This window comes from Sus scrofa, chromosome 15, assembly GCF_000003025.6.
Source record: "Sus scrofa isolate TJ Tabasco breed Duroc chromosome 15, Sscrofa11.1, whole genome shotgun sequence".
NCBI classification, from domain to species: domain Eukaryota; kingdom Metazoa; phylum Chordata; class Mammalia; order Artiodactyla; family Suidae; genus Sus; species Sus scrofa.
Genome location: NC_010457.5, coordinates 131,632,100 through 131,703,606, shown reverse-complemented (window position 1 = coordinate 131,703,606; position 71,507 = coordinate 131,632,100). Strand labels below are relative to the sequence as shown.

Below are 71,507 nucleotides of genomic sequence, written 5' to 3'. Positions count from 1 at the left end.
CGGAAGTTCCTGGCCAGAGATTGAACCCAAGCCATAGCAATAACTCGAGCCATAGCAGTGACAACCACGGGTCCTTTAACTGCTAGACCACCAGGGAACGCCTGTTTTGATTTTTTGGAAGAGTATAATGGTATGCCTATCACGTTTGCTATCTTTGAATTCCCATCACAAACTAAATTGGATGCTTGAAAAACACAAAGCCTTCAAAAAAACATTACTTATCAAAGTAATGGCTGTAACAATAGCTAATATTCATTAAGCACTTACAGTGGACCGGACAGTAATCTAAGTGCTTTGTATTAACTCATTTAATCCTCACCACAATTTGATGCGGTAAATTCTATTATTATCATCCCCATGTTACACACAAGGAAATGAAGTCATCTTTGGGGCTTTGCTCACCTTCTCAGTATGGCCTTTTCTGGTCACTGGTTCAGATTCCATCCTGTCCTTGTCCCTCCCAATCTCCCTTCCCTGCCTTAATTTTCTCCTTGGTACCTGTCACCACCTAACACTCTCTGTGTGTCTGTCTCTTCTCATTAGAATATGAGCTATGGAGGGCAGGGATTTTTGGTTATTTTGTTTAGCTACTATATTTCTAGGACACTGGCACTTAGTTGGTACTCAACCAATAGTTGTGGAATGAGAGAATGAGGCTTAAAGGAGTTAAGCACTTTACCAAAGGTTAGGCAGCTACTTGGTGAAAGGTGGGTGCTGGGGAGGTCTTATGGTTGCCCGTCAGGAAGTTGAAAAGGATGCCGAATATGACACGAAGAGCCCCAGAAGCTACAGAGAACCTGAGGTTTGTAGATTTGGGGAGTCAAATGGAAAGGGAACAGCTAGTCTTTAAGGCAAAGAAGCTTCCAAAAGGACAGAGCAGGTGCACCCTATGAGGAGCTAGGTAATAGCAGCCTGCTGGGATAGAGATGAAAAACCAAATCCTACCTCCCAGACAGGCACCCAGAGCCATTTCAGGGTCCAGGCTAGCCACAGATGCACCCCATCTCCAAAGAATTTTTGGCTCAAGAGAAAATAGGTTGGGAGATGTTGTCTGTGGACAGAAACTACCAGACGGATTCTGCCAATGATGTGGAAAGATGGGAAGATTGTTGTCTTAAAGCTAATTTTTATTTTATTTAAATTTTTTATTAGAGTATAGTTGATTTACAATGTTCTGACAATTTCTGATGTACAGCAAAGTGACCCAGTCATACATATATATACATTCTTTGAAAGCTAATTTTTTTTTTCGCTTTTTAAGGCCCACACCCATGGCATATGGAAGTTCCCAGGCTAGGGTTCAAACTGGAGCTGCAGTTGCCAGCCTAACGCAGCCGCAACAGCATGGGATCTGAGCCGTGTCTGCAACCCACACCATGGCTCACGGCAACACTGGATCCTTAACCCCCTGAGCAAGGCCAGGGGTACTGGTCAGCCCCCTGGATACTAGTCAGGTTGCTGTCCTGCTGAGCCACAATGGGACCTCTGAAAGCTAATTTTTAAAATCAACAGATAATGGACCATAAAAAAACCATAAGCCAAATAAATCCCTGTCAGGAGACAGAAGGGCTCCCAAGCCAGAGCAACGGCTTGGTTGTCACTGCAGAAACACTGAAAAAAGATTGTTATGGGCCAGACAATTGGCAGTGGCATCTGCATTCTGTTAGGGGGTGGGGTTGGGGCTAGGGAGGACCAGGACAGGGGATGCACAGAGCCTACCTGGTGCCAGGGGCAGCTGTTGGGGACAAAATTGTGGAGCTGTGTAATACGAGCTGTGAAACAGTCAAGTCACAGAACTTGTGCAGAAGCTTTCTGGTTATGACTTGTCTTCCTGGTTGTCTTGGTTCAAGAGACATACAGTGCTACAGTCAGAAGCTAGTGGCCTGCAGCCTCGGGGGCTGTGGTTCTCAGAATGAGCTTGGCTAAGGTGAGCATACTCCATGAGACCACTGGACAAAGCCAAGGGCTTGCCCTGGGGATTCCCCAGGGGCAGATGGTTCCAGGAGACCTGGGGGACTGCCACTCTGCTCTTCCTGGTCGTGCACCCTTTCCATACTGATGGTCTTTGACAAGGTCTATACTGGGTATGTGTATCCCGGATGTTTCCAGCCTCTATGGCTTCCTGGCTGATCTTTGCCTCTTAATTCCCTCCTTACCATCCCAGGGACCCTGGATACGCAGACTTTTACTAGGGTCTCTTTTCCCCATAGTGTCTGGGAAGCCGTATTAGTTTCCTGTGGCTGCTATAACAAATGACCGTGTGTGGAGTGGCTTAAAACCACACGCATTTATTATCTCACAGTTCTGCAAGTTAGAAGTCCAACACAAGTCTCATGGGGGTAAAATCAAGATGGTGGTGGGGCTGCATTCCTTTTGGAGGCTCCAGGTCAGAACCTGTGTCCTTGTCTTCTCCAGCTTCCTGAGGCTGCTCTGCCCACTGTCCTTAACTCATGGCCCCCTCCTTCATCTTCAAAGCCAGCGAGAGTGTGTTGGGTCTTTTTCCCATCATATATCTCTGACTTTCACTTTTGCGTCCCTCTTCTACTCTTAAGAACTCTTGTGTTTGCATGGGGCCCACCTGGATAATTCAGGATGCGCTCCCCGTTTTTAGGGCTGGTTGATTAGCAATATTATTTCTATCTGTAAACTTAATTCCCTTTGCCATGTACCTTAACATTCACGGGGGATTAGTGCATGGACATCGTTGGGGGAGCCATTATCCAGCCCACACCCGGAGGCCTGAGGAATGTTCCAGAATCCACAGAACATTCCTGGCTGCTGTTGATCACCTTAGTCTCTCCTTCCTCACCTCTGGTTACCTCAGACCTAGCTTCCCTGGGGGGGCTTATTTTCCCCGAGCCACTGCACCCCAAGTATGGGTCTAGGCATCACCTCAATTTCTCAAAGCCCAGTTAAAATAGGATGAAAAAAAAAAAACCACTGTAACAATGGACACAGAAGTCCTCTTAGCTGAGGAAACACCTTGACAGCTGTCAGGGCAGAAGTTGGACCTAAGGATGTGGGTGTCAGCACGAAACTGGGCCACAACTCAAAGGCTCCAGATGCTCTGTGGGAGGTAATATGATGAGAGAGAAAAGTCGGGGACGCAGTGGGGTAAGAAGAGCCTGCAAGGAAGAGGCTGGGGTCTGTGTGGGGGCAAGCCAGAGACCATTCCCCAGGGACAGGGTGACTGAGGGCCATTTTAGCTGTGGGATAAGCTAAAATGTTGCTGTGACATTGTGTTTCTCTGACCTGAGTCCTCCCACCTCTCTGTAGCCTCCAGATTAAAAACAATTCGCAGGACACTCACAACTGTCTGTGGGTTGGGGGGGCTTGTTGGAACTCTGGGATGAGGCTGATAGCATGGTGCCAGAGGGCACCAAGGAGATGTCGGCCAGCCCTGCTCTGGGAGCTCCTAGAAAACTTGGAAGGGCTTTGGTTATCCTTCATCCTGGGAACAGGACATCCCAGGGAGGGCTTTGTCCTTCTGCAACCCCTTGAGGTCCAGGTGAGCCAATCTCATCTAGAGCTCAAGGGCTGGTGAGACCCCAGGTGACTTCTGGAGCTCACAGCTAAGCCAGGTTGTGCCTTTTAATCACATGCTACTAAAGGCTTGGGAATAGCAGGAGAGCATTCTAGCACAGAGGACATGCAAAGCGGTACCTGGTTTGCCAGCTCCCAACACCCCAAGTGGTGCCTCGCCGAGGTCCCCTTCTCTCTGCAGACCTTAGCCTATTGTCTTCTGGGAGATTTCCCTTTGACCATGTTGTTTCTACCAGGAGTCTTCCCTCTCAAACTTCTGGGCTGAAAAAAATTCTTTCTTACTCCCAGTCTCAGGATCTCAGGCAGCTCCAAGTTGAAAGTGGCACAAAGGACGTCTGGTCAACATTTATGTTTCTCTGGGTCAAAGGGCAAGCTATTTTTAAGGCTTTTTATTGGTGTTGCCAAATTTCCCTCCAGAAACTGTGTGAGGATGTCCTTCTCCCTGGACTTCTGCCAGCACTAAGAAATGCCGTTTAATAAATCTCTGCTGATTTGATAGGAAAAAAAAAATATTTTCATTTTTAGTTCTTTGATTACATGTGAAGAGGTGTTTTAAAAATATGCACATTATCTCTTTTGAAGGGGATGAGTCATAACGAAAAGCCTATTTCAAATGTCACCAAATCTTTCTTTAGATGTAAGAAAACATTTCAGTTCATATGAGCAAAGGAAGGTATTGTGATCTATGCAATTTGCATTATGAGAATTGAGGCTGGGGGAGGGGAAAGGAAAAAAACAAGAGAAAAGGCTGGGAAGAGGGAAAAGGGAAGAGCACAAGAAGTAAAAGTGGGAAGAAGAGATAAAAAGGAAAAAACTCTAACATTTCTTTGCACGTTATCACAGGTGCCTTGCCTAGGAGACAGGCTAGTGGGTGGTGGTTAAAATGAGCCCCACTTGGCTGACGGTGCACTCTTCCACTTCCAGGCCAGCAACTCTCCCACTGTGACCTCAGGACACTGTTACACTATTAAAAAGTATTAAGGTCCTCCCAAAGCTTCTATTTATGTAGATTATATATAAATCAGTATTTTGATATCAGAAATTAAGACAGAAAAGTCTAAAAATATTCCCACAACATTTTTATGAAAAAATAATTTTATTTTCTAAAACAGAAAAATTAGAAGAGAGGAATTATTTTTATAGTTTCCCAAGTGTCTCTGATGTCTGGCTTAATAAAAGATGGTTAAATTTTCCTTTCTGCTTCTGCTTTCAGTCTGTTGTGATACTGCACATCACCTAGCCTCTGGGAAAATCCTCCATACACTGATGAGAGGAAGTTTGTGGAAAAGGCTAATAATATCTTACATTATTAAAAAATGCTTTTTGGCTTTGTGTGTTCCCTAAAAGTGTCTTAGGACCCCCTCTCCCCCCAGGAGTTCCTGGACCACATTTAGAGAACCACACTTTTGAGGTCCAGGCAGCAGGGACTGATACAAACCTCCTCCCTCCTCCCTAGGAAGGGATATCTAAAATATATATCAATGCCGTGGCTCTGGTGTAGGCCAGCGGCTACAGCTGCGATTAGACCTCTAGCCTGGGAACCCCCATGTGCCATGGGTGCAGACCTAAGAAAGACAAACACACACACAAATATCATTGAAAACAATGCCCTTTGCAATGATTCTTCTTTAGGGGATGTATTTAAAACAATAATCCCTCCAAAAGGAAAAATTGTCCAAATGATCTACAATTGGAGAACAGTTTAAATAAATGCTGGTATATAAACTTAATAAAACATTTTGTGATTTAAAAATTGAGTTATGGGGGGAGAGACCAAGATAGTGGCATAGGAAAATCTTGAGTTCACCTCCCATGGGCATATCAAAATTACAACTATTTACAGATAAGTATCAATGAGAATGGCATAAAGACTAGCAGAGATTTTCCACAACTAAAGATATAAAGAGGCCAGAAGATCTAAACAGACAATTCTCCAAAGAAGACATATGGATGGACAAAAAGCACATGAAAAGATGTTCAACATCATTCATTATTAGAGAAATGCAAATCAAAACCAGTATGAGGTACCACCTTACACCATCATCAAAAAGTCTACAAACAGAAGTTCCCATCGTGGTGCAGTGGAAATGAATCTGACTAGGAACCATGAGGTTGTGGGTTCAATCCCTGGACTCGCTCAGTGGGTTAAGGATCCGGGGTTGCCATTAGCTGTGGCGAGGATCTGGCATTGCTGTGGCTGTGATGTAGGCTGGCAGCTGTAGCTCCAATTAGACCCCCTAGCCTGGGAGCCTCCATATGCCACAGGTGCAGCCCTGAAAAGAAAAAAGACAAAAAAAAAAAAAAAAAGTCTACAAACAATAAGTGCTGGAGAGGATATGGAGAAAAAGGAACACTAGTACACTATTGGTGGGATTGTAAATTGGTGCAACCACTGTGGAAAACAGTACAGAGATTCCTCAGAAAACTAAAAATAGAACTACCATTTGATCCAGCGATTCCACTCCTGGGCATCTATCCAGAGAAAACCATGACTCAAAAAGACACATGTAGTCCAAGGTTCACTGCAGCACTATTTGCAATAGCCAAGACATGGAAACAACCTAAATGTCCATCAACAGAGGAGTGGATCAAGAAGATGTGGTACATACACAATGGAATATTACTCAGTCATTAAAAGGAGCAAAATACCAGCATTTTTAGCAACATGGATGGACCCAGAAATTATCATGCTAAGTGAAGTCAGTCAGACAATGAGACACCAATATCAAATGTATTGCTGACATGTGGAATCTGAAAAATGACACAATGAATTTCTTTGCATAACAGATACTGACTCACAGACTTTGGAAAACTTATGGTTTCCAAAGGAGACAGTTTTGGGGTGGGGGGATGCGCTGGGGGTGTGGGATGGAAATCCTATTAAATTGGATTGTGATGATCATTGTACAACTATAAATGTAATAAATTCATTGAGTAATAAAAAAAGTTAAAAAAAGATATAAAGAGGCAACCACAATGAGATAGATAGGAAGGGTGGAGACGTACTATATTCAAGACCCACTTCCTCAGCTAGGTGACCCACAAATAGGAGGACTATTATAATTGCAGAGGTTCTACCCAAGGAGTGAGGCATTCAAGTCACACATCAGCCTCCCCAGCCTGGGGTCCTGAATTGGGGAGATAAGCTCCCAGAATGTCCAGCTTGAAGGCCAGCAGGGCTTGTGTATGGGACAACTGGGAGGCTGTAGGAAACACACTCTGCTTTTTAAAGGGTGCACACAAAATCCACATACTCTGAGATCAAGCAGAGGCAGTAGTAATCAAGGAGCCTGGCTCACACGCACTTGTTTTTGGAGAGCCTCCTGGAGAGGAAAGAGGCAACTGGGACTCCCCCCAGGGACATAAATGCTGGTTACAGCCCTTTTCAGGAGCTCAATATACCATGAACATGCTGGCACTGGTAAGGATCATGTTGGACTCCTCCCTCTAGGCTATTATCCCTGGCGGCTTACCTGCATACCAACCCACTGGTACCAGTCCTGGGAACCCCAAGGCCAGTCAGTCAGCCCATAGAGCTCCAGCCTCAACCACCAACAAGACAACACCAGCTGTGGGGTCCTAGCCTCTAAGCCAATCATCTCAGGACCTGGATCCACCCACCTGTAGGCAGCACCAGCCCTGGGACCCCCTAGCCTCCATAGACTGCTGAACCAGGACTCAGCCCAGCAGCAGTTGGCAGCTGCCACACAAGACAGGGCCTGGCAGTCTGTGCTTGGGGCCAGCCCCACCTATCAGCAGGCCACACAGAAGGGTCCATACAGCCTACACAGGAGACACCCCTAGAATATATAGCTCTACTGACCAGAGAGGAGTGTGTTGCTGGGCCCCATAGGATAGCTCCTACATAAGGCCACTTCTCCAGGACTGGAAAACATAACAGACCTACCTAATACATAGAAGTAAAAACAGAATTAGGCAGAATGAGGTAGCAGAGGAATGTATTCCAAATGAAGGAAAAATATAAAACCCCAGAAGAAGAACTAAAAGAAGTGAAGACAGGAAGCCTTCCCAATAAAGAATTCAAGGTAAGGATCATAAAGGTGTTCAACAAACTCAGGAGAAGAATGAATGAACAGAGTGAGAACTTAACAAAGAAGAACCAAAGAGCACTGAATACAAGAACTGAAATTAAAAATACATTGGAGGAAGTTCCCATTGTGGCTCAGCAGTAATGAGCCCGGCTAGTATCCATGAGGATGTGGGTTCAATCCCTAGCCTCACTCAGTGGGTTAAGGATCTGGCATTGCCATGAGCTGTGTAGGTCACAGATGCAGCTCAGATCCTGTGTCACTGTGGCTGCAGTGTAGGCCGGCAGGTATGACCCTCTAGCCAGGGAACTTCCATATGCTGCAGACTCAGCCCTAAAAGGCAAAAAACAAAAACAAAAACAAACAAAAGACACTGGAAGGAATCAATAGTAGAATAGATGAATCATTGGAATGGATCAGTGGATTGGAAGACAGAATAGTGAAAATCACCTAAGCTGATAAGAAAAAAAAAATCTTTAAAAAGAGGACAAATTAAGAGACCTCTAGGACAATATCAAACATACTAACATTCACATTATAGGGGTCCCAGAAGGAGGAGAGAGAGAGAAAGGGGCAAAGAACTTATTAAAAGATATAATAGCCAAAAACTTCCCTAACTTGGGAAAAGAGACAGACACCTAGGTCCAAGAAGCACAGAGTCCCAAACAAGATGAACCACAAAAGAACCATACCAAGATACATTGTAGTTAAAATGACAAAAATTAAAGAGAGAATTTTAAAAGCAGTAAGGGAAAAGTAATGTGTTAAGTATCAGGGAAAGCCCATAAGATCATCGGTTGACTTTTCAGCAGAAGGGAGTGGCATGATATATTTAAAGTGATGAAAAGAAAAAGCCTAAAGCCAAAAATACCCTAAGTAGCAAGGCTATCATTCCAATTTGAAGAAGAGACAGGTTTTTTTTTTAAGATAAAGTGTTTTACAGACCAGCAAAAGCTAAGAGTTCAGCATCACTACACAGGTTTTATAAGAAATGTGAAAGGGACTTTTTAAGGGGAAAAGAAAAGACTACAACTAGAAATATGAAAGTTGTAAAGGGAAAAATCTCATTGGTAAAGGCAAATATACAGTAAAGGTAGTAGATCACCTATAAAGCTTGTAGGAAGGTTAAAAAATCAGAGTAGTAGAATCATCTATATCCACATAATAGGTAAATAAAGGATACATAAAAACAAAAAGATGTAAAATGTGGTATCAGAAATATTAAATATGGCGATGGGGAGTAAAAATTCTGGGTTGTATGTGTGTGTGTGTATGTGTGTATAAAACACCATGGTAACCACAAACCAAAAATATATACCAGATACAGGTGAAAAAAGGAAAAGTTCAAATATAACACTAAAGATTGTCATCAAATCATAACAGGAGAGAACAAAATAAGAACTAAAAAAGAACTACAAAAGTCTGAAAACAATTAACAAAATGGCAATAGAAACATACCCATTAATAATTACTTTAAATATAAATGGACTAGAGGCTCAGATCAAAAGACAGAGTGGCTAAATGAATTAGAAAACTAAGCCCCACCTGCAAGAGACACACTTCAGATCTAAAGACCCACAAGAGTGAAAGCACGGTGATGGAAAAAGGTACTCCATGCAAATGGAAATGAAAAGGAAGCCTAGGTAGCAATACTTATATTGGACAAAATGTATTTTTTTTTGTCTTTTGTCTTTTTTGTTGTTGTTGTTGTTGTTGCTATTTCTTGGGCTGCTCCCGCGGCATATGGAGGTTCCCAGGCTAGGGGTCGAATTGGAGCTGTAGCCACCGGCCTACGCCAGAGCCACAGCAAAGCGGGATCCGAGCCGCGTCTGCAACCTACACTACAGCTCACGGCAACGCCGGATCGTTAACCCACTGAGCAAGGGCAGGGACCGAACCTGCAACCTCATGGTTCCTAGTCGGATTCGTTAACCACTGTGCCACGACGGGAACTCCCGGACAAAATGTATTTTGAGACAAAGGGAGATAAAGGAGGACATTACATAATGATAAAGGAATACATCCAAAAGGAAGATACTACAATTGTAAATATATATGCACTAAACATAAGAGCACTTAAATACATAAAGCAAGTATTAACAAACATAAAGGGAGAAAGTAATAGTAACACAATAATGGTAAGGACCTTTAACACCCTGCAAACATAAAGGACAGATCATCCAGACAGAAAATCAATAAGGAATGACTGATACATTACACCAGATGGACTTAATAGATACATATAAAACATTTTCTCCAAAAGCAGCAGAATGTACATTCTTTTCAAGTGCACATAGAATATTTTCCAGGATAGATCACATGGTAGCCCACAAAATAAATTTCAATAAGTTTGAGATTGAAATCATTTCAAGCATCTTTTCCAACCATGATGCTATGAGACTAGAAATCAACTACAAAACAAACAAACAAACAAACAAACAAAAACAAAACTCCACATACATGTGGATCCAAAACAATATGCTACTAAACAACCATTGGGTCAATGAAGAAATCAAAGAGGAAATAAAATGATACCTGGAGACAAATGAAAATGGATTCACAACGATCCAAAATCTGTGGGAAACATCAAAAGCAGTTCTAAGAAAGAGGTTTATAGCAAAAAAAAAGCCTATGTCAGGAAACAAGAAGATTATCAAATAAACAGTCTAATATTACACCTAAAAGAACTAGAAATGAACAAGCAAAACCCAAAGTTAATAGAAGGAAAGAAATGATAAAGATCAAAGCAGGAAAAAATGAAATACAGATTTAAAAATAGAAAAGATTAGTGAAACTAAGAGTCAGTTCTTTGAAAAGATGAGCAAAATTGATAAACCTTTAGCCAGATATCTCAAGGAAAGAAAAGAGAGAGCCCAAATAAAAAGTCAGAAATGAAAAAGAAGTTACAACTGACACCACAGAAATATAAAGGATCATAAATGATTACCACAAATAACTATATGCCAATAAAATGGATAACCTAGAAGAAATGGGAAAATACCTAGAAAGGTACAATCTCCCAAGACTCCATCAGGAAAAAATAGAAAATTGGAAGAAACCTATTACCAGTAATGAAGTCGAGTCAGTAAAAATAATAAAGAAAACTACCAACAAACAGAAGTCCAGGACCAGATGGCTTCACAGGTGAATTCTACCAAATATTCAAAGAAACGTTACCACAGATCTTTCTCAAGCTATTCCAAAAAATCGAAGAGGAAGGAACACTTCCAAACTCATTTTATGAGGCCAGTATCACCCTGATTCCAAAACCAGAGAGACCACAAAAAAGAAAATGACAGGCTAGTATTACTGATGAACATAGCTGCAAAAATTCTCCACAAAATATTAGCAAACCAAATTCAATAATACATTAAAGGATCATGAACCATGATCAAGGGGGAGTTATCCCGGGGATGTGAAGATTGTTCAATATCCACAAATCAAGCAATGGGATAACCATGTTAACAAATTGAAGAACAAAAATGATATGATCATCTCGATAGATGTGCAGAAAAAGCTTTGAAAAATTCAACATTCCTTTATGATAAAAACTCTCCATAAAGTGGGTTTAGAGAGAACACACCTCAATGTAATAAAGGCCGTACAGGATAAGCCCACAGGTAACATCATAAACAATGATGAAAAGCTGAATAATTTGCACTAAGATCAGGAAAAAGATAAGGATGCCCACTCTTACAATTTACATTCAACATAACACTGGAGTCCTAGCAACTCAGATACAAAAAGGAAATAAAAGGCATCCAAATTGGAAAGAAAGAAGTAAAATATTCACTGTTTGCAGATGACATGATTCAATAATAGAAAGTCCTGAAGACACTGCCGAAAAACTATTAGAACTAATAAACGAATTCAGTGATGCAACAGAATACAAAATTGATATACAGATAATCTGTTGCATTTCTGTTTACTAACAACTATCAGAAAGAGAAATTATGAAAACAATCCCATGTGCAATTGATTCAAAAAGAATAAATTACCTAGGAACCATTCTAACCAAGGAGGTTAAAAAGACCTTTACTTGGAAAACTATAAGATATTGATGAAAGATATTAAAGATGACAAAAACAAATGGAAAAAATAGTGTACTCACAGATCTAAAGAATTATTATTGTTAAAATGATCATACTACACAACACAAGGCAATCTACAGATTCAATGTCACCCCTATCAAAATACCAATGGCATTTTTGACAGAACTAGAGCAAATACTTCTGAAATTTGTATGGAAACATGAAAAGGTCTGAATAACCAAAACGATCTTGAGAAAGAAGCACAAAGCAGGAGATATCACATTTCAAACCATATTACAAATCTGCAGTTATCACAACAGTATGGTACTGGCACAAAAACAGACAGATGGATCAAAGGAACAGAAATGAACCCACTTATATATTCAATTAATGTTCAACAAAGTAGGAAATGGGGAAATACAAAGGAGAGTAGTCAGCCTCTTTAATAAGTGGTGTTGGGGAGGTCCTGCTGTGGTGTAGCAGAAACAAATCCAACTAGTATCCATGAGGATGAGGGTTTGATCCCGGGCCTTGCTCAGTGGGTTGGGAATCTGGCATTGCTGTGAGCTGTGGCGTAGGTCGCAGATGCAGCTCAGATTTGATGTTGCTGTGGCTGTGGCGTAGGCTGGCAGCTGTAGCTCCGATTGGACCCCTAGCCTAGGAACTTCCATATGCCACAGGCGCGGTCCTAAAAAAGCAAAATAAATAAATAAATAAATAAATAGTGTTGGGAAACCTGGACACCTACCTGCAAAATAATCAAGCTGGTCTCCTTTCTCATATGATATAAAAAAAATAAACTCAAAATGGAATCACATCTTAAATGTAAGACCTGAAACCATAAAACTCTTGGGAGAAAACATACACACAATTTGATATTGGTCTTAGCTATAGATATAGATATAGATATAGATATAGATATAGATATAGATATAGATATAGATGGGTCTCAGGCGAAGAAAGCAAAAGAAGAAATAAACAAATGAGACTCTAATCAAGCTAAAAAAGCTTTTGAACAGTGAAAGTAACCATCAGCAAAAGGAAAGGACTGCCTACTGAATGGGAGAAGACATTTGCAAATGATATATCTGCTAAAGGGTTAACAGCCAAGCTATACAAAGAACTCATATAATTCATCAAAACAAAAAAAACCAAAAAATAACAACAACCCCCCCCCCAACAACCCGGTTAAAAAGTGGGCAGAGGAACTGAAGAGACTTTTTTTTCAAAGAAGACGTACAGATGGCCAACAGACACATGAAAAGATGCTCAACATCACTAATCATCAAGGAAGTGCAAGTCAACACCATAATGAGATAGCTGGCAGATACCACACATCTGGCAGAGTGGCCATCATCAAAAATACAACAAATGACGAATGCTGGGGAGGATGCAGGAGCAAAGGGAATACTCGCGCGCTGTTGGTGGGAATGTAAATTGGTACGAATTGCATTATGGAAAACAGTATGTAGGTTCCTCAAAAAATTAAATATAAAATTACCACATGATCCAACGATTTCACTTCTCGATATTTTTCTGAAGAAAACAAAAGCATGAGTTCCCACTCTGGCACAATGGGGATCAGCTGCATCTCTGGAGCACTGGGACTTGATCCCTGGCCTGGCACCATGGGTTGAAGGATCTGGCATTGCCACACAGTTGCCAGGGAACTCCATATGCCCTGGGGCAGCCAGAAAAAGAAAAAGAAAAAAAAAGAAAGAAAGAAAAATACTAATTTGAAAAGATATATGCACCTACCCTGGTCATTGCAGCATGATTTGCAATAGTCAAGACATGGAAGCAACCTAAAGGCTCATGGATAGATGAAAAGATAAGGAGATGTGAGATATATCACACAATGGAATATTACTCAGGCATAAAAAGAACAAAATCTTGCCATTTGAGACCACATAGATGGACCTAGAGGGTATTATGCTAAGTGAAATAAATCAAAGTCAAATACCATCTGATTTCACTTACATGTGGAATCTAAAAAATGAAACAAGTGAGCAGACAAAATAAAACAGGAACAGACTCATAGATACAAAGAACAAACAGGTCATTGCCAGAGGGGAGGGAAGTGGGGGGATGAATGAAATAGATCAGGAAGATTAAGAAATTTAAACTTCCAGTTACAAAATAAATGAGTCCTGAGAATGAAATGTACAACATAGGGAGTATAACCAGTAATATTGTAAAAACATTTATATGTATGAAGACCCTGGACTAGCATGGAAAGTATATATACGTGGCCTTAAGTGAAAAATGAAAATCATAAAACAGATCCTTCCCTAGGCCAGCCAATCACAGAAGACCAGATGCCTGGAAACAAAGCCTCTAAGGGTGCGTGAGAGGGTCAGTTCTGTCTGATATATGGCACAGGATTATAAGAGAATTGATTCTGCTCTTTTTTGTTTTCCTTGTCCACTTTTATTTTGATGTTTGCTTTTTTTTTTTTTTTTGGCAGTAAGTACAAACAAAAATAAGGGTCTCTTACCTGTCCTGCTCCCCCAGGTCAATGTGGTCGGGCGGGAGCAGAGAGCAGAGTCACCCAGAGGCCTGGAGCTGGGGAAGGAGGAGGGGCGGGGCATACGGAGGGAAGCCAGTCAGGGATGGAGGCTTGATGCTTCAGTTCATTCTGTGCTGCCCTTTTCGTGGTGACATGAAAAACCTCTGGTTGAGCAGCTGGTATCAAAGGCTTGTGTGACTTCAGACCATGTGTTGGGGGTTGGGGTGGGGAGGTGGGGCTGGCTGTACTTCGCTTCACAAAGGAAGGGAAGATGCTGTAGCACCCGAGACATTTTGGAGAGAAGCAGGTTCAGGGACCCACACCCTGTCCGGTGGAGCTGGGTGAGCACAGCTGGAAGGCTGCCAGTCCCGACTGGGTCTTGGCAGGGAGGGATCACAGACTGCAGGACCTGATGGGCAGTTTGGCAGGCAGACCCTGGGCTGGAGAGCTGGGACCAGAGACGCAGCCTGGGCAGGACATGGGTCGGGTCTGTGTTTTAGGAAGCCCTCACTGGTAGGGGTGTGCAGGCTGCAGTACACTTGGGGAGATTAGTTGAAGCTGAACCCAGTGGTACTTAAAAGACAGCCCTGAAGTCATCAAGTCCAGCAACAGACTCAGAACCAGAGGAAGGAGGCAGAGAGGGTGGAGTGGATCCTCTTCCCCTGAGTTGAAAAATACAACCGAATCCCTAATTATATCTTGCAACATACATGCAATCTGCTATGACGGTGGCCTTGCACACGCTCTTTGATTGTGTTCTTGCCCTTCGGATTTAGAGCAGGTGTAGCTGACTTACGTCCAAGGTGCCACCGGCTGAGGTCCAAGTAGGCTGCTTGAGCACACCTCACAATTTCCATCTCCATCTCACCTGTTTTAAGGTCATTTCCTATCATTAGCATCCGCCCTTTCATTTTTTTCATTTTTCATGCACAGTCATAGACTGCAAGGACTAACCTCGGTACAAGTGCCGGGAGCAGCAAAACGATGGTGATACAGACCAAGAGAGGCAGATAAACAAACAGCTGTGTGTTGCCAGGCAGGTGCTCCAGGCAGGAATCCAAAATGTCCATTCGACAGCCCACAGGCCTCTCTGGGTTGGGTGTGTGAAAGGGGTGGAGGGCGTGGGTCTAGATTGTGGCCAAGGGTGATGGACTCTTGGAAAGTTGAACACACCAAAGTCAAACATGGGAAGGGCGACAATGGCTTAGCTCGACCAAGGTTCAGCATGACCTTGGGACAATTCCTATTTACTTGTTGGGCTAGAATATGATGTGACGAAGGTATTCTGATCCCCAGTTTGGGGCAGTATCTCAAAGACTCAGGCAGAGTCCTCAAGAACCACAGTGGGCACCCACTTGCCATGGCCTTGATAGACCCCGGAGATCCCCAAGGGTCTGATGGGCCAGTCCTGCCTACTTCTGTCTCCACCAGAGCAGACACTCAACCCTTGCTACAGCAGGAACTCGTCCTGCCCCTTGGGGACCCCCTGCCCAGCTGCCACAACACTCATCCCAGCCAACCTTCCTTCATGGAGTTCTTCCCCACACCCACTCCACTGACCTCATCACATCTCAGCTTCAAGGCGCATCTCTTCTGTTAAGGACATTTGTAAGGTCATCACCACTCATTATCTCAGCTAATAAAATTAAAAGCCTGTAATATCATCTACCACCCAGTCTATACTCAGATTTCTGCAACTGTCTCAAAAGTGTTGTTACAGCTGGTTTGTTTGGAATTAGGTCAAGACCCAAATGAGGGCATGCATTGAGGTCTGTAAGTCTTTCCTCTTTTTCTGTCTTTTTTTTTTTTTTTTTCTTCCTTTCTTTTCATGTCCTTGTTTTGTTAAGGAAACTGAGTCATATATCTGGGAGTACATTCTTTTTATTACTTTTTTATTCTTTGGCCACATCCAAGGCATGCAGAAGTTCTCAGGCCAAGGATCAAACCCCTACTGCAGCAGTGGCCTGAGCCACAGCAGTGACACCTCGGGATTCTTTAACTGATGGGCCGCCAGGGAACTCTTGGGAGTACAGTCTTCATGCACCGCGAATTGGTAAAATCCTCTCCCCAGCACTCACCCTCGAAATATGCTTCCTGCAGAAGGCCGCTGCCTGCCTGAATTCAGTCCCTCTCTTTCAGCCCCTTTTTCAAATCCCAACCACCTAATTCCACCTTCCCACAGGCTGATCCCGCTCCAGCCGCATGGATCCTTTGGCACAGATCATCCGAGCCTCTGTCTTCTCCAGGCTTCTCTCTGCTTTGCCCTTGAGCAGAGTGTGTTATCACGAAGGAGAGGCACAAGCCTGGGCCAGCAGACACACGCCCTTCCCCTTAGAGGCTGGGGAACAGGGCAGTTGGCGGGGGCGGGGGGGGGCGGGGGGGCGGGGGGGGAATGAAGTTCCAGCCGCACAGTGAGAATAACACAGAATAACACAGTGAGAACATCGCTGCTGTTTCACAAGGGGGATGCGGTGGCGCAGCTCTGTGCTCAGATATCTGCCTTCCTCACAAGCAGCCAGTGGGAACGGGTCTGACATCGCCCTGGCATCTGCAGGGCTGAGCATGGTGCCCGGCACTTTCAGGGCATGGGGATGGATTTCTTGTTGTGAGCATGGGCAGTGGTCCTGCTTCCTCCTCTTTGGGACAGTGGCCGCCTGTGCCTGCGGAGGCGTGATCACGAGCTGTCAGTGTGTGACGGAGCTTCAGTTGTGTTCCTCCCGTTCCCTGAAAAAGCATCTTAACCTGTCGCTAAAGCAGAACGTCCTGCGTGACATCGGTGCTGAGTCACTCTCCGGGGCACCCACAGGCACGGCATTCTCGTTTTCACTCTGAGAATTGGCTCTCGCGCTGTCAGTCATCTCACCACGGAACTTTCCCTCTGAACCAACCAGCCGTGGTTCCTGGAATCCAAGTCCCCTGCAGTCCCCCTTCCGTGAGCTTTCTTTCAAACGTGTGGGGTTCGCCCCGGGATCCAAGTCTCCACGCTGTTAAGGCTGGTCCATATCTCACTTCACAAGGTCAGATGTGACGGCACCACAGCACCTTCCTTTCTTCCAGGACTTGATTTCTGTTTTGAGGGACCCTTGTCTTGGTTGACTTAGGATTCTCTCCCTCAATCCCCAGGAGAGCAGGCGTTGGGGGGCGTGGCTACGGGAATTGGGGGGCGGGGTCCGCACCCCGTCCTCAGGGGCTTCTCTGGGCGTGCTAACCAGCATCACCCAGGAGCCTGTAACAGGTGCGCTGACCGGCCCACGCCTCTCCCTGCTTAGATGCTCACCTGCTTCCTGCCCCCTCCCAAGCTTAGGGAATCATCCCGTGGCCCCTGGTATAGAAAATCCCAGGACCTCATGGTTTCCAACCACCGTTGGGTGTGCAAGGGCCAGACCAGTGCTCCAACACCAGGATGGGCCACCAGGGTCTCTGGGAGGCTTGGCACACTGTCCGGTCTCCATCTGGGGGTGGGGTGGGGGGTGGAAATGGAAGGGTAGGGGGTCGCGTTGGGGGGAGCAGCATCACCCCACCCCTCACCCCCTGCTTCCTGATCTCTGCATCCTGCCTGGGACCCTGTCATACTCTCCTGGTGGCTCCCTCCCTGTGAGAATCAAGCCCAGGATCCCTTCTCCACAGCCAGCCAGCACCTTGGGGGGTTTGCAAGGAGCCATTGGAATGAGAGCAAGTGAAGGCGGGAGGGGAGTGGAGGACCGCAAAGTGCTGGCAGAGTGATGAATGGGTGGTGGCCCCCGGGGGCCTGGAGGATCCTTGTAAAGAAACTCAGAGATGAAATGGAGATGAGAGAGGGGTTGTAGATATGACGTGGGCGGTGGCTTGATGGGGTTCAGGACTTCCTGAGCATTTGCTTTGAGACAGCGAAGCATCTAGAGAAGCCGTGAGGGTCAGATGGACTTGTAAGGTGAGTCCACTAAGGCCCCAGAAACGCAGGTTCCTTGGTGTCTGCTGTGGCGCTCACGCAAGTTCTAGGAAAAATCCGTCAGTCACACATGGGAGCGTTCAGGTGTGCTCTGGCTGTCTAGTCTTAGGTGATTCCCATCACTGTCCTGAGAAGGCTCCTTGAGGCCCTTCCTGGGATCCAGAGAGCACGGGGATGTTACTGTGTGAGTGATGAGTGATGGGAGGAAGGTGTCTTCGTGGAGAGACTGATGGTTTTTGCTGCTCGTTACTCCTGGGTGTGGGGGAGGAAGCCAGAGAGGAGGGGGCGGTCCCTGGCTCACCACAGCCCAGCCTAGGACCCCAGGGACTCTTAGCACTTCAGGCTCTTCCTTTTTTTTTTTTTTTTTTTGCTTTTTAGAGCTGCACCCGCGGCATGTGGAGGTTCCCAGGCTAGGGGTCCAATCGGAGCTACAGCTTCCGGCCTATGCCACAGCCACAGCAATGCCAGATCCGAGCTGCATCTGTGACATATACCACAGCTCATGGCAACACCAGATCCTTACCCCACTGAGCGAGGCCAGGGATCGAACCCGCAACCTCATGGTTCTTAATCGGATTCGTTTCTATTGCGCCAAGATGGGAACTCTGGGCTCTTGCTTTATGACCAACACTCCATTACTGCCTTTGCTGCGTGCTTCACCCGCCCACCCCCGCCACCTGCCCCCGGGGCCAGGTCAGGGATGCTCAGAGACAAACATGGGTATCCCCTGTTTGCTCTAGGGAGTCCCTCAGTCCAAACATCTCCTTGGCTCCTCGGACAGAGAGGATGTGCCTAGGATGGAGGGGCCGCTCCAGAGCACCAGCCAGCCAGGCTCTCGGCCTCTCTCCCAGGGCTGGGGGAGCCGGAAGTCTGTCTCATGAGCCCCCAGGTGGGGCCTGACACGGGCTGGCTCAGGTTGTAGAGGGGCCTTGCCCTGGAACAAACACACCCGGGTGCGGACCCGGCATGACCCCCGAAGGTCCCCATCTAGACTTTGGTCTCCTCGTCTCTACAGTGGGCACAGTTCTGCTGCAGACAGGCCTTCTGTTTCTCTCTAGAATTCTCTGCTTTTGAGGTCACAAGGACAAATACGAAGGGAATTCTAGAAGCCCAGGGTCCAGCTCTGGCCCTGTTCATTGGCAACAATGAAGAAAAAGCAGCCCTACTGTTATGCTGCTGCCCCCAGCCCACCCCCTTCCCCGCCCCCTTCCCTCGCCTCCTCCCCCTTACCTGCTCCGCTCTGCCCCCGCCCTCAGCCTGGCCCTCTTCCTGCTCGCCTGCCTTGCCCAGCCAGGCTCCCATCTCTCACCGGCAGGCCCTCTCTTCCCTTTGGAGGCTGCAAGGCTCACTGTGTCCTCAGGCCCCCTGGGGCCCCCTGCACCCCCAGGCCTGCCAGCCCCTCCCTCTTCGGGCTCTTCCCTCGGCGCCTGGCCTCCCTCTCTGCGATTCACTCTTCCTTTGCTCGGGATCCCCCTTCTGGCCCTTCTCTGGCCTCCAGCCACCTGGGCAGACTTCTCAACTGTCCCTACATCTTTCCTGCCCCGTCACCTGCTCCTTCCATCTCCCCACCTTTGGGTCATTTTGCAGACCGTTCCAGGGGCCCAATGCCCCTGCCACCAGCGGGCACCCGGCCCGCTCAGAGCTCTGTGAGTCAGGCACCTGCTGGACGCAGGGAGCAGCCCAGGGTGGGCAGCTGTGGGGCCGCCTGGCGGGCCCTCCAGCGCTCCGGGAAGTCCCCTTCTCCACAGTGAGTTCTCAGCCCTTGGGGGACAGTGTTCCAGCTGGAGGTGCAGGCTGTCTGCAGTGGGATGTGGGGAGGCATCCTCTGAGCCTGGGGGCGTCTGGGCCTCAGGGTCCCCGCACCATCCTTAACCCCCTTCGTGCAGGCTCCGGCATGGTCAGGGTTACTTCTGCTTCCCTCCCCCAGGACAGAAGCCAGGAAAGACTGGACTGGCCAGAAATGGGGGCACCCACCTCTGTACTCTTCTGTCTGCCCAACTGGGCCAGACAGCTCGAGTTGGGGCAGTCCCAAAGTGACAGCGTGTCCCCCGAGGAAGGTGAGTCCTGGGGGATGCTGACTGATGGAGCGTGGGGAGGGGTGACCCCTGAGAGCCGGAAGCGGAGCCCGGGCCCGCTGCCCTCTCCAGAGAGCAGAGGGCCATGTGGTCAAGGTTCAAACTGTGCTTCGCTTTGGCCCCTGCAGACTCCTCAGTCTTGACACCGCCTTCCTGCGGGCTGAGCGCCCTTGACCTGAGAACACTCCCTCGCACTGGTGCCTCTTCCCTGGATTGAGGGTCTGGGGAGCCCGGATCCCGCCTGCTGATGGTCTCAAGTTTGCAAATGTTTGTGAAGTGAATGCAATTTATCAGGAATCTACAACCTTAGGCTCTGACTTTTAATGCCAAGGGCACAGTGGGGGGGCGAGGAGGGGATGGGCAGAGACCCTTCCTGGGTCGCTGCTACCTCCTCCCTCCCTTCACGGGTGGATCCTACCCCAAGCAGAGTGCCAGGCCAAAGAGCCAGGTAAGAACCTGCTCCTTGGTGCTCCGGCTTCCCCAGGCCATTGGCATGCCCCAGGCTGGGCATGGCAGGACACCAGGGGTGCCACCCAGATGGAGGATGGGGGGACAGGCTCTTTTTGGAGCTCAGCAGAACACTTCGGCCCTGGGCCTGCTGGTGGGGGCATGGGTGGCAGGCCAGAGTGATGACTGAGGGGTGGGGAATGGGGAGCCCCTCCCTGAACATGCCCCACCCCACGAGGGCCTCATGTCACTCAGAGGATGGGTCGCCTCACTGCTGCAGCCTGTTTGCTGCCTGGCGTTGGGGCAGGAATTGCGGCACCAATGCCACTTTTAGACCAAGATTCTGCACACACACTCCTCCACCTGACTCTCGACCTGCAAATTCCTCCTGTCCATTCTGTCTCTTACACACACACACACACACACACACACACACACACACACACACACACAGCTGTTCTCTAAATCAGGTGTGGGATCCTCTCCGTTCACTGCAGACCCCTCACTGCTCTGCACCTCTGATCCCTTGTTAATGCAATGAGTGGACACACTTGGGCCCCTGTTATTGCCAGAGATCTACAGACACCTTGACTTGGGGGTCGAGGGTCGCCTAGCCTCCTGCTCAGAGGTCCTGGAAGATACGCCTCTGAAGGTCTGTGGAGCCACTGATATTGATGCCGGAAAGATGTTACCAGAATCCGGGTTCTTGTTCGCGCAGCTGAAGAATGAACTCCGCAAACACACAGGCAGCAAGCACGCAAAATCTTTATTACCCGAAAGCAAATAGCTCCCAGGGCCGCTGGGAGAGGGGAGAAGAGCCCCCCTCTCTATGGTCCTATAGAGAGTTTTAATCCCTTAAAGATGGGGGGGGGTACCAACGTGGGCTCCAGAAAGATGTGGTTTTTCTCCCCTGGGCCTTGCCCAGTTACCTCTATCCGTCCCTGTCCAAGAGGGGTCTTAGGGGTGGAAGAGTCCCGTAAGTCTCATGGTGTCTTTGCCCTTCTCTTGCCTTAGACTGAGTCACCCTTCCTCTCGTTCCTTTTCTGTCAGCTGAGGAGTGGGGGCGAGATGAAGGTCCATGTGGGGGTTTCCTAGAGTAAACAAGGCCTGTGGGGATGTTGCTCCCTGGAGCCCTTAAACCACAAATTTTAATCAATGGCCACATCAAAGAAGGCATGGAAGCCCACGCGCCTGCACTGACTACCTGAGTTATTCTGCTTCCGCATGAGGCCCTGGGGGCCGGGCCACAGAGAGGACGCAGTCTTCCCAGGGAACCCAGGCAGACTGCTTTCGTGACAAACACCCAGGGCCACCCCCGCCACCCACCCGTTTTGGTTTGGAAATTTGCCTGGGAAACATTTGGGTCTTGTCCTTCCCAGGCTCTCAACCACCCCACCCCCAAGGACTCTTGGCTCCTTGCCCAGCGATGCCTCCTGGCTCCCCGATCAGGCACTAGCATCTCAGACAGGGCTGGCCAAGGACCGCGCTGGCCATGCCCACCCAAGCAAGGAGACCAATAGCTCAGCTCCTTGGAGCCACAGGAAAGGAGCCCTGTCTTCTAGAACCACCCAGCCCTCCTCCCCAGGGTGGGGGTAGGGAGGGCAAATGTAAGTCCTGGGGTTTCTGAGGCTTCACCTGGCCCCTGCCTGGTGCCCGGGGCTGCAGGACCAGGAGCCGTGTGGGGAAGAAGATGTGCCGAGGCCCTGTGGTTGGCCAGTCGTATGGCTCTCCATCTTGCAAGCTCAGCCTCTTAAGGGAGCCCTTGGGTGTGATGCTTCCCCAGGTGGGGTGGGGGGCACCAGGTCAGCTGACTTTCCTCCTCAAGGGCTATGTGGGGACAATGTTTAATGAGCCCTGAGAAAGGTCCTCCTGGAGTTCCCATTTTGGCGCAGCAGGTTAAGAACCCAACATGGTACCCATGAGGATGTAGGTTTGATCCCTGGCCTCCCTCAGTGGATTGGGGATCCAGCATTGCCGTGAGCTGTGGTGTAGGTCACAGACACTGCTCCGATCCTGCATTGCTGTGGCTGTGATGTAGATGGGCCTTAGCCTGGGAACCTCTATATGCTGCAGGTGCAACCGTAAAAACAAAAAAACAAACAAAAAAAAATTAATTAAAAAAATTTTGCCATGGAAAAATAGGGCAAAAGAACAGGGTATGTAAGACTGGCTCCACCATTTTTTGGTCATCTGGTTACAGAAAGAGAACTCTGATTGTACTTTTTATACGTTCTAGGAGTAAATGCCCTAGCATTGTCTTTTGTAAAGAAACTCTATTCCACGTGAAGGGCCTCCTGACAGCTTTACTTCCTCCAGGGGCAGTTCAGGAAGCCCTTGCCTGGCCTGCTTTTTGTGTGATATTTCCCTCCCCCAACAACCTTAACTAAATTTTAAAGGGTTCAAACATCTTGTTCTTCTTGTAAATTTCCCTTTTCTAGCTGGTGATTCGAACAGCATGTGTGCCAATGGTTTATAGGTTTTGAGAAATTAGCATTAACTTTCTTCTGGATGAGGCTTTCGCCAGTTGATGGTTTTTTGAATTTAATTCTCATAGAGTTATATTATAGTTTCTGTATTATTCCCCAGAGGTAAAAATCGAATATAGTTTCTTTCACGCAAGACACACCGTCATCAACTGAATGTTTTGCTTTCGGAAACAGTATGTTTTTCATTTCTCCATGAATTGTTCTCTCTAGAATTCCCTCTAGTTGTTTTTATTGGGTTTGGGAGTCTTTGACCACCTTTTCCAAATGCAGGCTGCAAGAATAGTTTCCTTTTTTCCCTTCCCGTTTTATTGAGACACGCTTGACACACGGCACGGTTTAAGTTCAAGGTGTAAACACTTACGATGTGACTTACAAACATCAAGAAAAGATGAGCCCAATAAGCTTAGTGGGCTTCCATCATCTCAGAAGGATACACAATTGAAGACACAGAAAACATTTTTGCCCCTTATGATGAGAACTCAGGATGGGCTGCAATAATATTTTCAAGTTCTTCTCCAGCTGTATTCCGAGGTGGTGGGAGGGCTGGGGTTTCACCCTGGCCTGTGGGTGGCTGTGAACATGAGGCTTGTGCCGCATAGCAGGAAGGTGATGCCGTCATGTGCCACTGTCACTAGTCCAGGCCAGGTTTATGGTACCCTGGCTCTGCCCCCTCTGAAGGTCTCACTTGAATGACTGGCCGTCTCATCTCCAGCTCCAGATTCTTGGTGAGGAAGGCCTGGGAGGCCAGGCTCTGACCAGCTCTGAGTGGCTGCGGGGGATCTGTGGGTGGGTCAGGTGTGTGCCTGTCTGCGAGTGTGTAGTTTTCTGACTTTCGAGCTCTCTTGCACATGTGTGTGATTCATCCGAGTGTGAGTGTGATGTGTGTGGTTTGACAACTATCTGTGATTTTATAGGTGTGAGTGAGTTTGTAGGAGCCTAAGCGTGTGTGTGTGTCTGTGTGTGTGCTTGTGTCTCTGTATGTGTTTGTTTTTCTCTTTAGGGCCACACCCATACCTACAGCATATGGAATTTTCCAGGCTAGGAAAATCAGAGCTGCAGCTGTCAGCCTACACCACAGCCACAGCAACGTGGGATCGGAGCTGAGTCTTCGACCTAGACCACAGCTCACGGCAACATGGGATCCTTAACCCACTGAGTGGGGCAGGGGTGGAAACTGCATCCTCATGGATACCAGTTGGATTCATTTCTGCTGTGCCACAACAGAAACTCCTGTATGAGTATCTTTGGATGAGGTGTGTGTGCGTTTCGAGGATAGGGCATGTCTCTGGGTGTGTATTTGTGTGTGCGTACATGTCCACAAACCTGTGCTCCCTGGGTGTGTGCAGCTCTCGGGGTGAGTGTGCCCAGTTCTGAGTGTGGGCCTGTGAAGGCCTAAGGAAAGATGATGACCCAGCCCACAATTATTCTGGACCCTGGACAGACTAGTTGGGCAAAGCCCCCTCCATGGCAAGGTGAGCCGGCCCCTTACGCATTTGAGGCCACCCAGGAGCCAGTTAAGAAGGAAAGACTTTCTGATGGAGAAAATAATGAACAGACATGAGTTGTCCTGTCATCTTTGGCTGCCTGGGCCCCTCGTCCAGACAGGAGGCTGGGCTGGGGGTGGCCGCTGGGTCTAGGACCACACACTCGAGTTCCCGAGCCCGGTTTGCTCTGTGTAACCTGAGGCCCTTGGTCTGATACGTTCCAGACGCTTCCATGTGCTGGCAGCAAGCTTGGCCCCAGGTAACACAGCCCCTTTGTCTGACCGCGGTGCTGGGAGTCTCTTCTTGGAAATGTGGTCACTGCGGAGTTGGGACCGGGGGGCCTGCCAGCCGTGTCTGAAGGAGAAAGGAAAATACTCGCCCTGCCTGCAGGTGTTTGATCCGAGGCCCGGTGTGTCTGCAGTGAAGGGGCCTGTGTGCTCACTTGTCCAGGTCAGAGGGACCCGTGTGCATCCTGGGGGCATCCTTGGTACAGTTGGTGGAGGCCAGGACTCTACACCAAAACCCTGCAGGACAGTATCCTTCCCCTGGGGACAAAGTGGCAGAGAGGAATCCTCAGATTGAGGAGAGAGGCCTGTCCCCAACCCCCCTCACTGACCTGCTGTGGCTGACCCATCCACATTTGTTGGGGACTATCCTGGGTTTTGACACTCAAAGGCCAGTGTCCCAGGAACCCCCAAGCCCTGGGCCACCAGGACCATTGGCCACCTAGAGTCTGGCGATTTTGCTCATCACCCTCAGAGCAGCCAAGGCAGGACTTTCCCATTGGCTCTGGCCTTGTCCACCTTCCCTGGCACCTGAGAGCTCAGGGTCATGGCTTTTGGGGGAGGTGTGTGTTAACAGCTATTGTAAACATCGCATTTGGTCTCCAGACTTGACCTCCTGGAGGTCCTGGGGCAGAAAAAGCTGAAGGAGCCAGGGGACTGAGAGGAGGTGGCTGGATGGTGGAGGGTTGAGCCTCCACCCCAAGGTGTGAGGGAGGGTTACAAGGAGAGGGGTGCTTTCAGGGGCCAAGGGACTCCCTGCCTCCATGCCTGTGGGCATGGGTGGGTGGGAGGGGCGCCCAGGGGCAGGAGGTGAGAGGGGGAGGAGGTCACACTGTGAGGGCAGACCATGAAAATTAACAGGCCTGGGGGTAGCAGTTACCTCAGGGCCTTTGGGCTCAGGCCAAGTGTGGTTTGCTTTGCAGCTCAGCTTCTTAATAACTGGGTCATCTTGGGTAAGCTGTGTATCTTGGGTAAGTTGTTTAAAGTCTTGATGTCTGCATTTTCACACCCAAGAAATGGAGGTGCTCCCAGGCCCTGCCTTGTGGGGCTTTGTGAGGAGGTGACACTGTGGTGCAGGTGTGCGCTGAGTGCCCCTCCCAGCAGGTACAGATTTGGGCTTTGAGTTCCATGACCGGGTCCAAAAAGAAATGAACAGCATGCTTGCTCTCGCTGTAGAGGGGGGATGCCACACTCATTTTTAAAGGGCTGCAAGACAAGTCATGGGAACCAAAGGGGGACGCAATTATGCCCAAATTAACAATTTCTATGCAGCAAGACAAAGATAAGAATGTAAGTGGGGAACGGTTGGGAGGAAAGAAGTGAGGAGAAAATGCTTACAAAAAATGAGCAGGACAGACATTTAATAACTTAATAGTGAAAGAGATCATGACACTCCTGATGGACGCCTGGGCTAAGAATAGAGCACACTTCATGCAACAGGGAACAAGAGAACAATATTCCATCATTCCCCCACCCCACCATGTCCCCAGGAAATATACAAGTGTAACTGGGAGCCGTGACCTCCGGCAGGTGTCAAGGAGCTGGGGAGACCAGGACCCAGGCAGGACGGGGGCCAAGACTCTGGTTGCCAGGCTGGAGGAGGAAAGAGTTGTGTTCCGTGCGTGCGGGTGGAAAAAGAAATTTCCAAATTCAAAGCAAGGTGAAGGAAAGACAAGTTTATTGAGGCAAGAGGCACTGTTAACACAGCGGGCCGACTTCCTGATAATCATGGAGAGCTGAGCCCGGGAGCATAGTTCCTCAGTTCTGTTTTTATAGCCCAGGGACAAAGGAGTGTGAGGAGTGGTCCTATACCATACACCTGCTGACTGGCTGGTTGGTTGGGGAAGGATGGGGTCTTTGGTGTACACCTGCTGATTGGTTGGGGACGTATATTGCCCGGATCAGGTCAGGGTGAGGAGTGGGCTGCCTACCTTTCCCAGGAGAGGACAGGAAGGAGTGGGCCAGGTTGCTGGGGGTGGGGGGCGGGGGGGGGAGGTCCTGAGGAACATTGGAACCATTACAGTAAGACGGGCGGGATGATCAGAGTCTTGTAATTCTTTTTCTGTGTGTGTCTTTTTTTTTTAAAGGGCGGCACCCATGGCATATGGAAGTTCCCAGGCAAGGGGGTGAATCAGAGCTGTAACTGCCAGCCTACACCACAGCCCATAGCAATGCCAGATCTGAGCTGTGTCTGCGACCTGCACCACAGCTCATGGCAACATCAGGTCCTCAACCCACTGAGCGAGGCCAGGGATCAAATCCGAGCCCTCAAGGATACTGGTCGGGTTTGTTACCCCTGAGCCACAATGGGAGCCCTGGGTCTTGTAATTCTTATCTCAGCCAGAGGCCTTTTGAGTTTTATCTCTTTGGGAGTTCCCATCGTGGTTCAGTGGTTAAGGAATCTGACTAGGAACCATGACGTTGTGGGTTCGATCCCTGGCCTCACTCAGTGGGTTAAGGATCTGGCATTGCTGTGGCTGTGGTGCAGGCCGGCAGCTATAGCTCCAATTCGACCCCTAGCCTGGGGACCTCCATATGCCAAGGGTGCAGCCCTAAAAAGACAAAAAAGAAAAAAAGAGAGAAGGGAGTTTTATCTCTTTGGAGAGACCCTGAAGTCCCACAGAAAAGCCAGGAAGCTCCCTTGATGGTTCTGCCCAGGACACTGCCCTCTTGAGGCCAGACTCTGAGGGGCCTTGGAGAACTGGGACCAGAAGGCCAGTGGAGGCATTGACGTTCAGATGCTCCCTCGATGTGCAGGCCTCACTTATGTAAATCACGGAACCTCTCCTCCCCTGCGTTCAGCTGGAGCCGAAGCTCGGCACGCCCACCTTTTCCAGAACCTGTGGTCTTGACAAGCTTCGTAGTGAAGGCCCCTCTGATGCTGCGGAATTGGGCATCTGGCTTGAAGAGGACCTTGTCTGAGTCCTGCCCCTCCCATTAGGGCCATCAGCAGCTGCAGGGAGGACGGTGTAGTGAGCAGGAGCTGAGGCGCGGCTCATGCACAAACACGCAATGGCTTGTTCCTCGCTCTCGAAGGTGCTCCTGGGCTCAGATGCTCCTGGGCTCAGACTTGGTGAGGGTGGAGGTTCCAGCTCCACTGCCCAGCGGGCGGGCAGGCAGGCAGTCCCCCACCAGGCTCCCAAAGCTCCCAAAGCCTCTGAGTTGTTCTGGATGATGAGAGGTGGGGCGGGACCAAGGTGGCTGGTTGGTCCTGGGATGTTTAAGAGAAATCTTCTGGAAAAAAAAGTCTTCAGATTTTTAACTCCCCAGGGCTGTAGCTGCGGTGGGGGGAGGAGAGGCCTGAGCTGTGGGGGGGCTCTGGGGGGTGCTCTGGGCAAGAGAGCAAGCTCTGAGTCTCTCTGGACCATACATTTCTCTGCTGAGGGGTCCACCATCACCCCCTCTTTTTTTTCTCTGGCCACAGCTGTGGCATATAGAAGTCCCAGGCTAGGGTTCAAATCGGAGCTTCAGCCCCAGGCCTACGCCACAGCTGGATCTGAGCTACATCTGCGAGCTATGCTGCAGCTTGCAGCAATGCTGGATCCTTAACCCACTAAGCGAGGCCAGGGATCAAACCTGCATTCTCGTGGACACTATGTCAGGCTCTTAACCTACTGAGCTACATTGGGAACTCCCAGCATCATGCCTTGATGTAGGTTGTTAGTAAAGCTCTAAAGGAAGGGAGGTGGAAGATGCTTTGTGTTTGTGTTACCACGGAGAAAATAAGGAAACATATGCCTAAATGCTGGCGCAGGAACTCTGAAAAGACCGGCCATCAGCGGTACCCGGAGGGTAGGTGGGTGCCAGATTTGGGTGGGGGCACAGACTTTTTACTGAATGTTTATATGTGTTTGAATCATGCATGCATTCAAAATTTAAAATACGAAACAACAGCCCTAAACACAAATATTCATTTAAATAAAAATGAATATTTTTATTTAAATATTCACTTAAAAAAAATGAACTTAGAACGGGATGTGGGTGAGGTTCCCTTTGAGAAGGGGCTGAGGGTGAGTCGCCCTCTGCAGGTCCCTCAAGGCTGAGCCCTTCCTGGGACTCCCAGGCCCTGGACACCTGCCTGTCTCCTTTCTGCCACTTTTCTCGCAGGCAGCTGTACCCAGGGTGCCCAGGCCGGGCCACCACACTTGGGCTTCGATTGGGCCAGCGGCCTGGGGTGGCCTCGCTTAGGCAGGGACTGCCCAGCATCCTGCCTCGAACCTGGGTCAATTTGGGGTTCCAAGACGTGGTTCTACCTATCACACAAGCACGGGTGGGATCCGATGGGAGCGGATGGGAACCTAGGGGCCGTCGTTCTGTCAAGCTCTTTACCGAATGTCGTGGAGGGCCCGGCGGCTTGCCTCAGTCCCACACAAGCTGTTTATACAAAGAGTGCGTATGCTGGTATGAATCACCCAGACCTACTTTGGAGAATTTCTATTTTCGTAGACGCCTGAGAGTCACACATGTAGAAACAGCCTATGCCTCTGTCTCTAAGGGGATCCCTCAGACCCTCCTGCGCCCCTGGGGGCGGAATTGTCAGGTGGCGTTTTGGCCCAGATTTTCCTGCATATCTATAGTCTTAATGAGTCCTCTGCTGGGAGCCACCTGGGGCCCATGGGTGCATCTCCGCTTTCCTCGCCCTGGAGATGGGACATCCTGGGGGAAGCCTCTGCTTACAGGGCCACTGGGGAGCGATGCAGCCCAAGGCTGACCCAAATCCTCGAGGGGCCCTGGCGCAGGAAGCGGGGCTGGGGGGCAGCATCGTGCAGGCGCCCTGCTGACCATCCTGGAGGACACACAGGCAGGGGCTGAGACGTCCCCTCAGGCTGGACCTTCCCAGCCCACAAGTCCTAAAACATGAAGGTGTCCAGCACCACTGTCTTTTCTGGGGACAGCACTTCTGAATCCTAAATGCCAGCAGCCCCGGAGGCCATTTGGGCCCTTTTCAGATGCTGGCTGTCCTTGCAATGCCAGGCTCAGCATGTCTGCTGTGTAAGGGGCTTCCTCCTTGTCCTGAGGCTCCTCACACCTCAGCTCATGCAGGGGCTCTTTTGCTTTGGAAGCTGAGTGAGTGCACAGGACTCCCCCGAAAGCATACAAGAGTATAGAGCCTCTCCCTGGCAAGGCGCCCCCCCAAGCCATGCTCTAGTCCCCCTTAGGGGGAGGGACCCCCACAGAACCCCTCTCCAGACCGGAGGGAAGAAGCCCCTCAGCCAGAGGCTGATGCTGGAGCTGCTTATGAGTATCTAGTCCCACCCCCTCATTTTACCGATGAGGAAGCTGAGCCCCAGAGAGGGAAGTGACTCTCCCCAGAGCAGGCTGGTGACCAAGCTCGGAGGAGAGATGACATCGCACAGCTTGCTCAGCTGCACCGGACCCCCCACAGGTAACAGCACCCCTGGCCCCCGCCCTCCCACCCCAGGGCCACTCAGAAAACGCGATGCCCAGAGCCAGACACTGACCTAGATCTCGTGTACCTCTGGTGACTTTCCTGAGGTCAGCCAGCCTTCGTGGCCAAGGCTCTGTCCACACCTGCCTGGACTTGGTGGGCCTTCCCAGAGAGCAGAGACAGCGGCAGCTCCGGGCAGCCTCTGTGACAGCAGCAGCAGCGGTGGCAGAGGGCTGGTTTGTCCCTGATTACAGGTGACATTTTCTACGAACCCTCAACTTCCTCCTGATTTGACTCAAGTTTGCAGCATCTTGCCAGGGCGGGGAATCCTCACCCGAGGCAGCCCGGGAGCCTTCCCCAGGGGAGCTCGGCTTTCGTACCTCTATCCCCCATTGGCCGGGCCACCTGCTTCCCCCGGAATCTGGCCAGGAAAGCACCAAGAGCCCAGAGACAAGCTCGAGGAATCACCCCGCAGCCTCTGAGCAGGGTGCTCATGGCAGGCTAGGGCCATGGTTGGGAGGCCCAGGCCAGCCCCTTGCCAGCTGCGTATCTTCCCTGGCCTCAGTGTGCTTCGCAGGGGAATGGGAGCAATAATAGTTTCTTTCTCACAGGGCCCTTGAGAGCAGTAAGTGGTGGAAGTGCTTCCCCTCCAGCAAGAACCCTGGGTGCTTTAGCTACCATCATATCTTATGACTAGATTATTCTCAAACCTTCTCAAAGTGTCTCTTAGAGAGGCTGGGAGGGAAGATGGAGCTGCATGGAGAACCCCGAAGGTTCCAGATCTTTCTTGAGAGTGGGGGTCAGGAAATAGCTATAGGACTGGCCTGGGCTAGGCGTTGTGCTCCCGGGGTGGTGGCACTGAGGCCAGGGTCCGCACAGTGCCGCTTGGAAGGCTGGGTGTTCTCAAGTTTGACCAGCCGTGCCAGCTCCTCAGGGAAGGCCTGTCACTCTGGAGCTGCCACAGTCAGGCCCCCTTTCATTTGATACGTCCTTTTTTTTTTTTGTCTATTCTAGGGCCGCACCTGCAGCATATGGAGGTTCCTAGGCTAGGGGTCGAATTGGAGCAGTAGCCACCAGTCTACACCACAGCCACAGCAACTCGGGATCTGAGCCACGTCTGCGACCTACACCCTCAGCTCATGGCAACGCCAGATCCTTAACCCCCTGAGCGGGGCCAGGGATCGAACTCGCATCCTGATGGATGCTAGTTGGGTTCATTAACCACGGAGCCATGACAGGAACTCGCTGGTACATCCTTTTTGAAGGCCTGTTTTCTGTCACCTTCCTGAGGTGACGTCCGAGCTAAGGAAGCATGGTCCTTGTCCCGGGGCTGCAGGGGGACGGCAGGGACACGCATCCCCATGGCCCCCCTCGGCTACAGCAAGGACATGACACCAGATGATCGGGGACATGGACTGAAGGAAGGGAGGGGGGTTTTAGGAGCGGAGGTGAGTCTGAGAGGATCAGGTACCCAAAGGAGTGAGGAAGGGGGTGCCGGGAGCTCCTGGATATCCTGGATGCTCTGGCTGATGCTGCTCGGGGCAGGGCTGGGGTGAGGGAAAGATGATGGAGAGACTCAGAATGTGAGTGCCAGTGAGGCCCCTCCCTACCTGTTTGATTTTGGGGAGACTCTTTAGCTTCTGCGAGCCTCACCCTCCTCATCTGTAAAATGGGCACACTTACACCAGCATTCCAGGCATGTACTGAATTCCCTCCGCAGAGCACTTAGCACAGAGCTGGCCCCATCTCAAGTCCCTGAGCTGGCCTCTGCCCTCCCCCAGCTCCGCTCCAACCCCATCAGGCTCAGGGTGCAGCTGAGGCAAAAGTCTGGCCTCCTGGAAGACTCTATGTGCTCTGTCCCGTTGGGTCCTTTTCTTCCTCCCTCCCTCCCTTAATATTTAATTTTTATTTTATGTGGGAGTATGGTTGATTTACAGTGCTGTGCTAGTTTCAGGTGTACAGCAACGCGACTTGTTATACATTCCTGTTCTTTCTTAATCACGTCCCCCCCAGCAGCCCAGATGGGGTGTAAACTGATGAATTTGTTCACGCAATGGTGTCAGTAGCAAATAACTGCCTCCAAGAAAATGTTTATATTCTAACGGAGCATTCACGCCGGCTCTCCCAGAGAAGACTGGGATTTCAGGCACGGAAGCTGCTCCCAGGGACTATTCCTTTTCCAGGAACATCCCTCAGGCTGTACCAACTCTGCTCAGCCAGAGGCAGGCCCTCCCTTCTCTGAGGTGACTCAAACCCCAGGGCGCCGTGCAGATGAGGTGTTTGGCAGCACAAAAGAAAGGGTACCTCCCTAGCCTGCAAACTGTCTGAGGTTGCCTTCTTCTTCTTGCTGGTGTTTTCTGGAAGATCCAGGACTTTCCAAGAAGGAAGGCTGGTTTGCTTTGAGCCACATAGTTGGGTTAGGTCAGGAGCCTTTGCTGTGCAGACATGGGAAGGGGGCTGCCCCGAGTGGGATGCTGGGTCCTTGAAGGTGTGGCCAGATTGCGCAGCCCCGAGTTGGCAGGAAGAGATCCCCTGGGCGAGGCCTTGGACTCCAGATCCCTGGGGCTGGGCAGTGCTGTTTGGATGAGAGAACCCAGAGAGAGGCCCCACAGCCAGGGAGCGAGCCAGGAGCAGAGCAGGGGCCTCTGGACTCCCAGTCCAGATCTCTCTCCTTTTCACTAAACATTAGAAACGATATATTGGCAGAACATTCTATTTCACATATTCTTTCGTATATGGGAAATTTCTTAACATTGTGGATAAACAGATATTCTGCCTTTGCTTGGATACCTCTGGGGACAGAGAGCTCACTACATGGCCACCCGGTCTGCTCTCCAACTTCCGCTAGCACCTTAGGTCTGCTTTCTACAGCTCCTGCAAACAGTTCCTTTTATGGCTCCATGGCTCCATGGCTCCATGGAGTCCCTCAGTGGCGCTGGTCTTGAGCCCTGGAGACACTGATGTGTCTATTCTTCTACTCTAGTCCTTTCTCTATGTTCTTCGGTGTTGGGGCTCCCTAGCCCCTCCACATGCAGCCCCTGCAGACAGACAGCCTCTGGTGCTTGGTGATCTGAGCAGTGCAGGGGCCACTTGTCACATGTCCCCCAGGTTCCTCTTCTAGACTGTCTGAGTGTAACCAGGGTTCACCTCGTTTCTCCCTGTCTTTCCTGTTTACAAAAATACGTAGGCATTCTCATGTTCCTTTCAGCCGTGACTGCATCTGCGTTTTATGGATAAATACTTGGCTCCTTTCCAATATTTCAGTAATGTCCTTCTGATTTTAATCTCTGACAGACACATTACTCAGGAGACTACAGAAGAGAATGCATAAAATGCGTTTATGCATTATTAATGCCACGGTGCTGCCCCCAAGAGTGGTGTTTTCTCATGTGCTGCAGCCAGAGGGTCTGAGAACAGAAGGGTGGCCTTGCTGTTGCTTCGGAATGCTTGGCCGAGCCCAGGAATAGGATGGATTTGGTGCAAGACACTTGTCCTCTCCCAGAAAGAGTGGATTCCCTTGGTTTATGATTTAGTTCTCAGTAATCTGCTAGTCCTGCCTTATGAATTGAGCTCTTCAGAGCTCTAAATTTCTCATCTGCTTGATCGATGATATTCTAAGAGGGGAGCCTTAAGGCCTCTACCTGCAATTATATTTCTCTTTCTACTTTGTTTGGCATTTCTGCCTGTTCCCATCATGTACTTTCTTTGCAATGCTCATTGGAACATAAATTGCATGTTTTATCATTTATGGTAACGTTTAGCTTTGTGGGGTCTGGTGTTACTCTCTCAATTCTTTTTACTTAAAAAAACATCTTTGGAGTTCCCATCGTGGCGCATTGGAAACAAATCTGATTAGGAACCATGAGGTTGTGGGTTCCATCCCTGGCCTTGCTCAGCGGGTTAGGGATCTGGTGTTGCTGTGAGCTGTGGTGTAGGTTGCAGACGTGGTTCAGATCTGGCATTGCTGTGGCTCTGGTGTAGGCCTGCAGCTGCAGCTCTGATTTGACCCATAGCCTGGGAACCTCCATAAGCTGTGGGCGCAGGCCTAAAAAGACACACACACACACACACACACACACACAAAAAACCCATCTTTGTCACATTTCCTTCTTTTCTAGCGTTCTGGGTGCCTGATAACCCATCAATTATCCTCCTATTTCTGTATATGCCTTTTTGTTTTCTCTGTCTCTTATTGACACAAGATGATTGAGTTTTATGTTTTTATTGGATTCTCCTTTCATAGCAAATAGTATAGTTAATAAAACTGTTAGACTATTATAAAGTGTTGTAATTCTACTGTAAATTGTGACATTTGTCGGAACCTCCGTGGGGTTGCCCCTCTGCTTTCTATACTGAGACACTGCAGTTTTTTCACTTTCGGTTTCTATTGTGAATTTTCTCTTCCTTCGTCCCTTTAAATTAGACAAGATCATTTAACCTAAACTCTCAATTTGGAAAGTTAAGTTTTAACATCTACATGTGTTTCTATTAATAGGGAGAATTATGTATAAACAGCTTCACCCACTTTCCATTGTCCATCTGGCATTTTGGGTCTCCTGTTCTTTCCTGCTTATGTTACACACAATTTTGAGGATGTGATGCCTGACCTGCGGACAGATGAAGCTTCACACTTTCTTTTTTTTTTTTTTGTCTTTTTGCTATTTCTTGGGCCGCTCCCACGGCATATGGAGTTTCCCAGGCTAGGGGTCGAATCAGAGCTGTAGCCACCAGCCTACACCAGAGCCACAGCAACGTGGGATCCAAGCCATGTCTGTGACCTACACCACAGCTCACGGCAACGCTGGATCCCTAACCCACTGAGCAAGGCCAGGGATCGAACCAGCAACCTCGTGGTTCCTAATTGGATTCGTTAACCACCGCGCCATGACGGGAACTCCGAAGCTTCGCACTTTATCATGGATCGGGTTCTTGTGGCTGTTCTCTGTTCCCTTCGGTGGTCCCTGCTTTCTCACCTGTTCAGTTCTCACTGTCACTTCATGCTTTGTTCCCAAGTCCCGCTGATGCTGCTTGTTGAAATCTTTGACCTGGCAGATGAGGTCTTGTGCCTCATCAGCTGAGCCTATGTAAATTCAATGCATTCCTTTAAATTCTGTGTAAGCCTTCTTCCTGCCCCAGCCCGCCCACACCTCAAATACACACCCAGACTTTGCTTTTTTTTAAGGGAAAGTCAAACCTTTTTTTCATTTCTCTCCTTTTCCCTAGCATTTAATACACTAAAATTAAAAAAAAAAGTTTCCATATTATCATTAATTATACAAATTAGACACACACACACACACACACACACACACACACACAGAGGAGAGAGCGATAAAGATAAAAGATTTAATCTGATTTCACAGGATTTCCATTCCACAGCCCAAGCACATCCCTCCACCCCCCAAACTGTCTCCTCCAGAGACCATAAGTTTTTCAATGTTTGTGAGTCACTATCTGCTCTGCAAAGAAGTTCCGTCTGTCCTTTTTTCAGATTCCACATGTCAGTGAAAGCATTTGATGTTGGTGTCTCATTGTATGGCTGACTTCACTTGGCATGATAGTTTCTAGGTCCAACCATGTTGCAAAAAATGCTAGTATTTCGGTCTTTTTAATGGCTGAGTAATATTCCATTGTGTATATGGACCACATCTTCTTGATCCAGATCGTTGTGATCAGATTGATCAGATTGTTATGATCAGATTGAGCAGATTGATCAGATGATCAGATTGATCCAGATTGTTATGATCATTATACAACTACAGATGTGATAAATTCATTTGAGTAATAAAAAATAAATAAATAAAAATAAATAAAATAAAAAAATAAAAACATAAGAAATATTAAGTCCAAAAAAAAAAATAACAGCCATTTAACAACTGTGATATAAAATGCTATTTAGTTTAGTCAATACTATACCTTGTATTGATTTACCTGGCTAGTACTGTTTCTTAAATCTGAATCTACATTATTATTTAACTTTTAAATATGACTAGTTCAACTCTTAAGCATCGCTATTATTTTTACTTTAGTAACTCTAGCTTTAATTTCATAGCATTTATGTTGATTTTTGATTTGCCTTTCTTATGTGTTAGTTGTTCATATCAGTATTTACCTGCTTTCTGTTTGTGAACAATCATTAATCTGGGGTTACAAAATAAAATAAAATAAAGTTGGTTTCTAAATATCAAAAAAAAAAAAAGATAAAAGATTTAAAACTTACCCACGCTTTAACTGTTAGAAGGCAACCAATGTTGGCACATGGAAACTTTTTTCTAGGTTTTTTTCTTCCCCCTGCATGGGTTTTTTTAAGTCATAATTCAAATCATTCTGAATGTCTAATTTTGTAGTTTTTGTGGGTTTTTAACCTAACATAGTCAGCATAAACATATCACAGTCAGACAAAAATTTTCCCTTGACTAGATTTACCGTAGTGAAATTAAGCTCTTGTTGACATTTCAAGGGGTGTGTGTATTTTTTGCTTTCAGAAAAATGTTAAAGTGAACATATTTCTGTGCATACTTTTCCCTTCTTTTGCATATAATCTACTTAAGGTAAAATTTCAGAATTGCTGAATGAGAGACTAGTAAAATTCCTAGGGCTTATAAGTTATCAAATCCCCGAAGTTGGGTAATTATTTGCATGCTCGGTGACTATTTCGTGGAAGCCTTGCCAGATTCTTTTTTAGATTGTATAAGTAAATGTTATCTCTTTGTAAATCTTTTGGAAACTGTTTCTGTCCTGTGTCTGCTCATCTATTGTGTGTCTTGATATTACACTTTTTTAATACTCTTAGAGAAGGAACATTATTTCTCTAATCTATTTGTATTTTTTCCCTTCAGTGTACTCTCCAATGTTAAACTTTTTTAATTAAAAGAAATCTTCTAATTTTGTGCAGTCAAACCAGTCCTGTCTTTTGTCTGATTCTTTTGCTTTTCACTCATTCTAAGTTGACAGAGGGCTTTTCCTTTTCCTTTTACAAGTTGACTGCTAAGTTTTCTATGGTTGGATTCTTTCTGAAATTGAATTCGGTAATGAAATTGGAATTTCTTTGTCTCCTTGGTATGAAATAAGATCTGAAGACTGGTTTTTACCCCAACATTATTCACTGACAGTCTCATCATTAATTGACTAAGCCTTCCATTTGTATTATTTGAGGGAATACCTCTTTTATTTTCCCTTATTATTTCGGTTCATTGTCTTAGAGCGTTATTCGCAACATCTGGGTGTTGACAAGTTTCAACAACAGTCTTTTTTTTTTTTTTTTTTTTTTTTTTTTTTTTTTTTTTTTTACTGTTAACTGCAAAATTGGCCATTGATGTGAATGAGTTGTTCTTTATCATATGTAAGGAGTATCCTTCTGTTCCATCATTTAAATGACTTTTGTAGGAGTTCCCGTTGTGGCTCAGTGGAAATGAATCTGACTAGCATCCATGAGAACACAGGTTCGATCCCAGCCTTGCTCAGTGGGTTAAGGATCTGGTGTGGCCTTGAGCTATGGTGTAGGCTGGCAGTTGTGAGCTTCTCAGATGTGGCTCAGATCTGGCGTTGCTGTGGCTGTGGTGTGGGCTGGCAGCTACAGCTCCTATTCAACCCCTAGCCTGAGAATCTCCATATGCCTTGGGTGCGGCCCCAATAAAGGTTTTTGTGGAAAAACTATGAATATAAACAGAAGGCTTTTCATTTTTGCTTTAATGAAGTCATACACAGTGTTAATAACTTTCCTAACACTGACGTGGTCTTACCTTTCTATGGTAAATCTGACTTGGTCAAACAATGATTTATAAGTTTAGTATAATAGATTCTACCTGGTAATGTTCTAACTCAGACGTCTGCCTCTATATTCATATGCACATTTGAGCAATAATTTTCCTCTTTTTTATGCTGCATTGGTCAAGTTTTGGTATTTGAGTGAATTAGTTTCATAACAGAAATTCGTCATTATTATCTTGTGTTCTGAAATTGTGTACAGAGTATAAGAATGATCTGTTCCTTGAAATTTAAAATATGCTGCAGCCAAAAAAAAAAAAAAATGCTAGAATCTGTTTATTCTTTGATAACATTCTCAGTTTGTCATAGTTGGCGATTTAATCAATACTACTGTGTCAACTCTTGTATTAATTGTGGTAAATTATGTCTTGCCCCCAAATGTCAACTACATCAAAGTTTTTAAATAAATGGATTAGCACACAAGTAACATGGTCATTTCTTATCTTTGTCTCTCTTCTCTAGCTAGGCTTGTAACGCCTTTCTTCTTATTTCTAGGTATGATTGAGTCTTTTTTCTTAATTACAATTTATTAGAGATATATGCATTGTTTAGTTTAATCCCCCCAGCAATTAGCCAGGTATTAAATTTGTTGATTCTGGTATTTTCTTCCTTTCTAATTCATTTCTTTCCGCTTTTATCTTTATAAAAATTTTCCTGATTTCTCTATGAACTTTTTGTTCTTCTTTACTGTTTTTTTTAATTTTTTTTTTTTTTTGTCTTTTTGCTATTTCTTTGGGCCGCTTCCGCGGCATATGGAGCTTCCCAGGCTAGGGGTCGAATCAGAGCTGTAGCCACCAGCCTACGCCAGAGCCACAGCAACGCGGGATCCGAGCCGCACCTGCAACCTACACCACAGCTCACGGCAACGCCGGATCGTTAACCCACTGAGCAAGGGCAGGGATTGAACCCACAACCTCATGGTTCCTAGTCGGATTCGTTAACCACTGCGCCATGACGGGAACTCCAACTGTTTTTTTTTAAACACTCTTTTAAAAAAAATTCCTTTCTAGAGTTCCCATTGTGGCTTAGGGGTAATCAACCTGACTAGTATCCAGGAGAATGAGGGTTTGATCCCTGGCTTCCATCAGTGGGTTAAGGATCCAGCATTGCCTTGAGCTGTTGGTGTAGGTCTCAGACTCGGCTCAGATCCCACGTTGTTGTGGCTGTGGTGTAGACTGGTAGTACAGCTCTGATTCGACCCCTAGCCTGGGAATTTCCATATGCCTTGGGTGCGGCTATAAAACATACATATATTCTTTTCCATTATCGCATATCCGAGGACACTGAATATAGCTCTCCGTTTGTTCTTTTATTCTAAATGCTTAAGTTGACTATTTCATTCATTTATTTAGTTTCCTTTGGGGGGTAAAAAGGATTCAAGCTATTAGGGCTATGTATTTAGTGTTGGCTGTATCTTACAAATTTTTTAAAGCAATCAATCCAGAAAGTTCTTCTCATTCTTGATTATGTCCTATAAATTTTGTTTTGTAGTTCTGACTTCACTTGTTTTTATTCTTTGTCTTTTTAGGGCTGTACCCACAGCGTATAGAGGTTCCCAGGCTAAGGGTCTAATCGGAGCTGTAGCCACCAGCCTACACCACAGCCACAGCAACTCCAGATCTGAGCCACATCTGTGATCTATACCACAGCTCATGGCAATGCCAGATCCTTAACCCACCAAGAGAGGCCAGGGATCGAAACTACGTCCTCATGGATACTATGACTTGACATTTTTAAATAGCCAATGTTTTCTCTTAGGTGTATATTCCTAGCCAATATTTATTTCCTAGGTTCTGTGTAGTGTGGTCAGAATATACAGCTCACATAATTTTTGCTATTTTGTTCTTGCTGGGCAGATAATTCACCTTAACAACTGTTTCTTGGAAACTTGAAAAAAAAGGGGATTGACTATTTATTTAAAACCAAATCTAAGGGCTCTTAATTAAATTATATTCTTACATAATTCTATATCTCATTTATATTTTGCCAACTGGATCTGTTCATATTTATAATATATTAAAATCTGACACCACAATATCTTTGCCAGGCTCTTGAGTTCTAAAAATCTTTATGTACGTTCATACAACATCATTCAGTGCATAAGATAATTATATTTGTCTTCACAATTTTTCTTTTATCCATATGAAATAAGCTTTTAAATCCTGATGTGTAGCTTTATTCTTAATTCTACAGAGCTAGGTTAGAATATTGCCACTCTTGGAGTTCCTGTCATGGTGCAGAGGAAACGAATCCGACTAGGAACCATGAGGTTGTGGATTTGATCCCAGGCTTCCCTCAGTGGGTTAAGGAACTGACGTTGCTGTGAGCTGTGGTGTAGGTCACAGGCATGGCTCAGATCTGGTGTTGCTGTGGCTGGGGGTAGGCTGGCAGCTGTATCTCCGATTAGACCCCTAGCCTGGAAACCTCCATATGCCGTGGGTACGGCCCTAAAAAGCAAAACCAAAAAAAAAAAAACCCAAAAAATCCAAAAAGCAATATTGCCACTCTTTCTTTTTGTTTTTATTTGTCTGCTGTCTCATCATGTGCCTTTTGCTTTGAACTTTTCTCTGTCCTTAAGTGTGTCTTTTATAAGCAACAAAGAGTTGAATTTTATTTTGTAATTGGACAGAGAATGTGGGCTAAGAAACAATCTGAAAAGTTCATATTTATTATAATTTCCATGCTTAGTTTCCTTTTCCTAGCCTATTTACTTCTTTGCTCTTTGGTCTGATTTGTTTCTTTTCATCTCCTTCAGTGATTTTGAGGATAGACATCCTGTTTTTAATAGTCAATGGTTACTTCAAAGTTAAAAAACAAATCTTACCCTATCTAAGTAACTATCAAAGTAAAAAAAAAAAAAACCTATCAAAGTAAAAGAAAAAAAAAAGAGCTTTAATTTCCTTTTTTGGCCTATTTGTTTCATCCAATGTCCTACTACCTGCTACCATCCCAGACCCCTACAGCCCCAAAACATCTTCCTTATTTGTTAATTTATCTAAAAGATTTCGTGGGTCCTTTTTTTTTTTAAAGGACACAGATGATCTCTTTCACTGTTTTGTTGTTTGTTTAATTTTAAAATTCTAACCATATTCATGCGTAGCTTTGGTTTCATTCCAGTTTCCTGCTTCCACCTCCAAGGTTTCCCACCTTGAGGTTTGCATCCTTCGTTAGTATCTGTCAGAGGTCTAAATTTTTGTCCTTTGGAGGCTGGGGTTTCCTGGAAGCCATACATACCTGAGGCTGGCTTTCTATAATCGTCACACCTGAACAGCAACCCAATTGGGTATGAACTCCACATGTTCAATTTTTCTCTCTCAAAACTCTTTGGGTGCTAATTATTTTTTTTCAGAGAGGTTTCCAGGGAACTTGGTTTATTTATTTATGGATGTTTGCAAGGTTTCGTATTAATGATATTTAAAGCTATAAGTGGGATATCTAGGAATGGCTCTGGCTCCAAAATTTTTGCAGAAATGTGGCTCCTCTAATCCAAGTTCTCGTCCTCTCTGTTTGATTCAGCCCCACCTCTCAGGCACCAGCTGCTGGTGGTTAACAAAACCTGACCCATGATTCTGCCCATTTCATTCGACTTCCTTCCTGGTATGAGGCTGGAACCAGGGCCCTGGTGACTGACAGCTCAGCTGGTGCCACGCTCACCTTGGGCTGCCTTTAGCCAATGACTGGGCTCCATGGAGGCACCAGTCCTGGGAGAGTCCTGCTAGGTGTGGAACTTCTCCAATGTCGACGTGCTTAGGGACTCTCCACTGGCCTGGCCCAGACTTTCTCAGAGCTACACTGTGGGCTGAAGCATCTCCTGGTCCATTCCGATCCCTCTCCTTTTATCCTTCATAGGCTTTTCCCCTAATAAAGCTGACAAATGTCTAATACTGACTTAGCATCTGCTTCTCAGCCTCCCACCCACCCACCTTACAGTGATCGCACAGGATCCCTGAATCGGCCGGGACAAGAGCCATCAATGGGCCCAGGTAACAGGTCAAGGTTGGGGCGCTTGCTGGCCCCACGACCAGTGGAATGGTTTTTGTTGGCAGCCCATCTTTGAGAAAAATAACTATTTTAGCTCTTGCTGCAGGCTGGGGCCTTTTTATCTTATTGCAGGGAAGTTTGTGATCTTTTTATAAACAAGATAAAAAAGGTGCTTTCCTTAAACTTTCAGAGGGAATTCAGAGGATTAATTTTTCAGATTCTCTGTTCACTCTACCATTAGCTGGAAGTTTTTTTTTGTTTTTTTTTTTCCCAACCTCATTTCTTTTTGCCAGTCCATAGAGGGCCATCCTAGCATCAAAGATGACCATCTGAAAAGTGCCCATTTGAAGCTGTTCAGCAATTCAAATGTGACCTTTAGGGTCCTCCTATTGGAAGACACCTGAGATAGCTGAGGGGTGTCTCTTTTCCGTACATGCACCTGGGACGGTGAATCCAGACGAGCCCCAGCATTCTGGAATGGATGCTCTCCATCAGACCATTTTTGTTTGTTTTTCATCTTTTTGTTCACATCAGCCACAGTTGGGCCTTGATTTTGGCTTTATCTTGGAGCATCACAGATTTTTTTCTCGGCCACTTTAATTCTAATCTTTGAGTCATCAGCAGTGTGCTGGGTTCACCCATAGAGTCTGCTGGAGCATGACCCAGCCCCAAACGGATGCCCCAAGTTCCCTTTTCTGTGTGTGTGTGATCTTGGCGAATCTCTTTAAGCTTGTATTAGCTCTTATCTTTGCGGTTCTTGGTTTTCTGCTCTTTCTGCTGTTGAAGGTGATGTCTCTGAGCCAATGGAATCTTCCTCTTTGAGGTGGTGACACTTTTCAGTTAGAGACGGATTGGTTCTTGCCTGCCCTCCTCAGCATATTTGAAATGTCTCTTGTTGATTCCAAGCTACTCTAGCTACGATGATGATTATTATTTTGAGATAAGCTTCTGGATATTTGGGTAAATTCAGTCAGGAGGGGGCAGTGGGCCAGCCTGCATTAATTCCAGGCATCCTAGGGTTGGAGCAGCCTCATGTGGGGTTCTCCATGACACAACTCCAGGAGGCTCCATTCACACAGACCACAGGGGTCTGAAGCTTTGCATATGAGTAAGTACATTGGCTCTCTTGTGATATAAAACTATAAGAAAAGTGAGCACATAGGAAAATGTAAAATTTTTGGAAAGCCACCAAATCAATTTAAGAATATTACGTATTTACAGTGTAGGGCTCCATGCATAAGAGATATATGTATATTTCTCTTTTGGGCAGCAGTTAGAGAGGGTTTGGGAATGGCATTCTCTATAGGGTCTTAAAAATACCCAACTCCTTCCTTCCCAAGGGCTTGTGACCCCTCTCTGTCTGTCGGTATCCAGCGTCCCTCAGCAGCCACCACTGCAGCCTTGATCCTCTTGTCCTTGAGGCCAGCTCTAATTTTTTACCTGTCTAAAGGAGACCTCAAGCCCTCTCTTCATTCCCTCTGGGAATGTCCTTTCTTCCATGTGTCTTTAGTTCTGTCTGGTTCTCTCCTTGGAGAGCAAGAGGCTGCAGCAGCTCCAAACTTCAGCCTCCTGACTTCAAATCTCGCAGAAAGAGTCCCAACTTCCTTCCTAGAAACCCAAGAAAGTTTCATTGCTTTTCACCACCTCTGAGGTTGGGAGTTAAATGTCCATCCCTGAGCCCATAAACGAACCAATGAGGGTATCCAGGGGGATGTGATGCATTGATTGCGAGCAGCCCTAGAGCAGGAGTGGGATCAACTCTGTCCTACCTTCAGGGTGGGGGTGGGACAGAGCAGAGGGTCAACATATAAAAAGAAGCTGGGTCCTGAAAACAGCCCTTGAAGCTGTTCAAGTTGCGACTCAAGTCAGCCCTACCCTAGGTTTCTTACTTTCAGTTATGTGAAATTCTATTTTTGATGAAACCATTTTGGGTCAGGGCTTATATCATTGTTACTACTTTCAGCAGAAGGAGTTCTGATTGGAAAAAAGGGACCGATCTTCACACACAGTTCTGTTTTTGTAGAGATAAAGTCGTGTGTGTGTGTGTGTGTGTGTGTGTGAGTTTTCAGAGTAACAATGCTTCTATCTAGGCAACGAGATTAGAGGTAATTTCTCTTCCTGTGTTTTCTAATTGTTATCCAAAGAGCATGGATGGCTGTGTGATAACGGGGAAGTGTTTATGATTCTTGAGAATCCATCAGTTCTAGAGAGTAAGTGGCAGTTCATCTCATCTGTCATTGGCGTTGTAGGAAAGAACATGAACCAGCTAAACCAGAGCAAGGACTGCAACTTCAATGACGTGGACAAGCTGATGAAAACTGTGCAGATGACAGTCAACATCCCTACTTTCCTCCTTGGCCTTCTCCTCAATTTGCTGGCCATTCGAGGCTTCAGCTCCTTCCTGAAGAAGAGGTGGCCGTACTACGCTGCCACCTCCATCTACATGATCAACCTGGCAGTCTTTGACCTGCTGCTGGTGCTCTCCCTCCCATTCAAGATGGCCCTGTCCCACGTGAAGGCTCCCTTTCTTCCCTTCTGTACCCTGGTGGAATGCCTCTACTTCATCAGCATGTACGGCAGTATCTTCACCATCTGCTTCATCAGCCTGGACCGGTTCTTGGCCATCCGGTACCCACTCCTGGTCAGCCATCTCCGGTCCCCGAGGAAGGTTTTGGGGATCTGCTGCATCATCTGGGTCCTTCTCTGGGTTGGGAGCACCCCTGTCTATAGCTTCCACCAGAAAGAGGAAAATTACACGTGCTTCCACAACCTGTCTGACGGCACCTGGAGTGTCAAGGTCTTGCTCCCACTGGAGGTCTTCGGCTTCCTTCTTCCCATGAGCATCATGGGTTTCTGTTCATCCAGGAGCATTTGCATCCTGGTCCGCCGTCGGAACCACACCCAGGACTGGGTCCAGCAGAAGACCTGCATCTGGACAATTGCGGCCAACCTGGTTGTCTTTGTGGTCTCCTTCCTCCCAGTCCACCTGAGCTTCTTCTTGCAGTTCCTGGTGAGGAACGGTTTTATCATGGAATGCAGGACTAGGCAGAACATCAGCTTGTTCGTGCAGTTGTCCATGTGTTTCTCCAACTTCAACTGCTGCCTGGATGTTTTCTGCTACTACTTTGTCATCAAAGAATTCCGCATGGACATCATGACCCACCACCGGCCTTCCAGGGTCCAGGTGGTCCGCCAGGATACCATGACCACCCGGGGCTAAGGGAAGAAAGCTGTGCTTGGAGGAAGGGAGCCCCAGCCCAAATTCCAGTAGCGGGTACCCTCTTCCAGGGCTCTGATGTGGTCTTGCACTAACTGGCATGTGCTCCCTTTGATGCTCTCTTGAACGCCATCTTTGCTCACTGTGCCCTCCACAACCTTTCCCCAGCACCCAGACAACATGATGTAAGCCACCCAGTGGTTGAGGACCTCTGAAAGACCAAAGGAGCAGATGAATTCTTGATTTTTAAATCCCAAAAGCGTGAGGCAGAAGAGCTGAGAAAGAGAATGAGACCATCTGAATAGGGCTGCTTCCCAACTCTCCTCTGTCTCTCTGTTAGGCTAGAAGATTCTGGAAAGGAAGAGAGGGAGGAGTTAGGAGAGAGATGATTAAGTGGGTTGGTCATGGTGGAGAGATAGAGTGGTAGAGATGGACCAAGCTCATTTTCAGTTTGGGGATCCCAGGGGGGAGCAGACTTACATTTTCTGGTCTCTTCTGGAGCTCTGCTGGCCAACACCCTCATGGAGATGACAGCAGTCGGGGTGACTGGAGAGAGCAAATACACAAGCTAGCCCCAAGTTTTCTATGGGCCTTAGAAAGGCCTGGGGGGCCAGGCAAGCCTTCCTGTGACTGAAGGGGGCTGGTGCGGACCAGGCTGTGTGGAGATGTGGACACTCTATGGAAGCCGGGGAGACAGAGTGGAAAGGCACTGGGGACACCTGAGAGCCGGGAGCGGGTGGGATATACCTGGGAAAGATAGGAGGCAGACCAAGGGCTGGAAGTGGCCTTCCATCCATGGCCATCGGGGTGTCCACTGCATGGAGTGGTCCCAGGGGAGGAGAGGCAGGGGAGACAAGCCTGACCAGGACCAGCTTGTCATCTTGAACAGACTGGGACATTGCTCCTTAGACTTAGCTTTCTTGAGAAGGATGAGAAAGATTTGATTTGGTTTGGTTCAGCCAGAGGAGAACAAGGAAGATGTCTCTGTCTTATCTGTCTTGCCCACCTGACCAAGTGACCTTGACCGTGGGCCTGTCCCCGTCTGGCGGCCAGGAGGGAGAAGGGGCTCTTGGCAGTGGCAACTGTAAACAATTGAATCACAGCTTGGCCCGGGCTTCTCTAATGCACTGGAGAAGGCGCAGCAGTGACAGCCTGAAAGCCTGACAATGACTCAGCTGCTCCAGAGAGTGAAATGATGAGGAGGAGAAATTGGGGGGTGATTGGCAAGATGGAGTGAGTGGGATGAGCAGTGACGTGTGAGACCCCATGTGAACCAGCCAGAGGTTTTTAGGGAGACAGGTACCCACCTTCTACTTGCAGGATAAGAGGCGCCCTCCGCTGAGAGGTGGACAGAAGGGAGGGGTGGCTGTGAGGGGGCCGGGGAAGAGGGCGAGTTAAATTAAACCCTGATGGAGGAGGAGGCGGGGCTGGGTGCTTGCCCAAAGTGTGAAACCATGGGTTCTGTGAGGGGAGAGGGGTGGGGTACTGGAGGGGCAGGAAGGATGGAGGGCAGAGCTGCTTCCTGCCTGAGAAGCATTCGATTGGACTGAGTGCCTTGGAAGGGCAGGCGCTCTTCCTTCTCCTGCCTGCTCTGTGGTCAGTGGTCAGGTGGGGCTGGAGGGGAGCGTGAGAAGAAAGTCTGAATGGAGGGGTAGCCCGGGGTGTGGAGGAGCGGTCATGACCAGGACCAGAGGCCAACGCCCCTCAGACTGGGCCTCCGGAACTGGCAGCCAGAGTCAGGGGCTCTGCAGACCCAGAGAGGGGTCCGGCCGAGCTGCCCCAAGCCCTGGACACTCCCCCACCGCCACCCCACCTGTAGGCTGCACAGTCCCCAGGGCACCCTGGACAGAGGCACGCCTGTGTTACTCTCAGAGAGCCAGACTTACCTCCAGCTGGACCCTTGGGCTGGACCCCGGTCAGATTCGTGGCTGGGCAGAGTTAGGAACCGCCCCTCCCCAAGGTTCTCTTTGCCTTTGTAGCTTGGAGCCTGCTGGGTAGAGCCGTGTTCATGCTGCAGCTGTCCTTTCCCAGTGTGCTTAGGGCCAGACAGGCTAAGGGAGAGCAGGGCCTGACCCTCTAGCATCCCCAGTGATGCTCAATAATGTACAGTCTTGTCTTTGGGCTGCCTGACTCTGCCCAAGCCAGGTGACAGGGGCGGAAGGAAAGTCTAGACCCATGAACTGTGTCACTATTAGGTGTAGGTCCTTGGAGGGATATGACAGGATGGGCTTGATGTGACATCTGTGGACCTGTGGGTGAGCGTGGGGGATCCCAACATACTAGCGGGAGAAGATGGGCCTCTTCTCTCTCCCCAAGGGGAACCAACATGGCCTGTGAGTCACAGATGACCCATAGGGTCCATGGGAGCAGGCACAGGTCCAGCGTTACAGGCCAGGCTGCTCAGGGTCCCAACCTTGGGACTCTGAGTCTGGCCCATGATCAGCAGTCAGGCCCAGCAGGCCCAGCAGGTGCAGTGGGTCAGGGTTAAGGTGCTGATGCGTCCAAGGTCACCAGCAAGTGGCAGCTGGTGAGTTGGGGACAGCTGACCTTAGTTGTGGGAAAGACCAAAATTCTTGCTACTAAAACCAGGGGCAGCTTAGGGACCTTGGCTGTAAATGTGGCCTTCTTTGTACTCCCAGTCTGAAAAAAATCCGAGACATACTAGGTATGTGTACAGGTGTGAAATCAGCACAATGATTTGGAAAAAAACAATTTGATTAATCTGATTTGCCAAATAAATAGATTCCTGTGATGCCAAGTAATCTTGTCTTGGGCTCTGTTTATTGTCTCGAAAGAGCTGGCCACTGATGGCCCTTTGCCAGTTGACCCAATAATCTTGGTCAAAGGGACCATGAAGAGACCAAATCTAATAAGCCACCTGGACACCGAGTCTGGGGGCACCCTCAGGCCTCCCCCAAGAGCATAGCTGGGGCCTGTGCCAGGTGCCCACAGCCAGTCCTGCAGGGTCTAAATGCAGCTCCACTTGTGTACTTGGTTCTTGCTGGTGGAGGCCCCACAAAGACCCACAGGCTGTGGTCCCTCCAGCCCTGAGTCCACCCCATCCTGCTCCCACTATCTTGTCCCACCTCCAACACAACACTGGAGCTGCTTTCTAAGGCTCTGGCTCCTCTACACACATTGTGCAGCTCAGCGCAGGAGACCTGCTGACCACTCACGGGCGGAAGACACAGGGCCAGTTCTCAGAAGTCCTCCACTGGTGACCCCTCCCTTCTCCGCCCACCCACAGAGTGAGCCTGTCTCTCCCAGGGCAGGTCTGAGTTTTCCTTCATGGCTCCTCACATAGGACTCCTGCTAGGCTGTCCAGAGCTTCTGGAGAATGGGAACAGCCAGGTGCTGACCTGGGCCACCCCATTCTTTTGAGTCCCCCACAATCCCGAGCATGGCCCCGACATGGCCTGGGTGCTGGAGCATGCTGGGGGCGTCTTTGCTCCTCAATGGTTGCTATGGGCTGAACTACACCCCCCAACCCATATACTGAAACTCTAACCCCCAATGTGATGGAATTTGGGGTTGGGTCTTGGGTTTGGATGAGGTCCTCAAGGTAGAGCCCTCATGATGGGATTCGTGCCCTGATGAGGCCACCAGCGTGCTTGGTTCCTCTCGAAGCAGGCATCGAGGACAGGCCCTGTGAGGACACAGCGAGAAGACGGCCGTCGGCAGCACGGGGAGGGAGCCCTCAGCAGACACCGACCTTGCTGGCACCTTGATCTCAGACTTCCGGCCACCAGAACTATGAGAAATAAACTCCTGTTGTTAAAGCCATCTGTGGGTCTGTGGGTATTTTGTTGTGGCAGCTCGAGAAGGCTAATGCGACAGCCATCTCTGGCTAACCCAGGGGCCACCTCACATCTGGGCCACATCTCCTGAAGGGCATGGCCTTTCTTTCCCTTGGAATACTGGTCCCCAGGGAGCATTTGCACGGGGGACCCTAGTCCACAAACTGCACGTGTCTCTGGTTTTCCTGTTGAGTCTCTCTCTGGGGACCCGACAAAGCTGCAAGTCATTACAGGAATGCCACGTAGCTGCTATAGAATACTGGTGACATTTGTAGGAAGATAAGAGCCTTGTAGCAAGTTACTGCAAAGCAGCAGTGATTGCAAGGATGCTTGAAATGGCTGAGACCTGGCGGGCGGCTGCAGAGCCTAAGGGAGGTTAGAAGGGGTTTTGTTAATAGATTGGGGAGGAAAGAAATGAAGAAGAGAAACCCGCGTGGGTGGTGGAGCATCTGGGGTGCAGAACCATCACAAGGTAGGGACAGGGATGTCCCCAGATAGGAAATGCTTGGAGCTGGTGGGACGCCCTCGCCAGACCGCTCTCCACGGACCTGAGAGGGTAGGCTGTGCTGTAGACAGTGGCCGTCCTGAGACCCCACTGCTAAGGGGAGCAGAGGACTCAAGGACCCACAGAAGATTTTGGGGGGAACCCTCCTCAAAACTACCATCAGAGCCACCTCTCCCTCTTGCCCACCCAGAGTCAGCTTCTCCAGTGAGCCCAAGGCTCAGAGCCACGAATGAGCATTTGAGGAGAGCAAACGGCTGGTCGAGGAAGGACAAACAGAAGCCCCCCTCTGCCCGGATTCAGGCCTGAGCGTCCCATCCCCACTGTGAGCCTGAGAGATGTGTCCTGTGCACACAGCTGCTGCAGGAGGCCCCTCAGGCCACCCGAAGGGGAGCCACAACCTAAAGGTGGCCTTCCCCCGGCTTCGAAGTCTCTGGAGCAGTGGGACTTCAAAGCCTGACATCACTTCTGCTGGGGGAGGGGCCCTGAGTTGCCCTTGAAGTCTCAGACAACCTTCGCTGGGGGCCTCACCTGAGCAAGTGGAACCCCTGCAAGGCAGGCTGTAGAGACCTGAGGGCACCTTTGGCCATGCCCAAGGCACCGCATGTCCAAGTGGAACCCCTGCAAGGCAGGCTGTAGAGACCTGAGGGCACCTTTGGCCATGCCCAAGGCACCGCATGTCCAAGTGGAACCCCTGCAAGGCAGGCTGTAGAGACCTGAGGGCACTTTGGCCATGCCCAAGGCACCGCATGTCCAAGTGGAACCCCTGCAAGGCAGGCTGTAGAGACCTGAGGGCACCTTTGGCCATGCCCAAGGCACCGCAGGGTGCCAGCTGGAAAACGCAGATGTGGAGTGGGCCCCGCAAGACAGCTCTCTGAGGACGGCTTGGGGCTGGACATCGTGGGCGACAGTGCACAGACACGTGTGCGTGGCTTCTTCGAGTCCACGCTGGGTCTCACGGAGGAGGCCGGGGGAGGCCACTTAGAAGTTAGGGGAGACGTGCTGTCACCGGACTTGACCTGGCTAAATGCAGAGGAACTGATTCTCATGGCTGGTGCAGTTAAGGCCAAATGACCCTGACTCCGGGAACATACTGCTGCCCAGTGACCCAGGGATCGTCGCGTGTGGTCCAGGGCCAAATCAGAGCCCCGGCAGTGGGTGGTGGGGTCTCCCTGAAGGGCAGGGAGGCCTCAGGCCAAAGGCGGGGATGGTTAAGGAGGTTTGCCAGAAGTTCTTGGCTCTGGGCTCTGGGAGGTACGTTTTTGCTGTACGTTTCTTCCAGTTTTCCCAAGATTGCAGCACCACGGACTTCAAGGGGTAGCCAGGGTTCGGGTCTCATGGATGGCGCTCAAGCATGCGTGGCAGAGTAGGGCAGGTGCCAGTGCAAAACCAGGAGGTGTTTGGGAGGGAATACAAGGGAGGGGAACCTACAGAAAAATGGACTTCTGTGCTAACAGGGGTTGGGGGCAAACTGACAATTCTTGAGGTGTTAAGAAAATGGGACACCCAGAGGCTGGGCCATTAGGTCAACATGGAATAAAACAGAAATGAAAATGGATGGAATGGGAGTTCCCGTTGTGGCTCAGCAGAAATGAATCCGACTAGGAACCATGAGGTTGTGGGTTCGATCCCTGGTCTCGCTCAGGGAGTTAAGGATCCAGCGTTGCCGTGACCAGTGGTGTAGGTTGCAGATGCAGCTCAGATCTGGCATTCCTGTGGCTGTGGTGTAGGCCAGCAGCTATAGCTCCAATTCAACCCGTAGCCTGGGAACCTCCATAGGCTGCAGGTGCAGCCCCCCAAAAAGAAAATTAATGGAATGGAGCTGTAAACTGTTGCTATTTCTTCTCTGGGATCTCATACTGCAAAACCCACCCACCGAAAGTGAATATAATGTGTGTAAACTGCAGGGCTGCTGCAACAAAACCCCACGGACTGGGGATTGAAACGGCAGAAATTTATTTCTCACGATTCTTTGAAGTTTAAGTTCAAGGTCCAGCAGAAGTGTGGTTTCTGGTGAAAGCTCTCTTCCTGGCTTGCAGTCTGACGCCTCATGTTGGGGGAGGGAGGGAGAGGGCGCTCTCATGTCTCTCTCTCTCTTTTTTTTTTTTTTTTTTTTTTTTAATCTTTGCCTTTATTTAGGGCGGACCTGAGGCATATGGAAGTTCCCAGGCCAGGGGTCAAATTGGAGCTACGGCCGCCAGCCTACACCACAGTCACAGCAACACCAGATCGGAGCCACCTCTGCCACCTACACCACAGCGCCACCTACACCACGCCGGATCCCCGACCCACTGAGTGAGGCCAGGGATCGAACCTGCATCGTCATGGATACTAATGGGATTTGTTTCCACTTCGCCATGACGGGAACTCCTCACGTCTCTTCTTATAAAAATACTAATCCTGGGGAGTTCCCGTCGTGGCGCAGTGGTTAACGAATCCGACTAGGAACCATGAGGTTGCGGGTTCGGTCCCTGCCCTTGCTCAGTGGGTTAACGATCCGGCGTTGCCCTGAGCTGTGGTGTAGGTTGCAGACGTGGCTTGGATCCCGCGTTGCTGTGGCTCTGGCGGAGGCCGGTGGCTACAGCTCCGATTCAACCCCTGGCCTGGGAACCTCCATATGCCGCGGGAGTGGCCCAAGAAACAGCAACAACAACAACAAAAGACAAAAGACAAAAAAATAAAAAATAAAAAAATGAAAATACTAATCCTGTTGGATCAGGGTCACACCTCGTGACCTCTTTTTATCTTAATTACCTCCTAAAGGCCCTATTTCCAAGCACAGACACATTGGGGGGAGTCAAGGCTTCACCATATACATTTAGGGGGACACGGTTCCGTCCATTGCCTATGTTCTGTCCATTGCCTGTGGATGTACTCGGTGACCTGGAGTAAAAGAAGTCTCGTGCTCTTTTTTGTATCTTTACATTGAATGTAATCTGCTCTGAGCTCATCTGGCTTTACTGTAGGACATTCCGCTTCCATCGTCTGGGGCTCCCTCCCTCTCCCAAGACCCTGCACAAGTCCTAGAGGGGGGTCCCTCAGGGGCTGTACTGTGAGTCACAGGTTACCCTGGGCACAGCCACAGGGTCCACTTAACAGGTCCTTCCAACCCTGGGGCATGAAGCTCATCCCCGCAGCCCCTGAGGACGTGGTGACAAATTGACTTTCGCCTTTCAGCCCCGGGCTCCCTGCTGCCCTCCTGCCGCTCCTTGGGGAGTCTGGCCTTGGCTACTCTGGGGACTGTGACAACCACGCACCTTCCCAGGCTTGGGGAACTGGTGCTCTGACCTCGCTGAGCCCGGCCACGCTCCTCTGTACCCTCCACCCCCACATCCTGCAGGTCCTTCCCCGACCTGGATGTGACACTGGCTTCTTTTCAGGTGGGGGTGGGGGGGATGAGCTCTTGTTCCCTGTGGTCCGGAGGGCATGTGTCCTCTGCTCTCTACGGCTGGCACCACATTCAGCTCCAATGCACTCCGACTGGCATCAGATTTCTGGAGCAACCGCTGGGTGTCTGCTCCTATGTGGGACAGAAAGGACAGACGGGGGCTCACAGCCTGACGAAGAGACCGGCGGATACCTGGGGAGCGGAGAGCAGGACGATTTGTAGGCCTTGTGTGTGGCATGAGGTTTCTGAACTTAAAAAAAACCCAAATCACGAGTTCCCATTGTGGCTCAGTGGGTTAGGAACCCTCGTGGACTCGCATCTATGAGGTTGCGGGTTTGATCCCTGGCCTCGCTCAATGGGTTAGGGATCCAGCATTGCCTCAAGCTGTGGTGTCCATCAGAGACACGGCTCGGATCCGCTGTAGTTGTGGCTGGTGTAGGGCAGCAGCTGCAGCTCTGATTGGACCTGTAGCCTGAGTACAGTCCTAAAAAGAAAAAAAAAAAAAAAAAATTCACAACAGCAGCTTCAATGGCAGGACATGGTAGCTTGGTGTTTAAAAGCATAAAAGAGGGGCAAGCATGGTGGGCAGGTCCCCCAAGCCTCTCCAAAAAGCACCGCACATAAGCTGCCCTAACCTAGGGGTGCTCAGGGAGCATCCTGAGGCCTGTGGTCTGAGTGGCCAAGCCCGTGGGGCTCCAGTGGTGCCCACAGGCCCTCTTGCCACCCCCTCCTCCTCCCAACCCCACTCTCTCCTCTGAAGTCCAGGCTTCTACCCCAGGCTGGAGCCCCACGGTGCCCTGCAGGCTGGGTTTCCTGAAAAGCTGGCTCTGAGACGGAGCTGAGCACGTGGGAGGTTTGCTAAGGAGTGCCCTTGGCACCAACACCTGTGAAGGGAGGGTACGGAAGCCATGGGGGCAGGCAGAGAAGCTGAGCTGGGATGTAGGCCCAATGACACCTCCGCCAAGCCCCTCGAGACCTGCAGCTGTGAGGTCTGTTCAGAGTCGTCCCAAGTCGGCATAAGACCCCAGGCCACAAGACCCTGTCTGGTCCAGTCTCAGATGTGGGCCTGGGCAGGCATGACCTTGGCTAGGAGGCTCCCTGTGCTGAGGGCCAAAGAATAGCTGGGCTGTCGGAGGCCCGAGCTGCACCCGACAGTGTCCACTCCGAGGTGAGCAGGTGTGATGCTTGGCGAGCAGCTCAAGCCACTCAGCTGCATCTGCCCCAGGACCAGCTGGGTCCTGGGAGGAATGGTTGGGGGTGAAGGTGTGGCAGGCCCTGGGGAGCAGTTGGCTGAGGCTGAGACAGGATCAGAAACCACGAAGGGCAGAGGGAGTCACCCTGTCTCAGGAAGGAGTGCAAAATAAGCAGCTGGACAGAGAACGTCTCCAGGGGCAGCTGGAGAACTTGAATTAGATTAATAAAACCAACTAATCTAATAAATAAACCAAATAAACCAAATAAGTAGTCTAATACTCTAATAAAAGCAAATAAGCCAAAATAGAAGAAAACAAACATTCTTCCCTCAATAGTGAGAGAGGTAAGGATTACTATGTGTTTATTGTCGGTAAGAAACACTTCACCAAGCTTTTCCCTGGAACCTGTAGGATGCTTACCTTGCATACAAATAGCCTCAAGGGGGCAAATACCTGCTTCAGTGCTGTGGCTGATTGGTTGACTTGGAAAAAGAGGGTGTAGGTATCAAAGACCCTTTTCATTGTTGAATTTTGACGTTCAGACTGTTGGCAGTTGTCTCTGGATATTTTGTTTGTTTTTTAGGGCCACACTCACAGCATATGGAAGTTCCCAGGCTAGGGGTCTAATTGGAGCTGCAGCTGTCAGCCTACACCGAAGCTCACAGCAACTCTGGATCTTTAACCCACTGAGTGGGGCCAGGGATCAACCCCAGTCCTCATGGATACTAGTCGGGTTCGTTACCCCTGAGCCACAACGGGAACTCTTCTCTCTGGAAATTTAACACACCTGTTATTTAGGATGAGTCAAAGGACACCTGTATTTTTTCAAGAATGTTTACTCTAGGAATTCTTGTCGTGGCTCAGTGGAAATGAATCGGACTAGCATCCATGAGGATGCAGGTTTGATTCCTGGCCTCGCTCAGTGGGTTAAGGATCCAGCGTTGCCATGAGCTGTGGTGTAGGTCACAGATGCGGGTTAGATCTGGCGTTGTTGTGGCTGTGGTGTAGGCCAGCAGCAACAGCTCCGATTAGACTCCTAACCTGGGAATTTCCATATGCAGTGGGCGTGGCTCTAAAAAGAAAAAAAAAAAAGAATGTATATATGTGTGTACAACTGAGTTACTTTGCTGTATAGCAGAAATTACCACAATGTTGTAAATCAACTATACTTCAATAAAAGGGCAAATTAAAAAATCAGCGCATAAAGTAAAATACATAGGGTTATAAGGGAAAACAAACATACTGAAACCGTTATCAGAATTTAAAAATTGTAATATAGCACTATATGTGCTTTTTTATTGAGGCCTTGCATAAAGAGGTCTAGGGATGAGTTCAATAACTTATCATCATGATCTTGAATTAGTGATGGGCGGAACTGAAATATTTTAAAATATCTGCAGCAACCGTGAGGTGATATGAAAATGGTTGTGATTTCTCTTGGGGACAAAGTCCCTGGCACCGCCTGTACTTCTGTAGTGTGATGCCTACAGGCACACAGGAAGGAAATGCTAATTTCAAATAGTGATTAGTAAAAATAAGTACATAAGGCTTTTCCCCAACCAGTTCATGACCCCCTGGCCTCCACTCCTGACCCCCAGGTTAAGAACTCCTGGCTTAGGAGTTCCCTTTGTGGCTCAGCGGTTAACGAACCCGACTAGGATCCATGAGGATGCAGGTTCCATCCCTGGCCTCGTTCAGTGGGTTAAGGATCCGGCATTGCCGTGAGCTGTGGTATAGGTCACAGACGTGGCTCAGAACCCGAGTTGCTGTGGCTGTGGCATAGGCTGGCAGTGGCAGCTCCAATTAGACCCCTAGCCTGGGAATATCCATATGCAGCAGGAGTGGCCCTAAAATAGCAAAAAAAAAAAAAAAAAAAAAAAACTGTGTGTGTGTGTGTGTGTGTGTGTGTGTGTGTGTACACACAAAAAAACAAAAACCAAACCAGAGACATAGGGATTCCTGGAGCAGATGTTCTTCCTCTGGCAAAGGATTCTCTGTGCGTCCTCTTCGTTTTAATTTTAGATTTGCTTTTTATTGAAGGAACATGGGTTTAGCAATATATGTTTCACGAGGACATTATGTGTTACTTCTATACACCCCGCAGCATGCTCACCACAGAAAAATGTAATGTCCATCCAGCACCACACGGCAGATCCCCTTTACAAGTTCACACACAGCCCTTCCCCTCTGGTAACCTCTGCCCTGTCTGTGTGCCCTCTTGGTTATGCAAATGTGGGCCCCCGGGGTGCCATCCTCTTCTTCTTGGGGTGTGGGCTGCTGGTAGGGGTGGGGCTCTCTGAAAACGGAAACCCACACCCTAACCCCAATCTCTGAGATGCAAAGTCAGGCACACCTGTCCAGGTGAGCTAGGGTGGACCAAGGAGGAGTGGCAGGGAAGAGGGGAGAAGCCCTTAAAATAAATCTCCTTGAGTGAAGGGGGATTTGGGCTGACGTGCTGTCCTCATTTCAAAGGAGGAGGGCTGAGGCCAGCGGGAGAGGTTGCTGGAGGCCCCCCAGCCACCCGCCCCAGCGGCCGTGCTTTGGGAAATGATGGCTGAGGACAGGGAAGCGGACTAAGCTCTGTAACCCCGCACCTAGTCCCTGAAGGGCTGGCAGGCCCCTGGGGTGGAGCAGCATCTGTGCGAGCAAGCTTCAACAGTGACACCTTGTGACAGCAAGGAGCAACAGGAGCAGTGGGCTGCTGGAACCCTGCTTCTTCTTCTCATCTGTGGACCCGTTTTGTCTCCTGGCATTGTAACCGAGCAGGAGAGGGGCAGGTTCAGACAGGTGCTGATCAGGAAAGGAAGGGGATGCGAAGACAATGGAGGAGCAGTTGAGAAACAATAGTACAGAAGTTCCTGTCATGGCGCCGTGGTTAACTCATCTGCCTAGGAACCATGAGGTTGCGGGTTCAATCCCTGGCCTTGCTCAGTGGGTTAAGGATCCGACGTTGCCGTGAGCTGTGGTGTAGGTCGCAGACATGGCTTAGATCCCGCGTTGCTGTGGCCCTGGCATAGGCTGGCAGTGGCAGCTCCGATTAGACCCCTAGCCTGGGAACCTCCATGTGCTGAGGGTGTGGCCCTCAAAAAGACAAAGACACACAAAAAAAGAAGCAATAGTACAGCCTTGGGACAGGATTCTGGTTCCCTCTCAAGGGATACACATAATAATATAGGCCTCTCATACACCTAAGAGAAAAGTTATATTCCTTATGTTTCCTCTAGAAATGAATAACATTGAACAGCTTCCTTGTCCTTCTTCCTGGGTTAATTGCACCCTAAACACAAGCAACTGTAAAAGCTAAAGCTTAGGCGCCCTGAACACAATTGCCCATGGGTTAAAGACGATTCGCACAGGAAGTTTTTCCGGCACTTGCCTAGTTTATTCTAGTCGCTGATCGATATCCCCGTTTCCCAAGTACTGTTACTCTGGGCAATAACCCAGAAGACCGCCATAACCATGCCGAGATCGCCCGACGCCAGCTTTGATGACTAAGATTCCCGCAAAGAAAAAAGAATGCATGTCTGCCCCATCCGGGTTCCTACCCGAAAGCCTGTTTTTCTCCTTTTTACTATAAAACTCGCAATTCTTACCAATGGGGGCACAGTCTTTAAGGCATTAGGCTGCTGTGGCCCCCTTGGCCTGGCAAAGCAATAAAGCTATCTTTTTCTCCTTCACCCCAAACTCTGTCTCCTTGTTTGTATTCGGCACTAGGGGACAGATTTCGGCAACAGAGTGAGGAGGCAAAGGGGACGTCCCCTTGGGACTAAGGAGGATGTTGAGAGTTTTGAATAATTTGGGGCAAGCCTCCTGCCCAAAAGATACACAGGGACTAAAGCAACAAATTGGAGCAGTAATAGAAATGTGAACATATTTGTAACTGAAGTCGGTGAAGCAGATTGTAGCGGCTCCTATATTATTACCGTATTATACATAATATTTGACCATTATGATCATCCCTCCCATTGGGTTACTGTAATAAATCCCACTCTCAGGGGGTGACCTTACTAAACCTTATGTGAACGTTCTTGGCAGGCATCTTATTGTCATCCCACAAAGGTTCTCCAATCACGCCAGCAGATCCAGCCTTTGGAGTGCTTGAGAATTCACTTTTCCCAGCGCCTCCAGGACCCCCTCCCCACTCCTGCCCGCCCACCACCAGGCGACCTGCTCTCTCCTCACTTTTCGTCAACTGCTCTCCAGAGAGCTTATTCCCCGTCTAACTGCTTGGCCACGTGGTTCTTTGTTGGGAATATTTACAATGAAACCTGGACAAAGCTGTAAGTCAAAGAAGGACTGGAGAGAACAAAGGGGAAACACTTTAAGAAATACCTCCCCTGCTTCTGAAATTATACAAACAGCCTGCACAAAGAAAGGCTGCAGAGACTTCTCAAGGAGAAGTCAAACAACCTGGGGAGAAGGCAGCACAGGTGAATGGGAAATCCCTTGGCAGAGAAAAGGGCTCGGGTTCGTTTTCAGTTGCTGTGCATTTTAATCCATCTCCATTAGCCTCCGGCTTCCAGAAAGTATTCCACACTCCAGAGCCCCTGTCAGCTGTCCTTGATCGGGGAAGGAAATCAGGGAGGTGGTCCTTGTGGGTCCGACTCACGGACCTGCAGGATGCATGGCTCTGTTGGAGAATTCAGCACTTGCCTCTGAGACTTCGCAGACTATTGTGAGGGTGCCGGGGTTCCCCCTGAATGTGAGACGAAATCACAAGTCCTTCTGTTTGGAGATTAAAGAAAGGGTGACCCCTTAAAACTGAGCACTTGGGGCTAGAAATAGGTATGAAAGGATCTTGCCTGGGAAGGGAACTGTTTTACAGACGTGGAACCAGATGTGAATGGCATGGTGGCAGCTCTGCCCTTCCCAGGTGAGGGCTCTTTCCACAACGCCACTCAGTCCCTGTGCCTGGCCCTCCTTCCCGACTTCAAGTTCCCCTTGGGGTTCCTTGAAAACCTTGAGCCATCACCGAGTGACCTGTCTGCTCCTACGTGGGCACAGCCCACCCACCAGCCTCCCCAGATCAGCACCTGATGAAGAGCTGACATCCTCTCTTCATCTGTTCTGCCTGTTTGACCCTCCAGCACGTTGAGCTCCAGGCATGGAGTTCTAAGGAGAAAGACTCTCTTTAACTGTCTCTCTCAGAGAGAGCTCACATCCCCACTCTGCCTCCCATGCCTAGCACAGGCTGGGTGCACAACAGAACCAGTAAACACCTCCCTTTGTCCCCACCCCCACTTCAAACCAGGAAGCAATTGGAGGCTGGACTTTGCCTAGATCCCCAGCCCCATGGCACCTGCTGGAGGCCACAGAGAGCCAGGGGGCTGGAGAGGCATGTGATGGGGATTTTGGATGTTAGTGAATGAAGCACTGGAGATCTCTCTGGTCCAGGATGATGGAAAGGCTCCCTGGTGAGCTGGAGGCCAGCTGGGTCTGGAATAAAAGAGGAGGGATCCATCACCAGTGGAGAAGGACGGTTAGGACTTTATTGGCCCCCAGTGTCCTTACGCAGATTTCCAGGGAAAGCTTAGGTGGGTCACGTGGCTCTTCCTGGGCCAAGTCCCATGGTCAGAGGATGAAGGCTGACCAGCCAGATGGTCACATGCCAATCTCGGAGGGGGCAGCGAGGCACTGACTGTGGCGAGAGTGTCCCACGGGGTGGACACGGGGTGCTGGAAAGGAAGTCGAGATGGCTGGGTTTGGGTTCCATGGTAAGCAGAGCAGGAAGCAGAGGCTCAGTGCCAGTCATTTGTGAGGGAGGGTGACCCCAGGGAGCAGGACAGGGAAAAGGGGAGGGCAGCTTCGGGGGGATGGGGAGGAGGGGGATCCAGTTCCAGGGCGTGTTATGGAGCTGCCCACGACTCGGTAACACATGTAACTGGTTGCGCAATCACACAGGACTGTGCTCTGAGACACTGTACCAAAAACAGGTTCTCAGCACAGTTCTTCCCATGAGAAGGGACAACAACCAGTCCAAGTGCTTCTATCACACCTGTTTCTCCCATAGGGTGTTATTTTGCCGGACTTCCTGGTTGCTCACAGGTCATTGCAGCATCTCACCCCCTGGGTCCAGGGAAGCTGGAGAGGCAGGAAGAGCGTGGCCAGAGGCTGCTAGGTGGAGCCTGGTCTGAGTCCACACAGAGGCGGTGGTCCCAGCAGTGGCTGGGGCTGGTGGCCCATGGCCCAAAGATACGTGAGAGAGTCCAAAGTGACACAGAGTGGTGTCGGATCCAGAGGGGGTTGAGAGTGTGCAGTGAGATAAAACGCAGCACCTCCAAAGGAAAAGGCAGGATGAGCGCCTCTCGGACCCTTGTCTTGTTTTCTGTAGAAGAGAAGTTCGGAACAGCGCCTTTGGGCATGGCGATGCGGGAATTCAGAGTTAAAGATCGAGGTTTGAAATTTTGCCAAAGGACCAGAAGGGGCAGCAAGCAGACCAGAGGCTGAACATCCTGAAAGGACGAGGGTCCGCCCAGCGCCAGCCCACAGCCAAAGGACACCAATTGGGTCTCACGTCCCCACTCCGCAAGCATCTGCTCATCTCACCATGTCCCCAGTCAAACCCCAGTCCTCCTCTCTGTGCAGAAGCTGGAGCTCTCGGACCCGAAGGAGCTGTGTCCTTGAGGGAGGGTGTGTGCGTGAGGGTGGCCCTTGGTGGCTGTCTTTGGGGTCTGGTCACCATTTCCCTGTGCAGGAAGGATAGGGATAGAGGAGGATAATTACATAGTTTAAATCCCACTAGAAGGTTAAAGGCAGAAAGGGGATTTAAGGGCGTCTGGGAGATGCTGCAAGCTAATGACCACTCAGGAAGAATCCGGTAACCTAGCAAGAGTCTACCCCACCTGGAAGAAAGACCAGGTGCATTCAAGCCCCAGGCACACTCAAGCTGCAAATCCCGAGAGGTAAAACACAACGCAATAGATTGGGGTCTATATCTTGCTACATAAAGTCAGGGAGTTAATGGTCCTTGAAGAGCAAGTAGCCAAGACAGAAAAACAGGTGGAACGGGACATTATATTGAAACTTGAGCTGAATTATCATATTTCAGTCTCTGTCACCACCCTTTTGCTAATATACATGTGATTTAAAGACCACCTACGACAGGTCCCGGCTACACACAGAGGGTCCAAGGAGGAACTAATGATGTGAGCCTTGACGTCTATCAAAAATGAGGAAGGAGGTGACCTTCCGCCCTCTCCATTTTTGCTTTGGTTATAAAAATGTAGCCTTCTTTGTTCTCGAGGCTGCGCTCCCTTGCCTGCCTGCTTGTAGCTCTCACAAGCATCCCGTGCTAATAAACTCACCCTTCGCCTATCATTTAGCCTCACGCTGATCTCTTTCTGCATCGAAACAATAGAACCTGAGCTTCAGTTACGTCCTGACACCAGGTGATTGGTTTCCACCAAAAGACAGTGGATTCACGTCCCTTCCTAAGGCAGGGATCTTGGGTTCCAGTCCCAGTCTGAGTTTTGGCTGGGGGCAAGTCCCATCCACTGAGGACTGCAGTTTCAGGAACAGTCGAGGCTTCTGTGTGATGGGACACTTGGCCAAGGTCAAAAAAGAAAGTGAAAAGAGTGACATCACAAAACTATGAAAACATGTGGCCTTGAGGACAGGGGATGGCACTGAATATGACTCCAACACAGAGCTCCCCTGCTTTGCTTGTCTGAGCCAGACCCCCCCCACCCCTTCCCCCACAATGTCCTGGACGTCCCGTCACAACCCTTAGCAGACCGCCCCATAGCTTCCGGCTTGTTCTAGCCCGCCAGACCTCAGGCTGTAGGAGGGCAGGGTCCGTTTCTTGTTCACTATTTCATGCCCCGGGGCCTGCCACGCTGCAGGCTCTCAGCCACGCTCCAGAAGCCAGTGATTCATATGTTGGTCTCGATATCAGGTTGACTCAGGCTGTGAGGCTGGCTGTGGGGTCTGTGAGCTCCCAGAGGGCAAGGCCATGTCCTGCTCATCTCTGTCTCCGTTCCCTGGCTAGGACTCAGCACACAGGAGGGCTCAGCATCATTTTTTCTTCTTTTTAAACTTGTACTTGTGACATAAGGAAGTTCCCTTGCTAGGGGCTGAATCAGAGCTGCAGCCGCCTGCCTGCCCCACAGCTCACAGGAAGCTGGGATCCAAGCCACATCTGTGACCTACGCTGCAGCTTGCGGCAATGCTGGATCCTTAACCCACTGAGCAAACCTGCATCCTTGCAAACACTACGTCAGGTTCTCAACCCCCAAGCCACCACGGGAACTCCCAGAACCATTTGTTGAACGAACGAGAGACATCACCTCCTCAGTCGTCACCTTTTTGGTTCCATCCCAGTCTGCACCCGGGAGGAGCTGAAGGATGGGCACGGGACCTTCTCTTAACATCTTGGAAACCTGGGATGACACTCCGCCTGCGCAGAGCTGGGGTGGAGATGGCGAGGGTGTCCTTACGGCTCCAGGTCCAAGGACAGCAGCGTGGGGTGGTCTCACCTGCTGGATGCCCGCCTGCCCCAAGGAGGGCCGGATATGTGGCTGCCTCACAAAACCAGTGGAAAACCACCCTTCTGAGCCAGGACATAGAATTCCCCAAGGTGGAGGCTGCCCGAGGGGGCCACAGATGCTGGGACTTGGTGCAAGTCCCTGAAATACTGTTCTTTCTCCCCAGTGCTTGTCCCAGTTCTGGTAAATGTGAGGTTCATTACCAGCAATCACGGGCAACAGCACAAAGACAGCCGGAGGAGATCCAACTGGAAACTTTCCTGGTCTCAGAGGCACAATCTCTGTTCAGCAAAGCCTGGCCCTGGCGCCTCGGCGACAGCAGTCTCCTGGGTAACGGTGGCCAGGATGGGGAGCCCAGGCCCTGCTGGGGGTCTCCGGAGCCAGCCGGGCAGGCTGTGTGGGGCAGCTCAGCTGGGATGGGTTCGCCGACAGGAGAAAAGACCCGGGTGGGTGCTGGGCTCTATCCGCACTGCAGGCCAAGGAGAAGGGTGCGGCTGGGGGGTCAGGGGCTAGGATGTCCTCCGTGACGCCTGGGAGGTGGGTACACTCCTGAGACAGCATGCATCTCTCCCTCCAGCCCTGCGTTGTGAGACCCCCAGTTGTCACAGCCCAGGCCTGTCCCACCCCCATGAAAGGGTCATTTCTGAACAGCTAGAGAATTCCGTTTCCCCATCTCTCTCTCTCTCTCTCTCTCTCTCTTTTTTTTTTTTTTTTTTTTTTTTTTTTGCCTTTTTTAGGGCTGCACCTGTGACACATGGAAGTTCCCAGGCTAGGGGTCAGGTCGAATAGGAGCTAGAGCTGCTGGCCCTACACTGAAGCCACAGCAACATGGGATCCGAGCCGTGTCTGCAACCTACACCGCGGCTCATGGCAACGCCGGATCCCTAACCCACTGTGAGAGGCCAGGGATCCAACCCACATCCTCACAGATATTCGTGGGGTTTGTTTCCACTGAGCCACAACGAGAACTCCCTCCCCAACTCTTTTGAGATGGAAAGAGACGACTTTTGCCCCCGGGTTGGCTAGAGCTGCCCCATTTCCCAAATGGCATGGTGACATCAGATTGCTGCCAACTGCTTCTAACTGCCTGATGCCCCCGGAGAGTCAGCTATGCCCCCTGCCTCCTCCAGAAATGCTGCAGCCTGGGGCCTGCAGAATGGGGCCTTGTGCGCTAATGAACTCCCGGGGCTTCCCTGGCAGAGGTGGAGGCAGCCCGGACAACTTCTTTCTCTTCTTGGTCTTTCCTCTTTCCCTCCCCAGCTAACTTCACCACGCAGGGAAGACCCATGGAGGCCCTCCCGGAGGTCAGCTGTGCTTTTACAATAAATCACTCTCAGAGAGTGGAAGCCTGTGGGCCGGGGGTGGGGGGCTGCATGTCAGAAGGGATGGGCAGAGTTAGCATCGTTCCATAGGAGGGAGGCTGTGTTCCAACCTGCAGAAACTGATGGGCTAAATGCACCTGCCCCAGTGGTACCTAGAAAAGGATTAGAAGGGAATCCCAGTGCCCCCCTACCCCCACCCCAGCTCCGGCACTTTGCTGCACGTCCCAGAGAAGGGGAGGAAGGCTGGGGCATCTTGGAGGAGGACCCTAGAGGCAGGAGAACCAGAGAGAGGAGACGTTGTTGTAGAAATGACCCCAGAGGACACTCCAGGAAGATGGAGAATAGCTTTCTTACGCCGGCGGGTCCACAGGGAACTGAACCAAAAGGGGGAGATACATTTACAGCGCTTGCTTATGTGTCTAACATGCTACATTAATCTTTAGTTACACGCAAAGTTACACGCAAGGTACAGAAAGGTGTGTAGCTGTAAAGAAGGCCTTATATTGTTACTTTAATAATTAACCTCAAACACAATCTAGCTATTACTGAATTTCCTTAGAACAGTCGGGTCCTGGAGTTTTCCAAGTTCTAATGACTTTGTTTTTCTCAGAGCCCTCATATGAGTCACCTTAGGTTCACCAAGATGAACGGTGGCAGCAAGATGGCTTCGCTCTTGCCAAGCTCCTTATTCTCTTTGCCACATCCCTACAACATCAGAGGCAAACGCCAAAAGGACCAATCATGCGAGAACCATCTGGATGGAGTATGAGCTTGGGATTGTCTAATATTAATGTTGGATTTTTTCGAGCCACAGACTGTACTTGTACATCCAGATGTTGTGAGCACAAATGAGAACTTAGAGAATCCTGTCAATAACCAAGTAAGGTAGATATTTTTATCTCCAGTTTACAGGGCGGGAAACTTGTAGGGATTAAATAACTTACTTGCAGGGATTAAATAACTTACTCAAGTTCATTGGGGTAGCTTGTATCCAAAGATAGGGAGTTCCCATTGTGGCTCAGTGAAAATGAATCTGACTAGCATCTGTGAGGATACAGGTTTGCTCCCTGGCCCTGCTCACTGGGTTAAGGATCTTGGTTTTTCCATGAGCTGTGATGTAGTTTGCAGACACAGCTTGGATCTGGCGTGGCTGTGGCTGTGGTATAGGCCAGTGGCTACAGCTCAGATTCCACCCCTAGCATGGGAACCTCCATATGCCACGGGTGTGGCCCTAAAAAGACAAAATAATAATAATGATAATAAGATGGCCCCCAACAACTTCGCATCTTCCTGTACACAGGTGCTACTTCTCCTCTTAAGAGATGAAGCTTATAGTTCCCCCTCTTGAATCTGGGTTGGGCCCAGAACTGGTTGACCAATAGAATGGAGACGAGATGATATGCTGGGGCTCCAAGTCCCAACATTAAGGAACATAGGAGGCTTGGAGTTCCCATCGTGGCTCAGTGGTTAACAAACCCAACTAGGAACCATGAGGACTCGGGTTCAATCCCTGGCCTTGCTCAGTGGGTTAAGGATCCGGCGTTGCCGTGAGCTATGGTATAGGTTGCAGACGAAGCTCAGCTCTGACATTGCTGTGGCTCTGGCGTAGGCTGGTGGCTGCAGCTCCGATTCGACCCCTAGCCTGGGAACTCCCATATGCTGTGGTTGGGGCCCTAAAAAGACAAAAGACAAAGAAAGAAAGAAAGAAAGAAAGAAAGAAAGAAAGAAAGAAAGAAAGAAAGAAAGAAAGAAAGAAAGAAAGAAAGAAAGAAAGAAAAAGAAAGAAAAGAAGGAAGGAAAGAAGGAAGGAAAGAAAGAAAAGAAGGAAGGAAGGAAGGAAGGAAGGAAGGAAGGAAGAAAGAAAGAAAGAAAGAAAGAAAGAAAGAAAGAAAGAAAGAAAGAAAGAAAGGAAGAAAGAAAGGAAGAAAGAAAGGAAGAAAGAAAGGAAGAAAGAAAACGACACTTAGGAGCTTTGGTTTCCTTTGCTATCCTGCTTTTGCGAACCCAGCCTCCATGGTGCAGGGAAGCCCAAGCCGTCGAGGGGGGAGGCCCGTCTGGAAGAGAATCAGGGCTCTCTGCTGAGAGCTCTGAATGTACGTGATGCTCAATTAGAGGTAGACCTTCTCACCCCCAGTGAGCACTCAGCTGATGACACACAGGGCAAAGTCAAGCCATTAGCACTGGGCCCTGCCCAAACTGTAAAATCTTGAGCAAATACCTGCTGTTCTGAGTTCCAGGTTTTACAGTGTTTATTAGGCAACAGTAGATAACTGAAACCATCCCACAGCCAGTAAGCGGCAGAATGGAGATGCGGACCGAGTCTGAAGGTCCAGAGTCCGGAGGTCCAGAGTCTACTCTCTAGCCCTTGTCTCCCAAGGCTGACCTGCCCCCACTGAGGTATAACACCATCTGACCTGTTCCCTGAGATGAAGCCCAGCAGGCTTCCGGTCACGTGCAGGATACAGGCTGGGCACCTGCAATTTCTAGGAACACTGGAGTATTAGGAAGTCCCCTCTCACACAGCTCCCCGAACTCCCAGCCCAGGCTGCCAGTGCAAAGCGCTTGCCTGGGGTCAGAGGCTTCGTTCCAGCCCCTCCTCAGCCACTGACCCAGCTGCCCGGGATGCCTGCGGGGGAGCCTGCCAGGCTTAAACAGTAAGCAGACCTAAGATTGTTCACCTTCCTGCTTCTCCACATCCCCCGCCAAGCCCGCCTCTTCACCTACGATCCACCCGAGGCAAGTGAGGTCACGGAGGGAGGACCTGAGGTCAGCTTCAAGGAAGGGACCTGGTGCGCCCCCCAAGGATCTGAGAAAAGGGTCTGGGCAATATCAGCATCATTCCATAGGATGGAGGATACGTCCCAGTCTGGGGAAACTGATGGTCTAAATTCACATCCCCCCAGGGGTACCTGGGGGGGAGGTGCCCACTGGTCAGACATTCCAGAATAAAGCCCTTGGAAAGCAGGGCACCCTAAATCAATCCCGCAATTCCACCCCTCCCCCACTCCAAGCTGCTAACTGGACAGCATCTCTAATGAGAGACGAATCAACGTCCCATGTACCTTGGCCTTTTGCCTTGTGAGAGGTCTTCCCTGAGACCAGCAGAGAGCTTACTATGTGTCCCTGGGACAGGGGACCCTGAGGCCCCTGCGTGTGACAAGCCTCTGAGAGGGCTAATGGGACAGGCTGTGGCTGGAGCTGCCAGCTCGGAACACAGAGCAAGAGATGGTGGCTGTGCCAGGAGTACTCCTGCTGCCAGAGTGATGGCACCCAAGGATATGCGGATGTCTCAGGAGCTGGTCGTAGATCCCGCCTGAGAAGGCTGGAGCTGGCAGGGTGTCCACCTGCACTGAGATGCAGCAAGAGCTGAGGATGGGGAATCAAAGGCTCTCACAGGTGCCAGTAAGACACAGCCGGTGGCCTATCCTGCCCCTCCCCCCCACCCGGTAGACAGGTACCTGGTGGGGGGAGGGAGGGTGGAAGCGTGAGACAGGGGTGAGAGGTTGCCAGCTCTCCCAGCCTGGACTGGATGGGGCTTCCCAGTGGCAGAGTCTCCACCATGGAGGGAGCAGCTTCACGTGAACTTTGGAAGATCCACTGTTTTGCATAATTCCTCGCTCTGATTACGGAAATCGGATGTTTGCAGCTCTAAGTGACCCAAGGAATTTTTAGTATCTTGGATTGACCTGAAAAACCAAGAACGCAACCCCAGAGTTCATCCAGGGTTGGGGAGAAATGACTCCACCGAGAAGGTTTTAAAAGGAAATGGGAGGAGAGGATGAAGTGGGTTCCCGATTCGACCCCCAAGGCTGACCTGCTCAGTAAAACTGTTACACAAACCAGGAAGAGTTCTGGATGAATGAGCTGGAAAGGGATTTATTGACAGGACACTGGGTGGCTCAGAGAATCGCTGGAGAAGCAGCTCCAGCAACTGGTTGGTGACAAAGGGAACCACGGAGAGGGTGCCACCACCTCCCTCTGTCCACCGGATGCTGGGTGACACAGTCATCACGTTTCTAGAATTTATAATAGGATGCCTTCCTATTATAGACCTCTCACAAGCCACTGTCTCCCATCGAAGCTCAGTTGGTGGCAAAGACCCCAATTACAGGCGAGGGATTCAATTGCTGGGCCCTGGAGGAGGGGGAGCCGGCAAAAATCCATGAAATGGGTGAACCCTTAATTGATTGCTCTTAAAAATGGAAGGAGCAGCTTTGTTTAGCCTCAAATTGTCAAGATCACATTTTCAGCCACCAGGCTAAATGGGGATTTGAAAACTGGAGTGTTCTACAGAGTAGATTATTAGAGAAAAATAAAGGTACTTTTTTGCATTGCCTGAGTTTGCAGCTATGAGATCTGTACTCCATCTGGAGACAATGCACGAAATGAACAAAAGAAACCAATGACATCCCCTGGCGCGTGCATGAACATAGAGGGTCCATGCTTAGTAAATATGGGACAAGGATGCTGGTCAAAGTCATGGTCTTCCTTCCTCCTCCCCCTCCCCTGCAATTATCTCACTGACGCCCCACTAGGGGCAGAGCCTTCACCCCTGTGGGGCCAGACACGGCTGTGACACTGGTCTTGGTCTTGCTCTGGGCCACTGAAGTGCGTGCAGCACACAGCAAGGACCAAGAGACATAGCAGTGGGCAGCAGGGCCTCAGTGATGCCCTGGACACCCCCTCCTGGGACAGCACCCCTCCATCCCTGGTGCCTCCAAGCGCTGGACTCCAAGCCTCCCCTCTGGTCCCCCAGCCTCCCTCAGAAGACACAGCCTCAGGAGGACCACAGGCCCTACCACGCTGTGCCTGGTCCTCTGGCCCCTGGAGGGCATACCTCTTGTCCCCCTCTCCACCATCTCCTCCTCATCCTTCAAAGCTCAGATGAATTCCTGCCCTGGTCACTCTTAGGTCTCCCTTCTGAGCCCTGAGCTACCGGGCCACGTGCAAAACAGTATTCTTAAAGCTAGAAAAGATTTAGTCTTTTTTTTTAATCTTTTTTTTTTTTTTTATAAGTTTGTAGGTTATTTGTATTCCTTCAATTCTTGAAATGTATTTTGGAGTCTTTGGCCAGTTCTTTCTATTGGATTGTCTATATTTTCCCTTCAATTAATGAGCGGTCATTGTGTATCATGGATACTTATTCTTTATTTATTTATTTTTGTCCTTTTAGGGCTGTACCCGTGGCATATGGAGGTTCCCAGGCTAGGGGGCTAATTGGAGCTGTAGCTGCCAGCCTATGCCAGAGCCACAGCAATGCCAGATCTGAGTCATGTGTGTGATCTTCACCACAGCTCACGGCAACGCCAAATCCTTAACCCACTGAGTGAAGCCAGGGATCGAACCCACAACCTCACGGTTCCTAGTCTGATTCGTTTCTGCTGCGCCACAAGAGGAACTCCCCCAAAAAGATTTAGTCTTTTCAGAAGGAGTTAGTCGAAACGCTCCACTTTAAACAGGGACAGGTTGGAACAGAGATGGTGTTATCACACAGTGGCTGAAGAGGCACACCAGCAATCAGTGGCAGAGCAGAGTTTAGACCCCTGGACCTCCAAACCTCAGGTGTCTGCTTCGTAGCTGCCGTGCCTGCCCACAAAGTTGTGTCCCATGAGGGCTCTTTCTTCTCAGGTGGACAGCAGGTGATGCCCAGAGCCCACAAGGCATCCCCAGGGTGGGCAGAGGCCATTCCAACACTCTCTCCCTAAGCATCTATTGATGCTCTGAGGTCCCTGATAAGTAAGACTCTAGCACCAGTGGGTGGTAACTCCTTCAGGCAGAAGGCTGAGAACAGTTTCCATGGAGACCGCCCAGGCTCTGGTTTCCATAGCAACACTTGCAAGAGGTTACAGAGCTTCCTGCTTATGGCAACTTAGCATTTCCAACTGCTCTATCTTCAGGCCAACCCTGGGCCTGATACAGGGCTTCCTTTCTGGGATGGGTGGGAGAACTCAAGAGCCGGAGGGGAAGTGGGTGAAACTGCACAGTAAGTTGATAGTGAGGCTGTCCCCTCAGCTAGCAGGCCCTCCTCTGTTCCGGCTGCAGGGTATGCCAATGCCGAGACATACACTCACTCAAATAAAAAGATCACATCTTCATGGTGTGGAAAGAGATGCAGTCTTACAGCTCCCCGCCACCTCTGCTCTCTGGAGGTGACTGCTGTAGGGAGGCTGTGAATATCCTTCCAGTCTAGGATATGCACATCACAGAGATATTGTTTGGAAAATTCACAAATGGTACACACACACATATATAGATATTCTGCCACCTGCTTTATCCTAATTATAGATCTTGGAGAACTTTACACATCAGCACAAATAGATCTTCCTCATGCTTTCTTTCTTTTTCTTTTTTTTTTTTTTTTTTTTTTTGTCTTTTTAGGGCTGCACCCATGGCATTTGGAAGTTCCCAGGCTAGGGGTCAAATTGGAGCGACGTTGCCAGCCTATACCACAGCCACAGCAATGCAGGACCCAAGCCACATCTGCGACCTACATCACAGCTCACAGCAATGCCAGATCCTTAACCCACGGAGCAAGGCCAGGGATTGAGTCTGTGTCCTCATGGATACTAGTTGGGTTTGTTACCACTGGCCACAATGGGAACTCATTCTTTGTAATGGCAATAAAATACTGCAGTTTTTAAAATTAAGTCTTCAATTGAAGGTCTTTTGTTTTCAATTTCTTGCTATTACAGCAATAAATATCCTTATACATACATTTCTGTATACTTGTTTGAGTGTGTCCTTAGGATAAATTCCTTGGGGTGAAATGGCTGGGTCAAACACACTGCATTCTAAAATTTGAAATTTTAAAATTCGATTCTCATCAAACCAGTTTACTGCCACTATTGATGCAAGAAGGCTTATACACACCTGAGAAGACTGGGTATTATTAAACTCAAACCCGCAACACCAATCTCTGCAACTTACTCTATGAGACCAGCAAAACTTTAACACAAAAGTCTGACAAGGACAATATGAGAAAGGAAAATTACAGGTGAGTCTTACTAAGAAACATATACCTAAAGCTTCTAAACAAAATATTAGCAAACAGAATCCAATAGCACGAAACAGGAAAATACTTTATGATCAAATCAGTTCTGAATGTTATTCACCACAGCAACAAATTCAAGAGGGAAAGACATGAGTCATATCAATAAATGCAGAAAAAAATTTGATAAAATAATTCAACATAAGAGTTCCTGTTGTGGTTTAGCAGGAATGAACCCGACTAGGATCCATGAGGATGTGGGTTTGATCCCTGGCCTCGCTCAGTGGGTTAAGGATCTGGCATTGCCATGAGCTGTGATGTAGGTTGCAGACACAGCTTGGTTCCCGGGTTGCTGTTGCTGTGGCTGTGGTGTAGGCTGGCAGCTGAAGCTCCAATTCAACCCCTAGACTGGGAACCTCCATGTGTCGCAGGTGCAGACCTAAAAAGACAACAACAACAACAACAAAAAGAGAGAGAGAAAAAACAACATAAATCCACAACCAAAAATAAAAATAGAAGACAACTACTTTAATTAACCTCAAAAAGAGTATTCTTCCGATATCTGTACTAGATCTACACTCAAGGTGAATTCCCTTTAAAATTGAGAACAAAACAAGATTTGTAACTATCTCCATGGTACCAGA

The 71,507-nt window shown here is 49.0% G+C and overlaps 1 protein-coding gene across 1 annotated transcript; it reads left to right on the top strand.

The window, feature by feature from the left end:
* GPR55 (G protein-coupled receptor 55) lies at positions 28,791-47,952 on the top strand. The gene is made up of 2 exons (XM_005657587.3): positions 28,791-30,222; positions 44,223-47,952. Exons 1-2 carry the CDS (start codon positions 30,108-30,110, stop codon positions 45,191-45,193), a joined length of 1,086 nt encoding a protein of 361 aa, XP_005657644.2. The 5' UTR covers positions 28,791-30,107; the 3' UTR covers positions 45,194-47,952.

Bases quoted from the DNA above. Each gene is read 5' to 3' on its own strand.
- GPR55 (XM_005657587.3), top strand. From the start codon at position 30,108: ATGAGGAAGCTGAGCCCCAGAGAGGGAAGTGACTCTCCCCAGAGCAGG. The intron at 30,223-44,222 runs GTAACAGCACCC...TTGGCGTTGTAG, and splicing joins CTGCACCGGACCCCCCACAG to GAAAGAACATGAACCAGCTA.